Source organism: Lithobates pipiens, unplaced genomic scaffold (genome assembly GCF_037356315.1).
Source record: "Lithobates pipiens isolate NorthernLeopardFrog02 unplaced genomic scaffold, aLitPip1_a1.2 Scaffold_22, whole genome shotgun sequence".
Taxonomy (NCBI): domain Eukaryota; kingdom Metazoa; phylum Chordata; class Amphibia; order Anura; family Ranidae; genus Lithobates; species Lithobates pipiens.
Window position 1 is genome coordinate 76,522,822 of NW_027507784.1, and position 72,089 is coordinate 76,594,910.

A 72,089-nucleotide genomic window follows, 5' to 3' on the forward strand; every position below is an offset into this window, starting at 1 on the left:
GTGTGTGTTTGTGCTTAGGGGTGCATATCCTAATGCAATAGGCTGCACACCTATGATTAACAGGTATCTTTCTGTACTTGCAGAAAATGTTCTTAGACTGAAAAAAAAATAAAAAAATAATGCAAACACAAATCTAAGCCCTTGTACACACGGTCGGACATTCTGACAACCAAATCTGTTGTTGGAAAGTTGTCGGAAAATCCGATTGTACATCGTTACGATGGGACTACGTTCAGGCTAGTAGCCAATAGCTTTGATGTAGGAATTTGATCTGAGCATGCGTGGCACTTTGTCAGATTGGAATTCTCTACACATGATTGGAGTATGTCCGATCGGAGCATTTTGTCGGAAAATTTTACGGACAAGTTGGAAAACTTGGTCCATCGGATACTCCGACGGAAACAGTCCGATGCAGACCACACACAGTCGGATTATCCAACAAAACGGTCCGATAGGACACATTCCGTCGGAATCTCCGACCGTGTGTACAAGGGCTAAGAACTGATAATCTGCAATATATAAAATTTTTGTTCTTGGGTTTCGATACACTTTAATCCCTTCCCGACCAGCCACCGCAATTGTACTGCGACAGGTTAGCTCCCCTGGGTGAGCCGTCGTAGCTATCACCGCCATTACTAGTAAAAAAAAAATAATAATAATAAATATGCCATAAATCTTTCCCCTATTTTGTAGACGCTATAACTTTTGCACAAATCAATCAATATACGATTATTGCTATTTTTATTACCAAAAATATGTAGAAGAATACATATCAGCCTAAACTGGGGAAAGAATTTGCTGAAGGAGGCAGACTACTAGGGACCCCCTAGCAACAGGCATTTAGGCCGCGTACACACGCGCGGACTGTTTGCCCAACCTTGTTCGTCAAACAGTTTCGGCAAACAGTCCGCTCAAAATTTGCATGAGCGGACTTGCCCACACACGAGCGGACTGTTTCAACGAACTGTTTGCCAAACAGTCCGCTCAACTTTTGAAATGAACGGACTCGCCCACGTAAGGCGGAGGCAAATCCGCCCATTTCGAGCGCGTGTACAGGTAGGCGGGGCCCGCGAAGGAGACGTCGCGGGCTCCGCCGCCTGGAATGGGCTTAAAGGGGAACCCCAACGCCGAAAAAAATCGGCGTGGGGGTTCCCCCAAAGTCCACACCAGACCCTTGTCCGAGCATGCTACCCGGCCGGCCAGGAAAGGGGGGCGAGCGAGCGCGCCCCCCCTCCTGAGCCGTACCAGGCCGCGTGCCCTCAACATGGGGGGGTGCCTTGGGGAAGGGGGGGCCGCGCGGCCCCCCCACCCCAAAGCACCTTGTCCCCATGTTGATGAGGACAAGGGCCTCTTCCCGACAACCCTGGCCGTTGGTTGTCGGGGTCTGCGGGCGGGGGGCTTATCGGAATCCGGGAGCCCCCTTTAAGAAGGGGGCCCCCGGATACCGGCCCCCCACCCTATGTGAATGAGTATGGGGTACAATGTACCCCTACCCATTCACCTGTGAAATAAAGTACAAAAAAAAACACAACACAGGGGAAAAAATATTTTATTGCACAGCTCCGGGGGTCTTCCGTCTTCGGGGGTCTTCTCGCCGGACTCCTCCGCTATGTGTGTGTAGCTCTTTTACTAGCGGAGGAGTCCGGCTTTCTTCCTCCCCGCCGCCGGCCTCTTCTCCCGACTTCGGGGGTCTTGTCCCCCTCTTCGGTTCTTCTGCCGGGCCACCGCGCCTTCTTGTAGCTCTTTTACAGGCGGTGGCCCGGTCTTCTGTCGCCGCTGTCGCCGCTGTCGTCGCCGCCGCCGCCGCCGCCGCCGCCGCCGCCGCCTTCCGTTCTTGTTCTTCTTCTTGTTCTTCTGCTTCTTCTCCTGGAGATGTTGACTCGACGAGCTCTCCGGCCGGAATGCCAGAGCCGCGCTGTGCGGTCACTTATATAGTGACAATGGGGCGGTGTCACATGGTATATGTCACATGGGTTGGTCACATGGGTTGATGTCACATGGGGACTATGACATCGTAAGGGGGCGGGGTCACCATGTGACCAACCCATGTGACATATACCATGTGACACCGCCCCATTGTCACTATATAAGTGACCGCACAGCGCGGCTCTGGCATTCCGGCCGGAGAGCTCGTCGAGTCAACATCTCCAGGAGAAGAAGCAGAAGAACAAGAAGAAGAACAAGAACGGAAGGCGGCGGCGGCGGCGGCGACGACAGCGGCGACAGAAGACCGGGCCACCGCCTGTAAAAGAGCTACAAGAAGGCGCGGTGGCCCGGCAGAAGAACCGAAGAGGGGGACAAGACCCCCGAAGTCGGGAGAAGAGGCCGGCGGCGGGGAGGAAGAAAGCCGGACTCCTCCGCTAGTAAAAGAGCTACACACACATAGCGGAGGAGTCCGGCGAGAAGACCCCCGAAGACGGAAGACCCCCGGAGCTGTGCAATAAAATATTTTTTCCCCTGTGTTGTGTTTTTTTTTGTACTTTATTTCACAGGTGAATGGGTAGGGGTACATTGTACCCCATACTCATTCACATAGGGTGGGGGGCCGGTATCCGGGGGCCCCCTTCTTAAAGGGGGCTCCCGGATTCCGATAAGCCCCCCGCCCGCAGACCCCGACAACCAACTGCCAGGGTTGTCGGGAAGAGGCCCTTGTCCTCATCAACATGGGGACAAGGTGCTTTGGGGTGGGGGGGCCGCGCGGCCCCCCCTTCCCCAAGGCACCCCCCCATGTTGAGGGCACGCGGCCTGGTACGGCTCAGGAGGGGGGGCGCGCTCGCTCGCCCCCCTTTCCTGGCTGGCCGGGTAGCGTGCTCGGACAAGGGTCTGGTGTGGACTTTGGGGGAACCCCCACGCCGATTTTTTTCGGCGTTGGGGTTCCCCTTTAAGCCCATTCCAGGCGGCGGAGCCCGCGACGTCTCCTTCGCGGGCCCCGCCTACCTGTACACGCGCTCGAAATGGGCGGACTTTCCGAGCGGGAACAGTCCGCTCATTTCGAAAGTACAGCGGACAGGCCCACACACGGGCGGACTGTTCGCTCAAACACAGTTTCAGCGGACAGTTTTTCGGAATTTCCGAAAGACTTTGTCCGTCCAACTGTCCGCTGAAACTGTCCGCTGAAAGCCCACACACGAGCGGACTGTCCGCCCAAACACTGTTCAGCGGACAAGGTTGGGCGAACAGTCCGCCCGTGTGTACGCGGCCTAAGAGGTGAGTAATTTTTTTTTGTTCCAATTATTTTATTTTAATTTTTTTTATGAATTTTAAGCAATTTTTTTTTTGGTGGCAACACCACTTTAAAGCGACGCAGTGCCGAATCGCAAAAAATGGCCTGGCCATTGAGCAGCCACATCTTCCGGGGCTGAAGTGGTTAAACAACAAGTTATTTACAAAGAAGATGCAACATGTACCGGAAATTAGTATTTTTAGATGCCAAATGTACAAGCTATGAATTTACCAACAAAATAAGAATAATACAATTAAGCAAATCCCATTTAGTTGCATATAACATATTAAAAAGTGGCAAAACAAATTGTATTACTTATCCAGAGTGATATATTCCTTTTTAAATGACACTGAAAATGCTTTGTTTTGATGGAATGAAAGAGAAATGGAGCATACATATTTTTTCTTTATCATCTTGTGCTTGTAATGGTGTGGGCAGCTTTGCTGCAATGTATCTGAAGAAAAAAAGAGCCTGTTATTTAAAATGAAATGTCTTGCCAAGAGGTCTTGCATTTATAAAGCTTAAATCTGTTTGAATTGATTATTGGTAAAAAAAAAAAAAAAAAAAGAAAGAAAGCACCTTTTCTAAATAATCTAAATATTTCATGGCTTAAAATCAATAGCTGACAAGCTCAGTACTGACGATTGGTCAGCCGTCAGCCGTTTTGTCGCTCAGCTGTCATTCTTCATCTTTTCGGGTTTTAACATTCTGCTCCGCGTGTCTATTGTATTTTTGTCGACTTAAAGTGGGTTTGCAACTTTCTTTCTCTCCTTCTCTCTCTCTCTTTATATATATATATATATATATATATATATATATATATATATATATATATATATATATATATAGAGAGAGAGAGAGAGAGAGAGAGAGAGAGATATATATATATATATATATATATATATATATATATATATATATATATATAGATAGATAGATAGATAGATAGATAGATACAGTATCTCACAATCTCACATTTTTGTAAATATTTTATTCTATCTTTTAATGTGACAACACTAAAGAAATTACACTTTACTACAATGTAAAATAGTAAGTGTACAGCTTGTATAACAGTGTAAATTTTGCGACTTGGAAGTCGCATTTCACTGTATTCACTTAATTTATTATATATATATATATATATATATATATATATATATATATATATATATATATATATATATATAGTTACAGTATATATTGTTTATTCCTTATATTTGGGACCTTTTTGATTTAGGTACACCTATTCCATTGATACAAACACATTATTTTTATTGTTATACCACTGTTTTGGGTATTTTTTGCATCCAGATTTTTTCCCGAACACCACTAGCGCTACACTTTTTTCCCCATTTTGTCATACAATTAGTCTGATTGTTTAGTTGGCTGCTTATACTTTAGGGTTGGCACGGTATTATCACTATATTTTTGAGTGTAAATTTGCTGTCCCCTCAAAATAACTCAACACAGCCATTAATGTCTAAACCGCTGGCAACAAAAGTGAGTACACCTCTAGGTGAAAATGTCCAAATTGGGCCCAATTAGCCATTTGCCCTCCCAGTGTCATGTGACTCATTAGTGTTACAAGGTCTCAGGTGTGAATGGGGAGCAGGTGTGTTCGATTTGGTGTTATCGCTCTCACTCTCTCATACAGGTCACTGGGAGTTCAAAATGGCACCTCATGGTAAAGAAAAAATGAAATGTTGATCTACATAAAGATGGTCTAGGCTATAAGAAGATTGCCAAGACCCTGAAACTGAGCTGCAGCATGGTGGCCAAGACCATACAACGGTTTAACAGGTCATGTTCCACTCAGAACAGGCCTCGCCATGGTCAACCAAAGAAGTTGAGTGCATATGCACAGCTTCATATCCAAAAGTTGTCTTTGGAAAATAGAAAGTATGAGTGCTGCCAGCATTGCTGCAGAGGTTGAAGGGGTGGAGGGTCAGCCTGTCAGTGCTTAGACCATACACCGCACACTGCATCAAATTGGTCTGCATGGCTGTTGTCCCAGAAGGAAGCCTCTTCTAAAGATGATGCACAAAAAAGCCCACAAACAGTTTTCCGAAGATTAAGCCCTTGTACACACGGTCGGAGATTCCGACAACCAAATCCGTCTGAGTTATTCCGACGGATTAATTCCGGACGAGGTCCGGAAGTGATGTTGCATACACACGGTCGGACCAAGTTTTTGGAATTTCGGGTTGCCAAGAACGCGGTGACGTAAGCCGCGTACGGCGGGACTAGAAAAGGGAAGTTCAGCACCACGTCCGGCACCCTTTGGGCTCCTTCTGCTGATATCGTGTGTATCGCGTGTTAGTAGAAGTTTGGGGAGAGACGATTCGCGCTTTTCAGATTAGTGATTCAGATCGCTACTGTTCTTCAGTTTCTGCTTGTCTTTGCATATCTGATACTCAGTGCGTGTAGTCAGTATTTGTTTCTCATTGTGGACTATATCTTCGTATAGTACGCTTTGCATTGCTTATTGTCTGCTTGCTTCTGCTATTCAGTTCGTTCTTTCAGGCATTGCTGTTTAGCGTTGCTTTCAGTTGTCCGTTCTGACCAGCCGACCGTTTTCAAACCATGTTTTGTCTACGTACTCATCGTAGAGTTTGTGCTGTGCAGGGGCTTCATGTTTGGGTTGTTACTTTGACACAAGCCCGGTCCATGAACAGGGAGAGGAGGCGTTTGTGGACCAAGAATTGGTTGCGCCAGCGTGACCAGTTCTCGCACATGCCTTTGCTCCGTGAGATCCGTGAGAATAATCCTGATGATTTCAGGAATTATCTCAGGATGACGGACCCCGTTTTTCACCATCTGCTGGCTTTGCTGACCCCTTATATCACCAGGCAGGATACCTGCATGCGGCAAGCCATCACTCCGGAGCAGAGGCTCATCGCCACGTTGCGCTACTTGGCGACTGGGAGAAGCCTTCAGGACCTCAAGTTCTCTACAGGCATCTCCCCCCAGGCTCTGGGGATCATTATTCCAGAGCCCTGTTCTGCCATCATTCAGGTCCTGCAGAAGGACTATATGAAGGTAAGTTTTATCCTTTAACATCACATTCTATGTACTTCATGATTGCTAATGTCTTGCATTTCTTTCCTCATTCCCTAATTACCATCATTGCAATATGCTCTAATTCATATACTCTGCCCCTTTGTCCTCAGGCATATTTGCCTCACTAACTTCCCCACCATGCTCTTCTTGGCCCATAAAACTATAGCTTAGTCACTTAGCAATGTCTTTTGTCAGCTCCATAGTATTGCTTTCCCCTAAACACCCCCTTAAATGTCTACAAATGTTATGTGTGTGCTTCAATTCATGCAGAGTGACTTTTTTTTTTTTGGTTGTGCCAAACTCCCCCCAACTGCTAGCTCAGCTGATAGCAATCCTCTATCTGCTGACTTTACCAAACCCAATACACACTATATCTACCTTTTTGATGCTCACATTTATGGATTAATTCACCTAAGCATGTAGTGCAAGGGCCTGCCTCAATACTTTCAAATGCTATCATTTTTTAATTTTTTCCCCTATTATTATCCTGATATGTAATAGCATAATGTCAAAATGTGCTTCCATTTTTTTTTTTTTTTTTGGTATTATGACACTTATTACCTGTCCGGTGGGCTGACAATAGTGTAAGTAAGGAGGGGCTTCCCAAAGTATCACACATTATTTAGGCATTCAGCTCTCAATCTAGTAAAGAAGATTACCTGTCCTAAACATCCCCCCTCATTTTTTAGCAAGGGCCCATCAGTTGGGGGGGGGGGGGGTGTGGGGTGGGGGTAATGACTCTGATAAGGGGACCTTATACTTTAGGCTTTAAATACTCAGTTCCCAAAATGTTATACTGATCTTGGCCAAAAATTTTTGTGTCTAATCTGCTTGCAATGTTGATTTGTAAAATGACACATTTTTGGTCTTGTTTCACTCCACAGTATCCTTCAATGCCACAGGAATGGCAGACTGTGGCCTCCCACTTTGCCAGTCGTTGGGACTTTCCCAATTGTGGAGGTGCAATTGATGGGAAGCACGTCCGCATCATCCCACCACCCAACTCGAGGCCGTACTATTTTAACTACAAGGGGTTTCATAGTATCGTGATGTTGGCGGTGGTGTCTGCAACCTATGAGTTTTTGTATGTGGACGTGGGGCAAAATGGACGGATGTCGGATGGTGGAGTATTCTCACAGACGGAGTTCTACTGGCGTCTCCAGAGTCACAGTCTGGGCTTGCCACCCCCAGAGGAGAATCAGCAAGGAATCCCATTCGTCTTCGTCGCGGATGAGGCGTTTGCCCGGGCGAACCATCTGATGCGGCCTTTCCCAATGAGGACCCTCACCCTGGACCAGAGGAATTTTAATTTCTGCCTGTCCAGAGCCCGAAGAGTGGTGGAGAACACCTTTGGAATACTGGCCAGCCGGTTCCGCCTTTTTTTAACGCCTATCCACATGGCGGAATACAAACTAAATCACATTGTGCTGGCCTGCTGTGTTCTTCACAATTTTCTAAAAAGACATTCTGCAAACTATGCGGTCTCAGTTGTCCAAGAAGCAGACTTGCTGGAAAATGAGAACCTCACGGGCCTTGAAGCTGCTCGTCCTGGCTTGCCCCCCCCAAAGCGCCCGTGAGGTTAGAACCCAATACATGGACTACTTTGTGTGTAGGGGGGCCATTGATATGCCAGACAATGTCTGAGCGGCATTTTAGGAATAAATGTTTCTTTGAAACTCCAATATTTGTTTACATTTACTGCTTGGCTTGGTTTTAGGTGTCTCCTAGGTAAATTTATGTTTTTTCTTGTTGTGCCTTTTTCACAAACAGTGAAGAAGTTCTGAGCGAGATGAGGGGACAGTCTCTTCTTCAGATAAGCTTATTATGTTGTGGGTCTGCTACACACACACACCTAGTTTTTGGTAACTAATGTATGTAGTGCATTACTGACCAAAATCGTTCTCATTTTCAGCACCATGGCAGGAAAATGGCATGATTGTCAAAATTAACACATCACTGTGGGTGTTTTTTACTAAAGGCACATCCACTATGTCCTCCAAGTGCACTGCAAAAGTGCACCTGAAACTGCACTTAGAGTGCAAAGTGGAGTTACCTTTAGTAAATAACACCCATTGTCACCGAAAACAACAATTTTAGTCCAAATACATCATTTGCGCAATGAAAAAGGAAGCCACACATTGTTCATAATTTTAATTTTTAATCAAAGCACACTCACATGTGCGTTTAGAAAAGGGTTTTACAACAAACCAACAAATTGGGTGTATCAAAAACATTTTTTCAGGTAATTTTTGTTTACTTGGTGTTTTTGTGTAAACAGGCATGTATCAAAGCGTAACATACAGAACACATGAACTTACAAAGTTCAACTTTGAAAAGTGAAGACAATATGAGTATGTACAAACTGGGCTGATATTGCCTTCATCACATGGGGTGTCACCCCTGGAAAATCCAAATTTGGAAGATGCACAGAGTGTGTCAGCATGTGCTATCTCCCATCATGGGGGATCAATGTACATGTTTTGGGGCTGCAACCCCTTCATCTCAGACACTTTAAACAAAACACGTACCTTGATCCCCCATGATGGGAGATAGCGCATATTGACACACTCTGTGCATCTTCCAAATTTGGATTTTAAAAAAAATACAAAAGTTGTGGTTTAAAAGTCGGAATATCCGACAAAACGCTCCGATCGGAAACATTCCGACGGAATCTCCGACCGTGTGTACAAGGGCTAAGGACATGGATTACTGGATCCATGTCCTGTGGTCTGATGAGACCAAGATAAACTTATTTGGTTCAGATGGTGTCAAGCGTGTGTGGTGGCAACCAGGTGAGGAGCACAAAGACAAGTGTGTCTTGCCTACAGTCAAGCATGGTGGCCAAGCAATGTGAGGGGTGTACTCACTTTTGTGAGATATTGTATATATACGGTATATATATTATATACTGTATATATCTCACAACTTGGTTAGAATGGCTAGAAGTTCTAAATACTTTAGTGAATTACATTATACAAAGTTATATGTATGCTGTTACTGGAAACATTTTCAACAACGAGAGAGAGTCATAATGATACATTTTGAAGGTTGAGTCCTTCCAGAAATATTTTCTATATTTTGTAAATATTAACTGCCTTATTGCAAATCCGCCTCCAATGCCATTTACAATTGTTGTATTCGCTGTAAAAGAAAAATAAAGCAGAAATACTGGACATTCTATAGATAACTGTCACAGAAAAGGAGGAGGAGGAAGAGCTGAGGACATACTACAAGTTAAGAAATCTTGTTGGAATCTGCGAGAAACACCCAAAGTTTTGGGTGCAGTAACTTTTTTGGGTAATGTCATAATTTACCCATCCATGAACCTTTCTTGCTTTCTACCAGGACTGGATGCCTATTATGTTCCCATGTGTACAGAAACTGTATTGTTTAATGGGAAGAGAGGTGAATGTTTAGCTTCTGTAAGTTTTTTTTTTTGTGAGGGTTTGGATTGGGAAAAGGGGCAGAAATACTGAATGCTGTGTGTGCTCTCTCTATAGCAAAACCTTATTAGTATGCTTATTGGTATGTCAAAGAGTTTATATACCCTATATTACCAAAAGTATTGGGACGTTTGCATTTGCACGCATATGAACATTAATTGCATGCATCTCAGTCTTAGTCCATAGGACTCAATATTGAGTTGGGACACCCTTTGCAGCTATAACAGCTTCAACTCTTCTAGGAAGGCCGTCCACAAGGTTTAGGAGTGTGTCTATGGGATGTTTGACCATTCTTCCAGAAGCACATTTGTGAGGTCAGACATTGATATGGACGAGAAGGCCTGGCTCACAGTCTCCTCTCTAATTCATCCCAAAGGACCAAGCTAGCGGGGGTTAAAAGCTCCCCGCTAGTGGCCGAAATGCGCTGCAAAAACGATGGTAAAGCACCGCTAAAAATAGTGGCGCTTTACCGCCACTGCCCGGAGTGGCTCAGTGTGAAAGTGCCCTTTGAGTGGAGACTGCGAGCCAGGCCTTCCTGCCCAACATCAGTGCCTGACCTCACAAATGCTCTTTTGGAAGGATGGTCAAACATTCCCATAGACACATTCCTAAACCTTGTGGACAGCCTTCCCAGAAGAGTTGAAGCTATTATAGCTGCACAAGGTGGACCAACTCGATATTGAACCCTACAGACTAAGGCTTGTGGCGTGTAAAGGCAGGTGTCTCAATACTTTTGGTAATATAGTGTGTGTATATATATATATATATATATAAACCCGTGCACGCCAAGTCCCGCTACTGCGTCCATTGACGCAGACAGCAGGACTTGGCCCCGCACCCACGCCTGTGTCACAGCTTTTGATTGACAGCAGCAGGAATCTATGGTTCTCCCACTGCTATCAATCTATCCAATGAGGAGGAAGACAACAGCAGGAACCGCTGCTCTCATGCATGTCGCTGGATCGGTTCAGGCTCAGGTAAGAAAAAGGGGCGGTCTGGGGTTTAGCTGCAGCACAAAAGGTTTTTCACTTTAATGCATAGAATGCATTAAGGTGAAATCCCCTACGGCTTTAGAACTACTTTAAATGCTACACATGATTTACTAAAACTGGAAAGTGCAAATCTGGTGCAGTTCTGCATAGAAACCAAACAGCTTCCAGTTTTTTTTTTTTTGCCAAAGCTTAAACAAGCTAACGTTCAAAGCTGAAGGGCTACCATGCACAGCTGCACCAGTTTTAGTAAATCAACCCCACAGTCACTTTTCCTTCAATATTGAAACTCATCTACTCACTCAGCCACAGGATCATTAGTTGCCTCCTGCTGATATCTACCAAGCTCTTCCTAGTGAGGGAGATGTACTGTAGACTCACACCATCATAGGAAAGGTGAACTCTTTCCCACCAACTTCTTCCTGGCTCACTCTAGTGAGCTTCCCCAGACCCAACTTGATCCCCGGATGTGTCTTTGCAAATAGCCAACCCCAGGTAAACCTAGCTTGGACCTCAGTGTTTTCCTTAAGGCTCCCTCTAGGACCCTGCACAAAGTGGCAGAGTCCCCTCACTGGGCTCCCTCTTGTAGAAGTGGACCCAGGGACACTGCCTTTGCTGCTCAGGCGTCAGACTATTTATGAGCTCTCTCCCTACCTTCTGGGCACACCTCCCCAGGAATTGTCTAGAGTCCCATAAATATTCAGGCTGCTTCTTCTGTCCTTCCTCCAACTATACTCCTGGAATTCTCTAGAAGACAGGGAGAAGTAACAGAACAGCAACCTGTGAAAAACTAAGCAGCCCTAAATAATCAACCCCTGATCCACTGATTACTAGACATGTGCACACTGAAATAATTTTTTTCGTTTTTCATCCAAAAAAATAGTTTTTCTTTATTTTGTTTCGTTAAAAAAATGCATTCGTCCGAAAATCTGAAATAATTAAGGTTGAATCTGTCATTGAAGGCTTATGGTGTCTGTCAAATGTTCTAAGAAGATTTGACAGAGCAGCAAAACTGTACGACGCCGCAATCATACATTTCCAGTCAAATGTTCCACCTACAAGCATAGTAGAATTCTAATGTTGTATGACACTAGTAATAATTGTATTTATTAATTATTATTGCTAGTCAACCAACATTAGAATTCTTCTATAGCCTATGGGCAGAGCATTTGACCATAAATGTCCGCTCGCGGCGACTGCTTCGTCGAATCTTCATGTAGAATCTTTTCTCTCTATGTCAAATAATCTTGGACTAATAGAGTTAGGTTAGGCACATTCAACCTGTTTTGCTATTGTCTCTATAATTTTGAATCTTTTCTCTCTATGTCAAATCTTTTCTCTCTATGTAAAATAATCTTGGACTAATAGAGCTAAGGTTAGGCACATTCGACCACAGGTTCAATAGATCGCTATTGTCAACGTCATGTCGAATCTCCTATCTATATCGAACTGTTGTCACTAGGGATGAGCCGAACACCCCCCGGTTCGGTTCGCACCAGAACTTTCGAACGGACCCCAAATTCGTACAAACTTTAGAACCCCATTGAAGTTTATGGGACTTGAATGTTCGAAATTAAAAGTGCTAATTTTAACGGCTAATATGCAAGATACTGTCCTAAAAAGGGTTTGGGGACCTGGCTCCTGCCCCAGGGGACATGGGTCAATGCCTAAAATGTTTTTAAAAATGGCCGTTTTGGTGGGAACACTGATTTTAATGACGATTAAAGTGAAAAAAAGTGAAATACTCCTTTAAATATGGTGCCTGGGGGGTGTCTGTAGTATGCATGTGAAGTGCCACGTGTTTCCCGTGTTTAGAACAGTCCCTGCACAAAATGACATTAAACGGAAATAACATCATTTAAAACTGCTTGCGGTTTTAATGTTATATCTGGTTCCTGCAATATGGTTGAAAATCATTGAGAAAAATGGCATGGGTAGCCCTCCCTGCCCATTACCAGCCCCTTTGGGTCTTGGACGCATATTAAGGGGAACCTAGTAACCATATTAAAAAAAGGAAATGTGTGTGGCCCCCAGGCCCTATATACTCAGAACAGCAGTATACAGGCGGTGCAAACAAGACAGGGACTGTGTAGGTTTGTTGTGTTAAGTTGAATCTGTTTGTAATTTTCAACTGGTACATTTTTAAAGTGTAGCTCCAGTCAAAAAAACTATTTTTAAGCTTTTTGGAAAACATAGGGAAGGGTTATCACCCCTGTATAATTTGTTTTGTCGTCCATCTTTTTTCATCTCACTTGCTGTTGTCTCCTTCCGTTTGCAAGTAGGAGATGTTTGTAAATTAGATGTTTGAAAGTAGGGGCCTGCCCTGCCCTATATGCTCTTCAGAAATGGCGGAACAAGGTGTTGGTTTTGCCACAGCATTGTAAGCCCTGAAAGTGACTCTTGGTGGGCGCTGGAGCGCCCTGCTGTGAACGATTATATCAAGAATTGTAATTACATGCCATTGTTGAACAGTGGTAGAAAAATTTACCTTTGGTGGTTGTGGTGCTGGTGCCACAACACTATAAGTCCTCACAGTTACTCTGGGTGGGCACAGGAACGGGCCCTCCTGTGAAATATTATATCAAGAATTGTAATTACATGTCCCTGTTAAACAGGGGCAGAAAAATTGGGCCTTAGGCACTGGTGCTGGTGCCACCACACTGCAACCTCTCCCATATACTCTAGTGTTATTGCAGGAATTAGCCCTGCTGCAAAGCATTGCATCAAAAATTGTAATTAAACGCCCCTGTTAAACAGGGGCAGAAAAATTGGGCCTTAGGCACTGGTACTGGTGCCACCACACTGCAACCTCTCCCATATACTCTAGTTTTATTGCAGGAATTAGCCCTGCTGCAAAGCATTGCATCAAAAATTGTAATTAAACGCCCCTGTTAAACAGGGGCAGAAAAATTGGGCCTTAGGCACTGGTGCTGGTGCCACCACACTGCAACCTCTCCCATATACTCTATTTTTATTGCAGGAATTAGCCCTGCTGCAAAGCATTGCATCAAAAATTGTAATTAAACGCCCCTGTTAAACAGGGGCAGAAAAATTGGGCCTTAGGCACTGGTGCTGGTGCTACCACACTGCAACCTCTCCCATATACTCTATTTTTATTGCAGGAATTAGCCCTGCTGCAAAGCATTGCATCAAAAATTGTAATTAAACGCCCCTGTTAAACAGGGGCAGAAAAATTGGGCTAATGGCATCACCCAGAGCCAGAAATGTTCTTCCAACATATCAGCGGAGGAGGAAGAGGATAGACAATCAACATAACAGGACAGTCACTCAGCATCAGCATAGGCAGTCTTGAAGGGATGTGATATTTCCAAAAAAATTATTCGGTTACATCAGCTTCAGGTGCTTGGTAGCTGTGGGTGATCCAAGACTGATTCATATTGATGAAGGTCAGTCGATCAACTGATTCGGTGGACAGGCGCACCCTGTGATCGGTAACAAAGCCACCAGCAGCACTGAAGGTGCGTTCCGAAAGAACGCTGGATGCAGGACAGGCCAGTAGCTCAATTGCATACTGTGCTCCTTCTGACCGATGCCTCAGCAACACGTTGTCCAGGACCAGGAGTTTGTAACCTCCCAGTCTCTGGGAACGCGTTGCACAGACCTTTCTGCAAGGCCTCTCGGAGATGTCTCATCCTCTGCTCCCTCTGCGATGGCAAGATAAGGTCGGCAACCTTACCCTTGTACCGTGGATCAAGGAGAGTGGCCAGCCAGTAATGGTCCCTCTCCTTGATCCGAAGAATACGAGGATCCTTCCGCAGGCTTTGCAGGATCAGGGAGGCCATGCAGCGTAGGTTAGCTGAGGCATTCGGTCCGGAGTCCTCTGGGTCACTAAGGACAACATGATCCGTAGCTACCTCTTTCCAGCCACGTACAAGTTCACGGGTTTCTTGGGACTGTAAATCATCCCTACAAGACTGCTGCTGCTGCTGATGCTGAGTGCCAGCCTCCACCTCCATGCTGACACAATCATCCTCCTCCTCCTCTTCCTCCTCCTCATCCTCTTCCTGTGTGATGGGTGGCACAGCAGGAACACTGTCTGGATAAACTGTCTGGGCCTTGAGAGGCAAGGAAGTCCTCCTCTTCCTGCCTCTGTTCTGCCTCAAGTGCCCTGTCCATTATTCCACGCAGCGTATGCTCCAAGAGGTGGACAAGAGGTACAGTGTCACTGATGCATGCACTGTCACTGCTCACCATCCTTGTGGCCTCCTCAAACGGTGACAGGACAGTGCATGCATCCCTGATCATGCCCCACTGGCGTGGTGAGAAAAAACCGAGCTCCCCTGACCCTGTCCTGGTGCCGTAGTCGCACAGGTACTCATTGATGACCCTCTGCTGCGTGTGCAGCCGCTGCAGCATGGCCAACGTTGAGTTCCACCTGGTGGGCATGTCACATATAAGGCGGTTCTTGGGCAGGTTCAACTCCTTTTGGAGCTCAGCCAGCCGAGCACAGGCATTAAATGATCGGCGGAAATGCACACAGACTTTCCTGGCCTGCTTCAGGACATCCTGTAAGCCTGGGTACCTGCCCAAGAACCGCTGCAACACCAGGTTAAGGACGTGAGCTACACAGGGCACATGGGTCAGTTGTCCCTGTCGGAGGGCAGAGAGGAGGTTGGTGCCATTGTCGCAAACCACCATTCCTGGCTTAAGCTGGCGTGGCGTCAACCACCTCTCGGCCTGCCCCTGCAGAGCTGACAAAACATCCGCCAGTGTGGCTCCTGTCCCCCAAACAAACCAGCGCAAGCATGGCATGGCATCGTTTTGCCTGCATACTTGCGTAGCCCCTGGAACGCCTACGGAGCACCGCTGGTTCTGAGGACAGAGCACTGGAAGAGGCCATGGAGGAAGAAGAAGAGGAGGGGGTGGAGGAGAGAGGTGTGTCACAACCAATAGTAGCATTTTGGAGGCGTGGTGGCGGAACAACCTCCAACACTACTGCACCTTGTCCTGCATCCTTCCCAGCAGCCAGAAGAGTGACCCAATGGGCCGTGAAAGACAGGTAACGTCCCTGTCCATGCCTGCTGGACCATGAGTCAGCGGTAATATGCACCTTACCACTGACCGCCCTGTCCAGCGAGGCAAGGACATTGCCTTCCACATGCCGGTAGAGAGCCGGAATCGCCTTCCGTGAGAAAAAGTGGCATTTGGGGACCTGCCCCTGAGGAACCGTACATTGTACAAACTCATGGAAGGGGGCCGAGTCTACCAACTGAAAAGGCAGCAGTTGAAGTGCTAGCAATTTAGCCAAGCTAGCATTCAACCGCTGGGCATGTGGATGGCTGGGAGTGAACTTCTTTCGCCGGTCCAGCAGCTGGGGCAGGGACATTTGCCTGCTATAATCGGACGTGGGTGTACTGCTAGCAGAGTGCCCGGAAGCACTTGGCTGTGACACACCTAATTCTACACCTTCATTCCTCTCAGAGCAGGTTTCAGAGAGGACTGAATGTCTAGTGGGGTTGGAGATGCCAGCTGATGAGGAGCAAGGAGAGGTCCACTTTGTTCTTTGGTGTGGGTCTTTGAGGTACGCTTGCCAACGAGCTGCATGCCAGGTCAACATATGTCTGGTCAAGCATGTGGTGCCCAAGCGGCTGATGTTTTGGCCACGCGAGATACGCTTGAGACATATGTTGCAAATAGCAGCGGTGCGATCTGATGCACTCATCTCAAAAAAGGCCCACACCAAAGAACTTTTAGAATAACGCACAGAGGCAGCGCCCTGCACAGGCGGAGCTCTGCGGTGTGATTCAGTCGGTGTGCTGCCCCTAAGCTGGCCCCCGGAGGGCATCCTGCCTCGTTGGACATGTGCCTCCTCCTCCTCCTCCTCCTCCTCTCTCCTACCAGGCACCCACATGGAGTCAGTGCCCTCATCATCCCCTCCCTCTTCATCGCTGTAGCAAACCTGGCAGTATGCTGCTGCTTGTGGAACATGACTGCCAGATTGCTGTCCTTCTTGAGCATCCCCTCTCTCTGCATTCACGCTACTGCCTTCCTCTAGCTGAGTGTCATCATCAGAGCCTACAAAACACTGGGCATCCTCCTGGAGCATGTACCCAACACTGTGCTCAAAGAGTTCAGGAGACTCCTCAGGAGGACATGGTGGGTCTAGGGAAGGAGTCACTGATGATGACATTGAGACGAGGGAAGACGATGCGTTGGCAGCTGCTTTGCTAGTACCCTGAGACTGGGTGAGAGAGGATGAGGAGGACAAAGAGGGCTTGGTCATCCACTCTACCAAGTCGTTGGCATGTTGCGGTTCAACATGTCCAGCTGCCGAAAAGAAGGACAAGCGTGTCCCATGGCCACATGCTGATGACAATGCACCGCGTTCACGACCAGCACTGTTGTCTCTAGACACAGAGCCTGCTTGCCCTCTTTTATCGGCTCGCGCCTGTCTGCCTCTCTTTGCTGGCCTTCCAGACATGGTAATGGCCTAAATGGAGTTGGGTAAAACAGCAGTTGGGTAGTGTATATTGTGCTGGAGGCACACAACACCCACTAACTCCTGCAGATGCCTTTATTATAGAACACCAGAGATAAAGGGGTATACTGTACTGGAGGCACACAAAAACCACTAAGCCCTGCAGATGGCTCTATTAGAGAACAGCAATAAAGGGTAGATACAGGTGTTTATTGTGCTGGAGGCACAAAACACCCACTAACTCCTGCAGATGCCTTTATTATAGAACATCAGAGATAAAGGGGTATATACAGATGTATACTGTGCTGTGCTGGAGGCACACACAACTTCCAATAACTCCTGCAGATGGCAGATGGCTCAAATAGAGAAGAGCTATGTAGGTGGATATAGCGGTGTGTACTGGGTACAGAGCACGCAGACAGCACGCACAAGCTCCTAACACTACTGACTGCAAGCTCTATTATAAAAGATAGATATATCGCTAGCTATATAGGTGAGGTGAATATAGCGGTGTATACTGCGGTCAGGGCACGCAGACAACAACCACTACAGAAGAGCAAGATCGAAAAATCGGCCGATAACGATCGGTGTATACTGTGCCGAAGGTACACAGAACACCCACTAACTGCTTCAGACGCCAACACACTACACAAGGTCGCCGTGCTGGCGGCCTTATATAGTGTGGGGCGTGTACTACTCAGCCTGAGCTATGATTGGCCACAGGCATCCTGCCTGTGTCCAATCATGGCTCTCCTCGCTGCTGGCGCTGTGATTGGCCAAGCATGCTGGGTCACAGTGCATGCTTGGCCTATCATGAGCCAGCAATGCACTGCGATGACGCAGTGCATTGTGGGCCGTGAGCGCCACACGAATTTGGCGCGAACGGCCCATAATGTTCGGAATTCGCAGAACGGGCAAACAGCCGATGTTCGAGTCGAACGTATGTTCGACTCGAACACGAAGCTCATCCCTAGTTGTCACAACGAAAATGAAAATAAAGCATTTGTTTATGTCGGATCTTTAGGTTTTCAGATTCTGCACATTCGTTATCGTTTGTTAAAAAGATAACAAAAATACCCAAAATTCGGACGAAAATTAATGCACATGTCTAATGATTACAGGAGAGCCAAACTAAATATATATAGCAGTCAGCTCCACACTAGGAGGGTATTACATCAGCAAATGTTGAACTACAAAACATTACATTTTACCATACCCATCCTTGAATTGAAAATAATAATACTAGGATGTCAAATATGTGGCAAATTAAAATATAAAAAGTTATCAATGATGAAAAGTTTGGCACCAATGTCCATTGAACCAGATTATCGGTGCCAAAATCTCCGCCAAAGCAAATCATGCACATGTTTTGTAGGCTCAGACCAATCTCATTCAGAAGCTGAGGATGCTGGCATCTAGAGGTATTTATTTAGTTGGTAACAGCTCAGCATGCCTGTAACAAATTGGCAGTGTTTAGGTAAAAAAATGCTTTATAAGCTTCAAATGATTTTTTTGCATTTGATATTTGTTATTGAATTTTCAGTTTTGTCTGGCAAGCTTTAAAGGGAAACTGTAATAGTTTTTGGTCAGTTTTTCCTTGAATTCTCTGGAAGTTTAAAAGGATGCCTTAGTGAACTTTATTTTAGTTATTTGCACAAAACTTTTATTTTAATAACAAATATTTACAGCAAGACACGTCCATGATACTTGCAGTATTTTACAGAGCATGCTAAGCTAATAATAAAGCCCACAACTAGCTTTATGATTCCTGGTCGACTGCTTAAAGTGGGAGTAAACCCGCTGACTTTTTTTTTTTTTTTTTACACCTGCAAGGGAAAATGCATAATGAGGTAGTATGCACCGCATACTAGCTCATTATGAAATACTTACCTTAGAACGAGGCACCGGCATCTCTCTCGGTCCACTCCGAGGGAGCTAACATGTTCCCTCAGCGTGTCTTCCGGGTATCGCGGCTCCGGTGCTGTGAGTGGCCGGAGCCGCGATATCGTCACTCCCGCGCATGCGCACAGGAGTTTTCTTCCTGGCAAAGTCTGGCGTCTGCCGGACTTTCAGCTGAGAATCCCCTGTGCACATGCGCCGCTGAAGTCAGCAGCTCATCGTGAGGGGAATATCTCCTAAGCCGTACAGTTTTAGGAGATATTCTTTTTACCTATAGGTAAGCCTTATAATAGGCTTACCTGTAGGTTATAGTCAATAATTCGACTATACAACCGCTTCAATGTACTAATTAAATGAGCCTGTTCATAGTACTTTCTAGATGTAAAAGAAATCTGCTTAATATTGTTATCATTTTCTGATATTGTTATCATGTGCTGATACAACGAACTGTATTGTCATAGGGTTTGGTGAACCCAGGGCTGGGACAAGGGGTGGGTAGGAGGGGTGGCTGCCATGGGCACTGTCATAGGTGTGTGCAGCCTATTGCATCAGGGTGTGCACCCCAAAGCTCAAACACACACGTGTGTGTGTGTGTGTGTGTGTGTGTGTGTGTGTGTGTGTGTGTGTGTGTGTGTGTGTGTGTGTGTGTGTGTGTGTGTGTGTGTGTGTGTGTGTGTATATACAGTATATTATATTTATATACATACATACATACATGCACACTCTAATGGCAGAGCAGGTGCAGTAAAGAGAAGTACGGTAGCACTCAATGAGTGGCAGCACTGGTCAGAAGGAGATATTTCCCATCTCCCTGCCAGCACAGAGAGCGATAATGCCAATGCGCACAGGGTGATTAGGGCACGCCCCAGGCACACCAAAAAAACCCATTGCGCACTCCGATGAGCACACTGGTATCATGCTGCGAAGGGGCAATTTGAAGTGGGGGAAGAAAATGTGTACTACCTTTCTCTACCCTACCAAAAACTAAAAAGTGGGGAAACCATTGTTCTGGGATCGTATGATGTCACCCCGAGATCGCGCCTCCAAAGGCCGCTCCAGGCACAAACTGTCAACCGCTGCATCCACCAAAGTGTGTTGCTAGCTGTAATTGGTCACAGTGATTATATGGTACAAACAGGCCCAATCACAGCCCATTTTTACCATGTAATTAGCTTTGACCAATCACACACTACACACTGTCATTCAGAAATAAAATATTTGCTTATAGCAGTGAAATTCACTGCTATAACCAAACCTAGCATGTAAAAAAAAAAAAAAAACCCTGATTAACTCCCCAGAGTGGTACAGTGTTATTATGGTAACACAGAATTGCTCTGGTCATACTATGTTAAAAAAAAAAATTAAAAATAAAGAAAAAAATATTTAAAAAAATAAAATAGTTTTTTTTTTTTTTTTTATAAACAGTCACCAGTTAGTGTCCCTGGTCACTGCCACACCAGTTATAAGCTGACACTGTACTGCACTGGTGACCTTATGTAAAAAATAAATAAATAAATAAATAAAAAATGTGAAAAAATATATTTTCTTTAAAAAAAGTGACAAAAAAAATTATAACTTCCAAAAATGTGCAATGCCTCTTACTAAATACCTCAGACTGTCTACTTTCCAGAAATGTAATTTGGGGGATATTTGTACTGTCCTGAGATTTTTGGGCATCAAGAAATTCGATATGCTGTCAGTACATCAGGATTGATCAATTTTCAGATATAATGTATATACCATAGAATGTGCTATAACTTTCCAACAGACTAAATAATAAACACTGATTTAGGTTATTTTCACCAAAGTGTAATGTAGCAGAGTATTATTTGACCTAAATTTACAGTGCCTTGGAAAAGTATTCACACTCCTTGAAATGTTCCACATTTTGTCATGTTGCAACCAAAAAACGGAAATGTATTTTATTGGGATTTTATGTGATTGACCAACACAAAGTGGCACATAATTGTTTTCGAAATTTGTTCACTAAGGTTCTCTAACAAACCTATGAGGGCTTCACAGAACAGCTGCATTTATACTGAGATTATATCACACGCAGGTGGACTCTATTTACTAATTAGGTGACTTCTGAAGGAAATTAGTTCCACAAAATTTTGGTTAGGGGTATCAGAGTAAAGGGGGCTTAATACAAATGCATGCCACACTTTTCACATTTTTATTTGTCTAAAATTTTGAAAACCATTTATCATTTTCCTCCCACTTCACAATTATGTGACGCTTTTTGTTGGTCTATCACATAAAATGCCAATAAAATACATTTACGTTTTTGGTTGTAACATGACAAAATGTGAAAAATGTCAAGTGATATGAATACTTTTTCAAGGCACTGTTTGAAAAAAAGGTTATTATTATAAATATATATATATATATATATATATATATATATATATATATATATATATATATATATATATATATATATATATATCTATATATATATATATTATTTGCAAAATTTTATAACAGAAACAAACAAAAAATATTTTTTCAAAATTTTTGGCCTTTTTTTGTTTACAGCACAAAAAATAAAAAAACAGCGGTGATTAAATAACACCAAAAGAAATCTCTATTTGTGTGAAAAAAAAAAAGTAATAAACATTTCACATAGGAAAAGTGTTGGATGATCATGACAAGAATTGTCATTAAAAGTAAATTATGTTGCGCTACAATTTCAAATAATATATTCAATAGGACATAAGCAGCCAGCACAATATTGAAAAAATCTATAAAAAAGGTATATATAATAAAAGTGCAGCACTAAAATAATAGTCCCAAGAAATAAATCAGAAACAGATGGTCGAGTGATGGTTCAATCCACGGTAGGTAAAGGATATGGAGACCCGTCACCAGTACCCAACAGTACAGCTGCTTACCCTGTTTAGTGGACCAACATTACAAAGGTCACATACAAAGTAAATCAGGATCCCCTCAATCTTCATGCATTTCCAGCAGCAGACCGAATAGTGGATGCAGCAAACTTAGATATCAATCTCCTTATCAACCCCAAAATGTTCCAGTGGTATTATAACATCCCATGTAAATAAAAGTAAAGATGCCTCACTGTGCAGTACATCGGGATAATGTTTAATCACATAAAAGTTTAATAAAATACACTCACATTGTTCACAAACAAGTCAAGCTTTGTTTGTGTATATGCAGCCTTTCCCCACCACAAAGATGGCCATCGTGTCCCAGCATGCAGCAGCGTCTCGTCGTCGACTCCTCCCTATGCCGTTTCGTCAGAGAATGACATCGTCAGGGGCGTGGCTTCGTATGTGTTGATGTGACCTTTGTAATGAGGGTCCACTAAACAGAATAACCCAACTGTACCAGCACCCAACTGTACTGTCGGGTGCTGGTAACGGGTCTCCATATCCTTTACCTACTGTGGATTGAACCATCATCTGTTCCTGATTTATTTCTTGGGACTAGTATTTGAGAGCTGCACTTTTATTATATATAAGAATTGTTATTCAAAGTGCAACAGTGCTGAAAGCTGAAAAATGGCTTAAAGCTCAAATGAAATACTAAATTGTTTTCCCAATTGGCTTCCCCTTCCCTTCCACAACATCTACAAAAAAACTTTGTCCCGCACATCCAGGACCTAGCAGACTAATTTGGAGCCCAGTTCAACTCTTTGAGTTCCTTTCATGGAAAGTGCAAACATTTTCTATAATCCACAAAAACACGATCCATACAATATTTACAGAGGTCTTCTTAATATGCGTAGGTGTACAAAAATTTGACACATCATATTTTCAAAGGACAAGTTGGAAATGAAGTAAAATGCATTTTCATGCTGCTACATCTATTATCCTTTTCTGCAAGAAACATGTTAATGGATTTTAGCACTTTTAAAAAGGAAACAAAAAAAAGATTTCAGTTGGTCTATCACATAAATAAAATAAAAAAATATGTTTACAGTAACATTTTCCTCCACCTCAGAACACCATCATTTTCATGATTTCCGTGATTTCAGCTTCTTAAATTCCTAATTGTATGGAAGAGTCAATATTCGTAACCTGTTCACCAAACGGAAGACCAGAGGCCATTGTTTCTCCTTGTTGTTCATGCCTGCACTCTATTGATGAACACAGTGGAGTGCCACTCTAAAAAGCACATTTAAATCAATAACTTGTAGTCCCCTTTCTGGTGTTTTTTTTTTTTTTGTATGCCTAACGTGTGAAAAATCCAATACCGAACAAAAAGTAGCAAAAAACAATATTAAATTAAACTTAATAAGCTGTTAAAGCCCAGTTAAAAGCTTGGCACATCTCCAGAAAATTATCAGTTTTTAGTATAAAAATCTAAAAGTCGGTAAAAAGCTTCTCTGTTTTTCCCTTAACCTCCTCCCGCCCGCCCTATAGCTGAATGACAGCCGTAGAGCGGGCGCTTTCGTCCGTCATCGGTGCCACGTATTAGTGCCATCCGTCATCGGTGGCACATATTAGTGCCACGTATTAGTGCCATCTGTCATCAGTGCCACGTGTCATCAGTGCCACGTATAAGTGTCATCAGTGCCACGTATCAGTGCCATCTGTCATCAGTGTCATGTGTTATTGTCCTGGTGCTCCGGGGCCTTCAAAAGTGTAATAGGTAGTCAACAAGTTAGATGTGTAATTTATGCTCCTAGAACACGTGATGGCGCTCCCTGCATGTTGGGCCTCTCTATGTGGCCAGGCTGTGAAAAAGTCCCACACATGTGATATTGTAATACTCAGGAGGAGTAGCAGAATTTTTTTGGGGGTGTCATTTGTGCTATACACATGCCATGTGAGAGAAATAACCTATTACAATGACAATTTTGTGGGAAAAAAAAGAAAAATCTTAATTTTGCAAAGAATTGTGGGAAAAAAATGACAACATCAAAAAGCTCACCATGCCTCTTACTAAATACATTGAAATGTCTACTATCCAAAAAGGGGTCATTTGGGGGGTATTTGTACTGGCTTGTTCGGGTCACAAGAAGCAAGATAGGCCACCAGTACATCAGATGTGATCAATTTTGTGCAATTCGCACCACAGCTTGTAGACTCTCTAACTTTCACAAAGACCAAATAATATCCACTAATTTGGGTTATTTTTACCAAAGATATGTAGCAGTATAAATTGTGGCCAAAATTTATGAAGAAAAATTAATAATTTGCATAATTCTGTCACAGAAACAAAGAAATATGCGTTTTTTTTCAAAATGTTCGGTCTTTTTTCATTTATAGCGCAAAAAATAAAAACCCCAGAGGTGATCAAATACCACCAAAAGAAAGCTCTATTTGTGGGAAAAAAAGGACAAAAAATTCATTTGGGTACAGTGTGTACTGAGTAATTGTCATTCAAAATGTGAGAGCACCGAAAGCTGAAAATTGGTCTGGGCAGGAAGGGTGTTTAAGTGCCCAGTAAGCAAGTGGTTAAAGGATAGTCTTTTTGCTCATTGACCTTTGGTTATTTAAGGATGTGGTGCCAGGAATATTGTTGCAACTATTTCAGTGCTTCATGGGTTTGTTAGGCACTTAATGGTTAGCTTTTTTTTTAAGCCCTTGTACACACGGTCGGACATTCTGACAACAAAATCCCTCAGATTTTGTCTGACGGATTTTGTCCGAAACTGGTGTTGCATACACACGGTCGGACAAAGTTAGTAACGTGATGACGTTATTTCGTTATGATGGGACTACGTTCAGGCTAGTAGCCAATAGCTTTGGTCTAGGAATTTGATCTGAGCATGCGTGGCACTTTGTCCGATCGGAATCCTCTACAAACGATCGGACAAAGTCTGATCGGATCATGTTGTCAGAAAATGTTATAGCCCAGCTCTAAAACTTTGTCGGTCAGATATTCCGACGGAAACAGTCTGATGGAGCCCACACACGGTCGGATTATCTGACAACACGGTCTGATTGGACATCTTCCGTCAGAATTTCCGTCCGTGTGTACAAAGGCTAAGACATTCATGGACATTTTGTATAGAATATATGTATATATAGACCATAAACTGTGGCATTTTATTTATTACAAGTATTTATATGGTGCCAACAAGGAGCTCCCAATCGAACGTTGCTATCTCCAATGCATACACACATTTTTTTTTTTTGAAAATATATACCGTATTTTATATAAAATATTTAAAAAACAAATACTTAATCGGGGTGCATTCCACCCTGTGCTGTGACACAGCACATAAATATACTACATTACAATACCGTTTCAGTCATACAATAAATACATTCACCCTGCGGTATGTTATGCGGAATAAAGTACCCAGAAAACACCACATCATGCATGACACCACTAAAGCATTACTAAAACAGATTACTTAACTAACAGCGCAATGTCTGACGTGCAGCACATGAGTTAGATCCCTGTCCCGCACGTGGCGCCACAACTGAAAAAAACAAGGCCTGTAACGTTTCAAACATTCTCAATACAATTCAACAAGAAATGGGTATGATGGGGGAGAGGGAAAAAGGGATGGAGAGGGCAAGGAGTTCACAGGACTGAAGCTTTATTGAATAGACAAAGACACACAAGCAGGGCTGGACTGGAACAGAAATTTGGCCCTGGACTTCATCCAGAGCGGCCCACTTACATTTTGAGTGTCCCATCAGCACTCCCTTACATCAGAGTGTCCCATCACCAGCCCCCTTACAACAGAGTGTCCCATCAGCACCCCTTACATCAGAGATGGATCTCCAATGGACATCCTCTCCCTCTGGGGAATAAGGCGTTTTCTTGCGCACCGTAAAGCACCCTTAAAGCAACACATAACCCGCCAGCCACTATTAATGTCCTCCTGAGTGACAGTCTCACAGAATAGTCCATTCAGCACACCAAAGTGTGTGATGGCTGTCTGTGGTTCAAAGTCCTTGAGCTTTGGTTCCAAGGCCCTCAACATGTCCCGTGCAAAGGGCCACTCCCAGAAAACCTGCAAAGCAGTTTCCTTTTTAATGATGCAGAAGGGGAGTACAGATCTGCAGAGGTTTTTGGCATACATAAATGTCCTGAGTGGTAACCCCCCCCCCCCGGATTGCCATCCATGCCAAATCTTTGTGCCTGTTGGCGAGTCCCTGAAGTAGTGTCCATGGCTTGGATCAACTTGTAGATAGACTTTGGCTTCCACAAGTCAAGGTTAATTTCGACTTGATAAACTTAAAAGTGTCCAGTTAATACAAAGGAGAGTTCCAATTGTAGGGGGTGGAACTGTTTGTCCAATACAAGGGACCTCCAGAGAGGCAAGAGGGAAAAAAAGGGGAGATGCAGTTTCTGCCAGAGTCCAATGTTCTGTCCACCAAAGTCCTGCCGATGCAGTTGCAAGCAAAGAACACCCTCAGTTGAGTGGAAATATCAGGCACATGCTTACCGCCCTTGAGGAAGATTAAGATGGGAGGTTCCCCATAATGATGGTCTTATTGACCAAGAATCCATAGATGAATGGTTTAATTTCTTTAATGGCACAGGTATAAAACTAGCAAGATGCTCCTGAAAAGGAAACAGAAAAAAAATTTGAAAGATAGACCAACAGATAGGAGAGCTTAAGGAACAATTGGATATCCATAAAGATTCAACAGAGTTCACAACACTCACAGCACAATTAAACATAGACCTTGTTAAGAAACATGGGGAAGTACTGTACAACAAAGAAAAGGCAAACAATACACAAGAGATATTAATAACTATAAGACAGATCAGGTATTTAAATGGCAAAGCCAAATAGGAAATACATACGGTATCCTATCTCTAGTTTCTCAACTAGAGAAAGAATAGTCACAATAGAGAGACCCAATGAGAATCAAACCCCTGCTCACACCGCTTATTCAAGATACCAACAAGAAGAACAATGACCTAGACCCCTGAGAGACCAAATTGACTGCAGAGCATAATGGGAGACTCCAAGACCACTCAGAAATGAAGGAGGATATAGACACTATAATGGATCTACACCACTGAAGATAGAAGACCCACACATTGGGAAGACACACAAAAACACATGGAGAAAACCACCTTATTGGAAAAACAATAAGAAACCCCATAATAATTGGTATAAACAGAACAATGGACCAATGGAAAGAAGGGGGCCACCACAAGAAAAAGGATACTATAGACCACAACTATTATGCACCCCTCAGGGAAGGTTATGGGGAAGGAAGATGATAGACACCAATATATAACAATAGTAGTTATGAACAAGGAAACCAGAGAACTGATAGACAACAATACAATAATACGAAATTCATATAGCATAACATAATCATGTAATAAAGTGCTATAAAGAGAAAGCCACATAGGCTAAAAGCTATCAGCATGAACAAAAAACACAGTGGCGGAAAAAATGATGCTAGATGAGAGTGCACCTATGTTATAACAATATTGCTGTGGTATTAGTCTCCTACTGTGAAAGCAATAAAAATACAAAAAAATATATATATATATGATAAATACACTCAGGCCGCGTACACACGCGGGGACTGTTCGCTCAACTTTGTCCGTCAAACAGTTTCAGCGGACAGTCCGCTCAAAATTAGCATGGACGGACTTGGCCACACACGACGAACGAACAGTCCGCTGAAACCGTGCGCGATGACGTGAACGGCACGTACGACGGGACTAGAAAACGACGTCCTATACACTGCAATGCAAACTTCGGCGTGTAAATCCTTTCTGAGCATGCGCGGAACTTAGTTTGACGAACAAGCCTACACACGAGGGGACTGTTCGCTGAAACAAAGTTTCAGCGGACAGTTTTTCGGAATTTCCGAAAAACTTTGTTCAGCAGACTGTCCGCTGAAACTGTCCGCTGAAAGCCCACACACGAGCGGACTGTCCGCCGAAACACTGTTCAGCGGACAAAGTTGAGCGAACAGTCCCCGCGTGTGTACGCGGCCTCAATCTATCAAAGCAACAGTAGTGAATAAAAATATTTATCAGTGTCCATAAATATCACGTGCAAAGTGTAGCCATTTTTTCCAAACAAAACAAAGTGCCGGTGCTTATAGACAAAAATCAGTATAAGGTGCTGATGATGGTGGGTATCCCGTCAGGTCCTGTCTCATCTTTTTATGGGTGTCCCCTTACCTTACTGCTGTAAGGTAACAGCATAAGAATGGTATATCTTTAGGGTCCTTGGTGACCTTTCCCTTAAGGAGTCCTGCTGTGGTAACCCGAATCCTGGCTGCCGTTCCTAACCTGCCTATCTGCAGTAGTGTATGGTACCTTTAAGGGAGGCTTTAGGGTATTCAGCATGGAGGGTCTCAACCAAGTATCATGTATGAGGGATTAGAGCACAAAGAAAAAATGCCCCGTGTTCGTCACGAGTCACGTGACTTCATCAGGGGAATGATGATCCCCTGATGAAGTCACGTGACTCGTGACGAACACGCGTCAGGATTGCTTCTACCGGAAGTGACGTACATCGAGCTCGCCGCTCGTTTATACAACGCTCTGTGTACTTTATGTTTGTAAGTACCTGTTTTTACCTTAAACCTTTTATCGGAATAAATGTTTAAAATACTACACTATGGGGCATTTTTCCTTTGTGCTCTAATCCCTCATACATGATACTTGGTTGAGACCCTCCATGCTGAATACCCTAAAGGGAGTTTGCAGCAAATTTGAGCACCACGGAACAACGTCCCATAATGCACTGCAAGATCACAGTGAATTGGGGTCTTATGATTGGCCAAAGCCCCACACTATATAAGGCTTGCTTATTTTATATATATATATATATATATATATATATATATATATATATATATATATATATATATACACAGCCTAATATTTACAGTTTTTGACAATTCCTTTATTAAAAAAAAATGTCCTGCAATGTCCATCCATCTTTAATGGCGACGCCAACAGAACCGAAAAATAGAAGAAGAAAAAACTCTGCCTCGGCAGAGGGCGGATAGTATGGCGGACTTAGTGACTTAGTGACTCAGTGACAGCTGTTATATATCCAAGGGCGGGCCCTTGCCTATATAACAGCTGTCAAAGCAAAAAGACAGCAGTCGGAGGGATGCCTCTCATGGAGGTGGACACTTTATTATTTTTAATAAAAGAATTGTCATTTTTACGATACCCATTCACATGAGGGGGGGGGGGGGGTGGGATCTGGAGGCTTAAGCCGCGTACACACGTGGCGGACTGTCTGGCCAACTTAGTCCGTCAGACAATCCGACGGACAGTCCGTCATACTTTCGAATGAACGGACTTGCCCACACACGGCACTTTTTGAGCGGACTAATACGGCGGACTAAGTCCGCCATACTATCCGCCCTACTTTTGAAATGAACGGACTCGCCCACACACGCGGAGGAAAGTCCGCTCATTTCGAGCGCGTCTCCAGGTAGGCGGGGCCCGCGATGGAGACGTCGCGGGCCCCGCCACCTGGTATGGACTTAAAGGGGAACCCCAACGCCGAAAAAATCGGCGTGGGGGTCCCCCCCAAGTCCACAACAGACCCTTGTCCGAGCACGCTACCCGGCCGGCCAGGAAAGGGGGGCGAGCGAGCGCCCCCCCTCCTGAGCCGTACCAGGCCGCGTGCCCTCAACATGGGGGGTGCCTTGGGGAGGGGGGGGGCCGCGCGGCCCCCACCCCAAAGCACCTTGTCCCCATGTTGATGAGGACAAGGGCCTCTTCCCGACAACCCTGGCCGTTGGTTCTCGGGGTCTGCGGGCGGGGGGCTTATCGTAATCCGGGAGCCCCCTTTAATAAGGGGGCCCCCGGAAACCGGCCCCCCACCCTATGTGAATGAGTATGGGGTACAATGTACCCCTACCCATTCACCTGTGAAAAAAAGTACAAAAAAAACACAACACAGGGTTAAAATATTTTATTGCACAGCTCCGGGGGTCTTCCGTCTTCGGGGGTCTTCTCGCCGGACTCCTCCGCTATCTTCTTGTAGCTCTTTTGCTAGCGGAGGAGTCCGGCTTTCTTCCTCGCCGCCGGCCTCTTCTTCCGACTTCGGGGGTCTTGTCCCCCTCTTCGGTTCTTCTGCCGGGCCACCACGCCTTCTTATAGCTCTTTTACAGGCGGTGGCCCGGTCTTCTGTCGCCGCCGTCGCCGCCGTCGCCGCCGCCTTCCGTTCTTCTTCTTCTTCTTCTTCTCCAGGAGATGTTGCCTCGACGATCTCTCCGGCCGGAATGCCAGGGACGCACTGCGCGGCCACTTTTATAGGGACAATGGGGCGGTGTCACATGGCTTTATGTCACATGGGTTGGTCACATGGGTTGATGTCACATGGGGACTATGACATCGTAAGGGGGCGGGGTCACCATGTGACCAACCCATGTGACATAAAGCTATGTGACACCGCCCCATTGTCCCTATAAAAGTGGCCGCGCAGTGCGTCCCTGGCATTCCGGCCGGAGAGATCGTCGAGGCAACATCTCTTGGAGGAGAAGAAGAAGAAGAAGAAGAAGAAGAACGGAAGGCGGCGGCGACGGCGGCGACAGAAGACCGGGCCACCGCCTGTAAAAGAGCTATAAGAAGGCGCGGTGGCCCGGCAGAAGAACCGAAGAGGGGGACAAGACCCCCGAAGTCGGGAGAAGAGGCCGACGGCGAGGAAGAAAGCCGGACTCCTCCGCTAGCAAAAGAGCTACAAGAAGATAGCGGAGGAGTCCGGCGAGAAGACCCCCGAAGACGGAAGACCCCCGGAGCTGTGCAATAAAATATTTTAACCCTGTGTTGTGTTTTTTTTGTACTTTTTTTCACAGGTGAATGGGTAGGGGTACATTGTACCCCATACTCATTCACATAGGGTGGGGGGCCGGTATCCGGGGGCCCCCTTATTAAAGGGGGCTCCCGGATTACGATAAGCCCCCCGCCCGCAGACCCCGACAACCAACGGCCAGGGTTGTCGGGAAGAGGCCCTTGTCCTCATCAACATGGGGACAAGGTGCTTTGGGGTGGGGGGGCCGCGCGACCCCCCCTTCCCCAAGGCACCCCCCATGTTGAGGGCACGCGGCCTGGTACGGCTCAGGAGGGGGGGCGCACGCTCGCCCCCCTTTCCTGGCCGGCCGGGTAGCGTGCTCGGACAAGGGTCTGTTGTGGACTTGGGGGGGACCCCCACGCCGATTTTCTTTGGCGTTGGGGTTCCCCTTTAAGTCCATACCAGGCGGTCCTACCTGGATACCCGCTCGAGATGAGCGGACTTTTCTCCGGGTGGGAAAAGTCCGCTCATTTCAAAAGTACGACGGACTGGCACACACACGGGCGGATTGTCCGCCCAAATGCGAGTCCAGCGGACAGTATTTCCAACATTCCGAAATACTTAGGCCACGTACACACGGGCGGACTGTCTGACGGACTTGGTCCGCTGAAACGTGTTTCAGCGGACAGTCCGCTCGTGTGTGGGCTTTAGCGGACTTTTTCAGCGGACAGTCTGGCGGACTAAGTCTTTCGGAATTTCCGTAATATTGTCCGTCCAACTTTGGTTTCAGCGGACAGTCCGCTCGTGAGTAGGCAAGTTGGGCGGACTAAGTATGGCGCATGCTCAGAAAGGATTTACACGGCCGAAGGTTGCATTGCAGTGTATTGGACGTCGTATTTCTAGTTCCGTTGTACGTGCTGTACACGTCATCGCGCAAGCTTTCAGTGGACTGTCTGTTCATCGTGTGTGGTCAAGTCCGTTCATTCAAAAGTAGCACGGACTGTCTGTCGGATTGTCTGACGGACTTAGTTGGTCAGACAGTCCGCCCGTGTGTACGCGGCCTTAGTCCGCCAGACTGCACGCTGAAAAAGTCCGCTGAAGCCCACACACGAGCGGACTGTCCGCTGAAATGTGTTTCGGCGGACTAAGTAGGCCAGACAGTCCGCCCGTGTGTACGCGGCTTTACAGTTTCCGATAAGCCCCCCGCCCACAGACCCCCACAACCAATGGCCAGGGTTGTGGGAATGAGGCTCCAAAGCACCCACCCCATGTTGAGGGCATGTGGCCTGGTACGTTTCAGGGGGGGTGCTCTCTTGTCCCTCCCATCTCCTGCAACCTGCCAGGTTGCATGCTCGGGTAAGGGTCTGGTATGGATTTTTTGGGGGAACCCAATGCCATTTTTTATTTTGGCGTGGAGTTAATATCGATACCAGACCCGACATTTTTTTCCTTAAGAAATTCAATTTTGCTGTGGTACTGTTAGAAAGATGGAAAAGATGTGCCACTTTACAGGCAGACTAAGGGGACCCCATGGCACAATATTTAAAGGAATATTTTGATTTTTTCTGTTTAATTTCATTATTAAAATCACTGCTCCTGAAAAAATGGCTGTTTTAAAAAAAAAAATTTGCATTGATACATGTCCCCTGGGGCAGGGCCCGGGTCCCCGAACACTTTTTATGGCAATAACTTGCATATAAGCCTTTAAAATGAACACTTGATTTTTCACGTTCGTGTCCCATAAACTTTAATAGTGTTTGCATGTTCGCACAAATTTTTTATCTGTTCGCATGTTCTGGTGTGAATCAGGGGGTGTTCGGCTCATCCCTATTTAGCAGTGATTTTTAATGTTATTATATACCACCAATATTTTATACTTCTCTGCAATACATCAGATATACTTCAGATTAAGAAACCCCATTACACACGCCATTGGTTTATAGAGACATTTTCATTTATATTAATTGTACATCTTGAGACTCTTACTCTCCCTTTCTAGTTTACAAACATGTTTAATATTCTTGGTGTCTACACATTCAAATAACAAATGTAGTACAACCAGTCTGTGGCTAGGATAGTACCGTGCCAATTTCCAACTTCCTAACTCATTTTATTTAATTATATATCTTTTTATCAATGTATTGGTAATTCATAATTTGCTGATTTATGTAATTTCCAGTATCCCTGGGCTCCGGTCCCAAACTTAAGTATCATCTCCATTACCAGCATCCATGAAATGTGTCTCTTCGTTTGAAGTTTTAAGCACAATGTTAAATATAGTCTTCATTAAAGTGGTTGTAAACCCTTACAAACCACTTTGATGTACAGGTAAGCCTAGATTAAGGCTTACCAGTAGGTCCAAGAAATAGTTCCTAAATCTACACGGTTTAGGAGATATTTACTAAAAGATAGTCACAGCATGCACCGTAGACAGCTGCACGCAGGCGCACTATCACCGTTAGCAGCATGCCGTTAAGGAAACAAGTTCAGCACTCATGGATTTTTGCAATTTTTACACCTTTTAAATGTGAGTTTAATGCCGCATACACACGATCAAACAATCCGGCGGAAAAGTCCAGCGGACTCGAGTCCCCCGGACAATCCCCCCGTGTGTGGGCTTCGGTGGACTTTTTTTACCCAAAAGTCCGGCGGACTTAGAAAGTCATCAAAATTGTGAGTCCGGCGGACAATACGGCCGTGTGTGTGCTTGTCCGCCGTACTTTTGTGTTGTGTTTTATTTACATTTTTTTCACAGGTGAATGGGTAGGGGTACATTGTACCCCATACTCATTCACATAGGGTGGGGGGCCGGTATCCAGGGGCCCCCTTATTAAAGGGGGCTCCCGGATTCTGATAAGCCCCCCGCCCGCAGACCCCGACAACCAATGGCTAGGGTTGTCGGGAAGAGGCCCTTGTCCTCATCAACATGGGGACAAGGTGCTTTGGGGTGGGGGGGCGGCAAGGCCCCCTCTTCCCCAAAGCACCCCCCCCATGTTGAGGGCATGCAGCCTGGTACGGCTCAGGAAGGGGGGTGCTCACTCGTCCCCACCTCCTTTCCTGACCGGCCAGGTTGCGTGCTCGGATAAGGGTCTGATATGGACCTGGGGGGGGACCCCCACGCCGTTTTTTTCGGCATAGGGCTTCCCCTTTAAGTCCATACCAGGTGACGGGGCAATGCCTTCACTAGTCCCAGCTACCTGGAGCCACGCTCAAAATGAACGGACTTTCCTCCATGTGTGTGGGCAAGTCTGTTCATTTAAAAAATAAAGGCGGATAGTTCGGCGGACTATGTCCTCTGGGACCTAGTCCACCGGAAAAGTCCCTTGTGTGGGCAGGTCCGCTCGTTTGGACAGTCTGGCGGACTTTACGGCAGTTTGTCCGCCAGACTAAGTCCGCCGGATAGTCTGATCGTGTGTATGCGGCATTAGCTGCCTTTTTTAAAATAAACTTGTTGGAATGTTATCACACTACGAAAGTATTCTTTTCCATACATTCCCACTGGGAGGATACAGGAAAAGGAGACTACAGGAACATCATATAATCTACACCATCATCATAGAGAGCAGAGTATTGGGAAAATATACAGAGGACCCCCAGAGGTGACCCGACAATACTACACTAGTCTTAAGAGATATCATTATATGGTTTACCAAGCATATCTAAGGTGAGAGGTCAGAGAACACAGAGGTGACATGGGAAGAAAGGGATATAGTCACCTTATACTATGGACATTCTCAAACTATGGTGAAGGGATACATCACGTATAACTATATAGACTCGATGTTTGTTTATTTCACGAATATTGCATTTTTTTGTGTGCAAATCTATTTGTGTCCATCCTTGAGACACATGGTCTTGTCATTTATATTACTGCACAGGATTTATTGTCACTCAAATATTATATGTATTTTTTTGGTTAAAATAAAAAACATCTGTAAACAGAATGCTGGAGTTACCGCATTTAGCAGCAGTTCAAATGCCTCTGAACATCTGTCCAAAAAATGCTTCTAAACTCAACTTCCTAGAAACGACTGTAAAAGACCCCGTGTACATGTACTGATAAGATAACATAGAGGAGAGTTCAGGGGCAGCTGAAAAAATGCCCAACTGCTCCTAAACGTCCATTTACCAGCAGCCGTGTACATGAGGCCTTAGATGTACTGGACTGTGTCTCGGACAAGCATAAGCTTCATGTACACGGGACGTTTTTACAACCTCTCTTGAACGATTTAACTTGACAGATAGTAACCGACCTTTAAAACATCAGTTTTGCCGCATTTACATGCTGCGTTTAGCGGCGTTTTGCAGCGTTGTGCCGCATTTGTGTTTAGAAGCATTTTTTTTGTTTTGTTTTTATGTTTATCTTTTTTTTTCAAATAGCCAAAAATGAAAAATGCCTATAAAGGCAGCTAAACGCGAGTTACCATGTTTAGTTGCATTTAGATGCGCTTGGCACTTGAATTGCCTTTTTTTGCCTTCCAAAAAATGCCTCTAAACTCAACTGCCTAGAAATGACTGTAAACGACCCTGTGTACATGTACTGATAAGATAACATAGAGGAGAGTTCAGGGGTAGTTGAAAAAAATGCCCAACTGCTCCTAAAAGTCCGTTTAGCAGCAGCCGTGTACATGAGGCCTAAGGCTGTCTGTAGTCCTGCATCCAGGAATACTAGAAGTCTGATGCGGGTGGATGGACACTGAATAATGCCAATTTAGACAAGACTGAACTTAACAGCATTTCTTTGGCGTTTTGGAGTACCTGTCAGAAAACCCTGCAAGCACAGGGAGAACATGTAAACTCATGCAGATAGTGTCCTGGTTGGCATTTGATGTGTAAACCTTAGTGCTACAAAGCGGAAGTGTCAACCACTAAGTCACTGTCTTATAAACTGGTACTTTTACTGTCAAATGGCTGCCAAGCTGCCCAGCTGTTTACAGTTTGTGTCCTCTGGCACCCTACAGGCATACCTATATGAGATGGGAATAAGGGACACCTACTATCAAAAGTATGTAGGCATAGGACACACCCCGTGACACTCCCCCTTGAAGGAGAATTGTACAAAAACCCATACTACTCCTTTATACTGACTTTTTGAATTACAAATGCCAACAGCTTAGAAATTGGATCAAAGGTTTGGCACTGGGAAACACTCTTCGAAAGATAAAAAGTGCATTTTATATACAACTATATAGATGAGACCAAAATGAGGGACAAATAAGGAGGAAAGAGGGACAGAGGGACATTGCTCCAAATCAGGGACAGTTGGGAGGTAGGTGACAAGTACCATACTGTAAAACAAAGATGAGGGTCAGAATTGGTACCCTGGTAAAGTGGGGATGATGCTGTCCATGTTGGCGCTGTTGACAGTGGGACACGTGTCAGTTTGGCTCAAAGTGATAAAAGACCAGGTACACATACAGCATGTAATGCTAGGAATGCCGCATGGAGGTAAAAATTGTTACATTGGCATTCCACCTGCTTTATTTTTATAAAGAATTTAGCTTCTGTCTTATGTTAACATAAAACATTCCATTTAATAAATTGCACTCTGCCGGCCAAGGACGAGGACTAATGTTTGTTATCTGGAGGGAAAGAAATTTGGTATGTTGTTGTCTAGGTGAACAAGCTGTACTATGTTACTATCCATTGAAAATCACGGAACTTGCACATTTTGAAAACTATTTATCACTCCCACATATATGTTCAGGAGCATTTTAAGTGCAAGATAAAAAAAAAAATCCTTTTTCATTTTAATGGTTTTGCTCTGCTTTAATTTGAAATCTAAGGTTAGCTAAGGTTCAGGGACATCTTCCTTCACTCTGCTTACCTTAGAAAAAAAATATTACATTGTTGATAACATCAGACATATTTTAGAAAATATGTGACACATCTGTGGCCTTCAATGTACAAAGAAATTTTGTTTTTGATCAGGGCAAGTCAATTCAAGAGAATAGTTGACCTCTCTATTCAGGCTGAATTTTTTTGTATTTGAATCTCATGATTGAGTAGTAGGGAGACTAACATTAGTGTGCAGAAAAAGGACAAATAATGGTTAAACAAAGCCAAAGAATAAAACGATGACTGTATTTTTTTACTCTTTTTATGTTTTGCCTAAGGCATATGTAGCGCTACCCTCAGAGGAGCCACTTAATGTATATTTGGTTCTGTACTCTGCCTCTCAACCCCAAGAACAGTCCCAACACCATTGGCACACCTACTCGGCAATATTAGTGCGAAACACAGCAGTAGAGAGAAAACACGTCCGTGGTAAACCAGAAAGTATGTTTACTGAGACAAAAGTGACACAAAGCAATATATATATTGTAATGACACCCCAAGTATGAAAAGGGCTAAAGTCGTTTAGGACATTGCATTCCTGAACACCAAGGCAGCTACCAAACACTCCAATCAGTCAAACAAGGAAACCATACGAATAATTATTCCCCAAGATGAGACGAGGCTCTGTGTTGAGGGTCAAGCAGGAATGAATCTTTATTGAAACGAATGCAGGCTCTTTTTATACATTTGAGAATACTGTGGCCCCACAGGAACAATGACCCGGATCCACCCACAACATCACACAATGGTTACATAACGAGCCCCCAATACACATTATTCTGAGTGTCAATATCTCCTCTAGTAGACAATAGACAAGTTCATTAGCACACTTAATAACTATATATCATAAACATGTACGCCAGATTAAAATCTTAGTTTAAGTGACAGATTACTATTAATGATTCAGGGAAACACAGTGTGCGGTTAAACACAACAGAACCTCATCTCACGCTATTGACTGACCCTTTTAAGCTGTGTCAAACCTCTCCTCTCTATACCTCAACCCACCGGCCCACAACAAGGTAAATAAAAAACATTTAGTAAGAACAATTATAACTGTGACTTGATTGGCTCCTTCTAAACAGAGTTCAGCTACCTGAAGGATCACCTTTATTAGGCAACAATAGTCTGTTATGATAGGATAAGGCAGAGCAAAAGGGGGGTTAACAGTATCTCCATAGTAAAGATGAATCTTGTGGTCTTCAGCTAGAACTTTAAGAAAACTGTAATCCTGAATGGTTGAGCAGAGCAGTTAAGCTGATATGAACTTAGCCAGAAGAGAATGCTGGATTTTCCTGTGTAAACTAAACACAAGGTGGCGCTGTGACTGGTGCCTGGAAAGGTATTGTATCCAGAGGAACTGCAAAATACCAGCAGTATGGAATACAGGTGTCTGTATACAGTGTCTATGAAGTTAAGTGAATCTGTATCCTGTGGCACCACTGATACCAGCAAAACAACAAGAACAGCCATGTTCGTTATAGTATAAGAAATGACTTCCAGTGGCACTACAAGTACCACTAAGCTGAACTGAATGACTGATGTCTGAAAGCAATGTCTTATTGCAACTAGATGGGCTATGACCGCTCACCACACTGGACCCAGATACAGCTGGCAACAATGTAGGTGATGAAGAAGACTCTATCAGGATCTCTGTATCCTGGCTCTGGGAAATGTCATCCACCATGCCATGCTGTGGCCTGCTTGGATCTTAAGTGCAAGCATCTCTGGATGACCTGGAACACCCTCTGGTCGGCTGTAGGGAAGAAGCGATGCTGTCCACAGAGGTCCCTCTGGGTATAGCTGAACCTCCCTGCTGTGTAGGCTGTAAATTAATAGCAGCTCACTGTCACACAGACCTCCTGCTGGTAGAGTAAAGCGGCATCCCAGGAGAGCTTGTCAGGCCTCAATCCATCCCTCTTATAGTCTCCCCCAGAAGTCTGTTATTCTCTCCTCTGCAGTCTGGAAGTTGTAGTCCATAAACAGTGAAATCCCAATGTGAAACGTGAGTCCTGGAACTACAATTCCCTGTATGCTTTGCTTCCTGGTATTCAGTCTGCTGGCAGGATGTGATGACGCAGTCTTTGCTGCCACTAGAGGGAAACAGTTTCACTGTAGAAATGTTACAGAGTATCTTCTGATTGCATGAATATATCTATACCCAGCTCCCTGCTACACATATTTTTGTGCACCCTGGAGGCACGGGTGCAGCGTCCAGCCCCGCTGCCAGTAACCTGTCGAACAAGAGTGACTGGACGCTGTACTGAGTCATACTCATGTTTAGGGCTCTATGCATTCAGGGACTTATGCCCAGAACACCGGAATTCTGTGTTCCAGGTATGAATCCCTGGCTGCATACGGACACAAATGTGAGTACCACCAGGTACAAGGTCCAGCCACATATTTCAGCCCGTTACAGATTTTGAGATTTCTGTACCTCCAGATGCCTGAAAACACCAGGGTTTGACATACGTGGGCTAAATGCAAAGTGTGCATGTAGCCTAACACTCAGGGCCAGGACAAGGGGTGGGCGGTAGGGAGGGTTGCCCCGGGCGCTGTGGTTTACTGTGGGGATGGGGGCGCCTGACAGGAGTAGTGAAAATGGCCGTGATTTTTTTTCAAGTGAGTAACTGCTGAGGATAGGATGAACTTGACCCAGCACTGTTAACATTGTCTTGCATATGGCTTTTATGCAAACTTGTTGAAAACATACTTGTTAAAAAAAACTCTTTTTGAAAAAGCTTTTTAAAAGCAGCCACATAATTGAGACTATGAGCAATGTTATAAAAACAAAAATGCCCCACTTGTTCCCACTATGCGATTTTCTAAGAGTGATTTGCACATGGTTTTGCATATTGCATAGGGGGCAGCTCGTTCTCATGAATGTATATAAAAATCAATCAGCGCCACCCTACTAAAGTGCTACGTGCAAACAAAATATCATGTGCAAATTACAACAAATTGCATAACAACTTATGTGCAAAAAACTATAACGGATTAACTGCAGCAGCTGTACACCTATAGTGTATCACCTCACCATCAAGTGTTTTAATTATTTATAAACAGTGCTGCTATCTCTCAGAAAAAAAAAAAATATATATATCTATATATATACAGTGGTGTGAAAAAGTGTTTGCCCCCTTCCTCATTTCCTGTTCCTTTGCATGTTTGTCACACTTAAGTGTTTCGGAACATCAAACCAATTTAAACAATAGTCAAGGACAACACAAGTAAACACAAAATGCAATTTGTAAATGAAGGTGTTTATTATTAAAGGTGAAAAAAAATCCAAACCATCATGGCCCTGTGTGAAAAAGTGATTGCCCCCCTTGTTAAAACATACTATAACTGTGGTTGTCCACACCTGAGTTCAATTTCTCTAGCCACACCCAGGCCTGATTATTGCCACACCTGTTCACAATCAAGGCATCACTTAAATAGGAGCTGCTTGACACAGTAAGGTCCACCAGAAGATCCTTAAAAGCTACACATCATGCCGAGACCCAAAGAAATTCAGGAACAATTGAGAAAGAAAGTAATTGAGATCTATCAGTCTGGAAAGGGTTATAAAGCCATTTCCAAAGCTTTGGGAATCCAGCGAACCACAGTGAGAGCCATTATCCACAAATGGCGAAGACATGGAACAGTGGTGAACCTTCCCAGGAGTGGCCGGCCGCCCAAAATTACCCCAAGAGCGCAGCGACGACTCATCCAAGAGGTCACAAAAGACCCCACAACAACGTCCAAGGAACTGCAGGCCTCACTTGCCTCAGTTAAGGTCAGCGTTCATGCCTCCACCATCAGGAAAAGACTGGGCAAAAATGGCCTGCATGGCAGAGTTCCAAGGAGAAAACCACTGCTGAGCAAAAAGAACATCAAAGCTCGTCTCAATTTCTCCACAACACATCTTGATGATCCCCAAGACTTTTGGGACAACATTCTGTGGACCGATGAGACAAAAGTGGAACTCTTTGGAAGGTGTGTGTCCAAGTATATCTGGCGTAGAAGGAACACTGCATTTCATAAAAAGAACATTATACCAACAGTAAAATATGGTGGTGGTAGTGTGATGGTCTGGGGCTGTTTTGCTGCTTCAGGACCTGGAAGACTTGCCGTGATAAAAGGAACTATGAATTCTGCTGTCTACCAAGAGATCCTGAAGGAGAATGTCCGACCATTTGTTCGTGTACTCAAGCTGAAACGAACTTGGGTTCTGCAGCAGGACAATGATCCTAAACACACCAGCAAGTGCACCACCGAATGGCTGAAGAAAAACAAAATGAAGACTTTGGAGTGGCCTAGCCAAAGTCCTGACCTGAATCCTATTGAGATGTTGTGGTATGACCTTAAAAAGGCCGTTCATGCTCGAAAACGATCTAATGTAACTGAATTAGGACAATTCTGCAAAGATGAGTGGGCCAAAATTCCTCCAGGACGCTGTAAAAGCCTCATTGCACGTTATCGCAAACGCTTGGTTGCAGTTGTTGCTGCTAAGGGTGGCCCAACCAGTTATTAGGTTTAGGGGGCAATCACTTTTTCACACAGGGCCATGATGGTTTGGATTTTTTTTCACCTTTAATAATAAACACCTTCATTTACAAATTGCATTTTGTGTTTACTTGTGTTGTCCTTGACTATTGTTTAAATTGGTTTGATGTTCCGAAACACTTAAGTGTGACAAACATGCAAAGGAACAGGAAATGAGGAAGGGGGCAAACACTTTTTCACACCACTGTATATATATATATATATATATATATATATATATATATATATATATATATATATATATATATATATATATACACCGCCCTGAGCCAATCATGGCAAGCTGTGCATTCTATTATTGAATACAATGTCTTCTTGGATTGGCTGAGGCTATAACATCATCAGCCCGCGCCTCTGACTCTCACAGCCAATCCTAGCATGCTAGTGTATTCATTAATAGAATACATTGCTCGCCAGGATTGGCTGAGTGGTGTATACTGTATGTATACAGTATAACCGCACACTCAGTGAGCATCTGGAGAGCTTAACATCCAGCAGGCGGCTTTAACCTGTAACAGGTTGTCTTATAAAATTGTATAAAAATTTATATCAACACAGTGCAAAATATATGATCAAAAAGAAAAGTTCATATATGTGAATAAATTCTGAACCACTTCTGTGATTTCTTGATTGTTGTAAAGTCTAATAAATAAATCATCCACCACTGTGCTCTTACCATTCCCTCCATGCAATGCTAAATTGTGCACACCATCACCGGTCACTGTAGATTGAGCAATATATCATTTAGTGACAACTTTGTGAAAAAAAAAATAAAAAAAAATTAAAGTTTGTAATTTTCCCACAACTTGTGGCAAAATATAAAATATTCCATGGACTCAATATGCCTCTCAGCAAATAGCTTGGGGTGTCTACTTTCTAAAATGGGGTCATTTGTGGGGGTTTTGTGCCATCTTGGCATTTTATGGCCTTCAAAACTGTAATAGGTAGTGAGAAGTGAAATCAAAAATTTACGCCCTTAGAAAGCCTGAAGGCGGTGCTTGGTTTCGGGGCCCCGTACGCGGCTAGGCTCCCAAAAAGTCCCACATATGTGGTATCCCCGTACTCAGGAGAAGCAGCAGAATTTATTTTGGGGTGTCATTTCACATATGCCCATAGCATGTGTGAGCAATATATCATTTAGTGACAACTTTGTGTAAAAAAAAAAAAAAAAATTTTTTTTGTCATTATTCAATCGCTTGAGGCAAAAAAATAAAATATTCAATGGGCTCAACATGCCACTTATCAATTTCCTTAGGGTGTCTACTTTCCAAAATGGGGTCATTTGGGGGGGTTTTGTACTGCCCGGCCATTTTAGCACCTCAAGAAATGAGATAGGCAGTCGTAAACTAAAAGCTGCGTAAATTCCAGAAAACGTACCTTAGTTTGTAGATGTGACAACTTTTGCGCAAACCAATAAATATACAGTTATTGACTTTTTTTTTACCAAAGACATGTGGCTGAATACATTTTGGCCTAAATGTATGACTAAAATTGAGTTTATTGGATTTTTCTAATAACAAAAAGTAGAAACTATGAAAATTGCCAGCAAATGACGGCTCCCGGCTGCTCCCTTTTATTTGTGGGCAAAGTGGACAAAGTTTGGACAACTTCTTTTGTGGGGGTTCCGATTAACATCTATACCAGACCCATGCAAAGTGGCCAGGGACTTCCTACATGGGTCTGGTATAGATGTTAATCAGAACCCTGGAAAAAAAGTAGCAGGGTTCCCCCCAGGTTTGGTATTTATTTTGGGGGGAACCCTGCAACTTTTTTTTGCGGGGGTTCCGATTAACATCTATACCAGACCCATGCAGGAAGTCCCTGGCCACTTTGCATGGGTCTGGTATAGATGTTAATCGTAACCCCCGCAAAAAAATTGTGGGGTTCCCCCTAAAATAAATACCGAACTGTTATTCAAAAAAAAAAAAACTTGAAGGGTCCTTTCCTACATTTCATAGTGAAAGCTGGCTCTTTTAAATCCAGGTGCCCTGTAGAAGCTGTTATATTTAGTAGCAGTAGTGATACTATTGCTAAATATGATCTTCCTGCGCAAACAGAGGTTTGGGGCTTGGCAAAACAACCTATTAGCTCAGCCATTTGACATGTTGGTGTTATATCTTTCAATTGGATGTTATAAATTGCACCAGTAAATAAAAACAGGGACACCCAGGAAGAGGCCAAGCAGGTTAATCCTGCACGTTCATTTAACCACTTCCCGACTGGCGCACGGCAATGCCGATGTACGTCGGCAGAATGGCAAGGACAGGCAAATGGGCGTACCTGCACATCCCTTTAAATTTGCCGCTGTGCCATCACGTGCTCACCGCCCAGACCTCCATGAGTCGGGTCACGGGTCCCGTGGACTCGATCACCCGGGGATACTCGCAATCGCCTCAGGGAGAGGAAGAACAGGGAGATGCTTGTTTACTTTAGCATCTCCCTGTTCTTCCTCTCTGTGAGGCTAGTGCCTAGTGACACTGTCACTGATCTCTGCTCCCTGTCTTCGGGAGCAGAGATCAGTGACGTGTCACACACAGTCACACCCTCCCCACAGTTAGTAACACACCCCAGGACACACTTAACCCCTACACTGCCCCCTAGTGGTTAACCCCTTCACTGCCAGTGTTATTTATACAGGAATCTGTGCATTTGTAAAGCACTGATTGCTGTATAAATGACAATGGTCCCAAATGTGTCAAAAATGTCAGATGTGTCCGCCATAATGTCACAGTCACAATAAAAATCGCTGATCGCCGCCATTACTAGTAAAACAAAAATTATTAATAAAAATGCCATAAAACTATCCCCTATTTTGTAAACGCTATAACTTTTGTGCAAACCAATCAATAAATGCTTATTGCGATTTTTTTTATACCAAAAATATTTAGAAGAATACGTATCAGCCTAGACTGAGGAAAAAAATAGTTTTTTTATACATTTTTGGGGATATTTATTATAGCAAAATGTAAAAAATAATGTGTTTTTTTCAAAATTTACGCTCTTTCTTTGTTTATAGCGCAAGAAATAAAAACCGCAGAGGTAATCAAATACTACCAAACTCTACTCTATTTGTGGGGAAAATAGGACATCGATTTTGTTTGGGAGTCACATCGCACGACCGCGCAATTGTCTGTTAAAACAACGCAGTGCCAAATTGCAAAAAGTGGTCTGGTCTTTGGCCAGCCAAATGGTGCGGGGCTTAAGTGGTTAACAAGACAGAAATAGTTCCAATGCAGGAGGGCGGGGCGTATGTTGGGGGGTCACAATCATGACCCAGCCCGATGATCCAGGGGGGCAATGCGTCCCCCTGCACACCAGGGTTGCCAACCATCAATACACTGCATGTCCGTAACAGACATTCATGGACAGATGTAAAAATCATGGATTTTACAAATGTCCGTGTATTTAATGATGGCTGGCAACCGTACTGTACACCTGAACAGGAGGGGCGGTGGGGAGACATACAGAGGTATCAATCCCCTCCATCGCTAAAAGGCTGCAGGAGGAATATTAAGGGGGATTGGTTTCTCTAAATCCACCGCCCCACATATCCACCTCTTGCTGTGATTGGGCTCCTGTGTACTCCCCCAGCCCTCCCTCAGCACTGCCAGGTTCCCGTCTCCCCTCTGGGAGGATCCATATCTATCACTGACTCAGTTTATTCATAACTAAGGTATAGTAAACTGTGTTTACTATGCTTCAGTTTGTGAATGAACAGGAAGCTCTGTGCATTCATTCTGTGCTGCTGAGGCTGCAGAGAAGGAGATGGAGGGCTGTGTCCTCTATCTCCTTTCTCCTGTGAAACATCAGATTAATGATACTCCTAAAAAAATAAAAATAACCAAATTGTAAAATAAATAACAAAAAAAATACAAAAAATACAAAAATAAAAGAAAATAACAAAAATGAAAAAAAACTACTGACACCAGTGGCAAAACTACGGGGCCCTGTATTCTGCCACCATACAGGGCCCCAGCTGGGAGTCCTCTATGAGCCATTTATGGTTTCTTAAAGGTTCTACCCTGTTTCCCTGAAAATAAGACCTAGTGTGATTGTCGGTGATGGCTGCAATATAAGCCTACCCTGAAAATAAGACCTACAAGGACTTTAACTTAGGTAGGGCTTATATTGCAGCCATCACCGACAATCACGCTAGGTCTTATTTTTAGGGAAACAGGGTAGTTTTGTCTCTGTAGGATGGTTTTGAACAGCAAGTCCATAGCATAAAACAGTTACCCGGATCATTTACTAAATGTACAGTATGTCTGTTCCCGATTAACAGGATTTCCCATAATGGGTTCCCCTCAAGAAAAGGGTACCTTTTAGCGTTCTGTCAGTAGTCAGGGTTTTCCCTCAGCAGGGGGCGCCCACAATAGAGAAAGCGAGCTCTGAGCATCAGACAAAACACATATAAAAAGGCCTGTGGATAGCTGACAATTTAGTGAAGTCAGACTAACAGGAAAAATGGACCTTGGACTTGAGGCTTTATCCCACCCAAAGCTTTTTAACCACTTTCAGCCCCGGACTATTTTGCTGGCTTAAGACCAGACCATTTTTTGCGATTCAGCACTGCGTCGCTTTAACTGACAATTGCACAGTCCTGCAGCGTGTCTCCCAAACAAAATTGATGACCTTTTTTCCCACAAATAGAGCTTTCTTTTGATGGTATTTGATCACCCCTGCGGTTTTTATTTTTTGCGCTATAAACAAAAATAGAGCGACAATTTTAAAAAAAACGCATTATTTTTTTCTTTTTGTTATAAATATCCCCCAAAAATATCTAAAACATTTTTTTCCCTCAGTTTAGGCCAATACGTATTCTTCTACATATTTTTGGTAAAAAAATCGCAATAAGCGATTATTGATTAGTTTGCGCAAAAGTTATAGTGTTTACAAAATAGGGGATAGTTTTATGACATTTTTAATTTTTTTTTTTTACTAGTAATGGCGGCGATCAGCGATTTTTATTGTGACTGCGATATTATGGCGGACACATCGGACATTTTTGACACATTTTTGGGACCATTGTCATTTATACAGCAATCAGTGCTATACAAAATGCACTGATTCCTGTGTAAATGACACTGGCAGTGAAGGGGTTAACCAGGGGGTGGCAGTGTAGGGGATAAGTGTTCCTAGGGGCGTGTTGCTAACTGTGGAGGCTGGGCTTTGTGTTAGTGAACACTGATCTCTGCTCCAATCACATGGAGCAGAGATCAGTGTCACTTGTTGCTAGGCAGAACAGGGAGATGCTGTTTACAACGGCATCTCCGCATTCAGCAGCCCCATTAGACAATTGCGGATATCCCCGCGGTGATCGAATCCGCGGGACCCGCAACCGGACTCACGGGGGTCCCGACTGGCACGCGAGCGTGCCGGCGGTGGCATGCACGCGATGGCAGGGCGGCATATAGAAATGGACGTACCTGTACGCCAATATGCCTGCCCTTGCCATTCTGCCGACGTACATCGGTGTGCGCTGGTCGGGAAGTGGTTAAAGTCTCTGGGCCAAAACGTATTAAGATCTCCGATAACAAACCCTAGCATCCCCAACCATGTGTAGATAATTACTCCAGGAGACACTTGTACACAATCCACAATTCTGACATATACTGTATATAAGTTTATTTTTTTTTTTTTCAGACTTTACATAGAATTTTACTTTTTTTAAATATCACAAATAATTCACATAAAAAGGAATACATTCTCATATATATAACTTAAAAACATCCCTCTAGACTCTTTTCAAGTCAGGTTTTGACCCGCGTCTCTTTATTGTGTGAATAAACTGTGTATAATCTTGGTAACTGTAGAGAATTTTGCCCTAGGAGTCATTCGCTTTTACTGCATAGCAGTGGCAAACAGTACGAAGTAGCTGGAAAAGTCAGCAGGGCGTTTGGAACAAAAGAAGATATATGAACAGCTGGAGGAGCGAGCTTGTGTTATTAGTGTGAATTATTAGAGGGAATTCAACATTAAAACTTTTTTTTAGGGCCCCTAGGAGATTTTGAAAGATTGTTTTAAATTCTTTTTTGTTTTTACATTAACTCATTAACTGATAATTTGTACTTCTTATCTATTTATGTTTAGAGACTTATCCAGTCTTGAGGCTATTGCCGATTTATAAAAACTGGAGGTGTAACTAAAAAGCCACAGTGCCCTCTTACAACATTTAAAGTTTTCACTTGTATAGGGATGTGGTACCTTAAAGCCTAAGATGTGAAGTCACCAGCAATCCAAATTATTGTATTTCTTGTGTTTATTGTGAAGATGGAGTCACATAAGGAATAAGAAACCAAGGTTTCGGGGCCTTGCAGGGACCCTTTCTCAAGACTATGTTGCCTTGAGAAAGGGAACCAGAAAAAAAAAACATAATGTTGGTTCCTAATGCCATATATCTTTACAATATCTGAAACAAAGCAAGTGAAACACATTTATTTGGAGTGTTGGTGACTTCAGTTCTAATTATCTGGTTTTGGAAGGCACCATACATTGCATTCACTTCAAGCACCCATCATTAAAAGGCTGAGTACTATGAGGAGACCAGCATCTAGTTGGACTTTTTGGGTTCCTTATATTCTATCTAAAAGGCAACTGAACTATTCTGGCCAGCTCCTTTTTTTCTATTGCCCAAGCCATTGCCTAATTAATCCCTGTAGGTGAGCCATAATCATTGTTGCCTTCCAGCCATATAGAGGGATAAGGCCAGGGCTCAAGTCCTGCGGGAACGCAGGGGAACTTAGTTCCCGTTAGCAGCCGTGTCCTGACTTTGAAGTATGCGAGCTGTGTGGCAGGTGCTACACCATCAGCCGCCGCCGACACAGCTCGCAATAGTAAGTGCCGCACACCAGGGGTGGACTGACCAGGCATTGCCAGTAGGGGGCACCATGACAGCTTCCTCTTCGATCTACCTGTCAATCACAGCTAGCTGATGGGTAGATCAGGTCCCTCCTGCTAAGAGATTGTATTTAGTCAAACCTCTCGTGATGCGCTCCTCCTAACCGCCCCCCCTCCCTGATTTTCTGTCTCCTCATCCTCCCCCCTCAGTCTCCTGCATACGTAGTCTGTGTGTTCCTCCGAATTCCCCCCCCCCCCCCTCCTCTATCTTCATTGCCATATGATGAGAGAACACAGAGGAGGAGCACAGCTATTCTGCTCACAGGACATGCAGGGAGAGAGGTGAGCTGAGGGAGGAACATCAGTTTGGGGTGGTAAGCTGAGCACAATACCTGGAAAAGTTTAATGGCAGGAGGGAAGTTTATGTGGAAATATGTGAAGGGTTGGAATAGCAGCGAGTGTGTGTTGGAGCCCTGCAGAGTTTGCAGCCCCCCAAGCTAACATATATCTCCTAAGCAGGAACACATCACTATCTCCCCAAGCATTCTGTCCAGATAATGTGCAGTTAATTTATGACCTTTCCGTTTAACCCCGTGTTATCCAAACTCTGTTCAATGAAAAGTGTAAACTCACCACATAAACACTCTATATACAAAATAACATTCCCCAATAAAGATCAGAACATGATGTTCACATTTGCATGGAAGCACAATTTTTAAGGTTGAACTGGATGGACTTGTGTCATTTTTCAACCTGACTAACTATGTAACTATGTAACTATGTATCAATTGAATGAATGCTGATTATTCAAAGAATTACTGTATTTATGTTTATTGGGGATTGTTTTTTTTTATGTACTAACAGTTAAGCTTCATACACACAATACGAAAATTGGATGAAAAATACCACTTTTGAAGTGTCCGTGCATATGAGCATATCATTTTTTTTTTTTTTGTGGGGGAGTGGATCTTGGGTGGGAGTTCCCAAGCTTTTTTCCCCAGGACTTGACCCCTGGGTAAGGTTCACCCATATGCCCTGTACACACAGTCAGACTTTCCAGTGGAAAATGTGCGATCGGATCGTGTGTGGCCTCCATCTGACTTTTTCCGGCGGAATTTCCGACACGCAAAGTTTGAGAGCAGGATCTAAAATTTTCTGAGAAAAAAATCCGAAAGTTTAAATTCCGAATGTGTGTAGACAATTCCGACAGCCAAAGTGGCACGCATGCTCAGAATAAATTACGAGACAAAAGCTATTGGCTACTGCCCTCTTTATAGTCCCGTCGTATGTGTTCTACGTCACTGCATTCTGAACGATCACATTTTCTTACAACTTTGTGTGACCGTGTGTATGCAAGACAAGTTTGGGCCAAAAGCTGATGGATTTTGACGTCGGAATGTCCAACCGTGTGTACAGGGCATTAGAAATAAATAAGGCTGCAGCGCATGTGTAAAGTAGGAAGAGGACCCTGTTGATGTGTTATATTTTCAAGGGCTGTGCAGAGCTATGCATGGAGGTGGAGGCGGTAACTTCACTATAGATAAAATTGCTCTTTAATTTTGTATTGCTTTATTTTGAATAGAGTGGTGGGAGTTTAGAGCCCTTGTTGAGTTTTTATTAATAAATGTTAGGTAAGTCGCACTCTATCCTCAGAATACTCTAATTCCATAAGTTGGGGAAATGGGATATGTTAACACTGGACAGGCAGGTTTCCAGAAAAGCTTCAGATTGGAACCAGAAAGACCAGCAGGAGCACCACACCTAAAAGTGGCAACATTTCCTTGAATTCAGGAGCAGTCCATCGTCGTTACCATACAATCACAGGAAACTGCTTTAGTGAATGTCACTAGTAGGAACAGCAGGTATTTGTGGGACTTTACAGGAGGACTGAGTATGAATGCTCTTACGAATGCTCTTATAGTTGTGCTGCAACACAACACATTTATCTTTTAAAGGAAAAATTTGGGGTTGTTAAAAAAACTAACATACATACTCACCTCCATGCTGTAGCTGTCCCCCACTAGGTTTAAGCCTGAGAACTGAGCAATCACATGACCATTGGTCACTCAGTTATTTTGGAGCAGAGAGTTTTGACTATGAATCAATGCTCTCTATTCCGTCCCTCCAGTGCTCGCTGGAGTGCTGGGCTGTAGAGGGGGAGGGCCGGGAGCCACAACCAGCTGCCAGTTGGGTTCTATGTGGATCCTGATGCTCATTCCAAAGCCTGGCAGGCTTAGTAATGTCGGCCAACAGCAGGCTTTAGCCCCCCTGTCAGCTGATCCTAGTCTCTCAGAATGGGAGGCCATAGATCTGCTTTAACTGACAAATAACAGGTGGTTGTAAAGGCTCAAGGTTTTTTTACCTTCTGTGTGCAGTAGCAGTTCCCCCCCCCCCAATACCTACCCGAGCCCCATTTCAATCCAGCAATGTGCATGAGAGCCTCGGCTTTCCCAGGCCCTCACTGGCTGAGACAGCAGCGGAAGCTCACAGTCAGTGGGTCATTGAGGAGAGAGCAGGGGGCGGGGAAGAGCCTCGCCTGTGTGTGACTGGATACACAGAGTGAAGAGAGCCTGCATGGGTGCCCCCTTAGCAAGCTGTTTGATGTGGTGGACACATAGCAGGAGGGAGGGGCCGGGAGCGCCAGCGGGGGACCCGAGAAGAGGAGGATTGGGGCTGCTCTGTGCAAAACCATTACACAGAGCAGATAACTATAACAAGTTTGTTAAAGAAATAATTGCCTTAACAATCACTTTAAAGCACTCCTATGGTCAGAGTCACCAGTCTAATACATCCTGTCTTGGTGAGATTAATAAAACTTTATTTTCTTAAAGTCTCACATGTCCTGCTGCAGAAATTTGAAAAATGTCTGCAATCCTGCCAACAATTGACATGTTATTGCGGGAGTCTATTCGCACAAGCGTTTTGCCATGCTGCAAATTCTAGCGGTAAGAGTCTTTGCGGCTGAGATTGACAGGTCTGTACAGATAGCAGCGCAATGATAGGCTGTTGGCCACCGCGGCTACTTGTGCCTCTTCACGCAGCCAGCGATTACCTTTGTGTGCGTCCGGCTGCCATAACTGCACACAACTGTCAATCCCAGCCACAAGAATCCGGAGACTCTTGCCGCTGGGATTCGCAGCGTGGCAAAACGCCCGTGCAAATGGAGCCTTAGAGATGAAAGGAGCCAGTCGGTGATTCAACCAGCCAGCATAATGATCTGTAACCAAATTATCAATTTTGGATTGACAGTCCCTTTAATTCCCCATCAGCGTGTCTGAGAGATTCTGTAGACAGGACATCAATCCTTTTAAGACGAGCACTTCGTTCCACCACCGCTGTTCTTTCCTCTCATTAAATAGATTATTCTGCCGTCATTAGTCAAACACAACATCAAAGTAAAACTGTGTTTATTCAACACTCTGCCAAAGATTCTATCACAAAATAGAGAACTTGCTTCTCACTTGAGGTAATTATTGTGCGTTAATTTCAGATATAATGGCTCCTGGAGAGCTAAAGCTTTCCCTTATAAGCAAATCAAACTAGGATACAGTCAGGACTTTGTACGCTGTGATATTTTTCATTGGAAGAGACACTGATCAAAGGATGGCATGCTAAACCTGTCTTTGCACCCACAAAAGGTAACAACGGGGAATCCACCAAACCTTTCCAACCCATCTAATTGGGACTTCGTTCACATTTTATTACATAATTCCACACTTAAGAAGAAAAGCACACTGGTTCTGCAACTCTCTTCTTTTCAAATTGTAACTGATGTGTTATATCATTTGTATGATTTTTTTATACTTATGCTGCGTACACACAATTGGAATTTCAGCCAGCAAAAGACTGATGAGAGCTTTTCATCGGAAAATGCGACCATGTGTATGCTCCATTGGAATTTAGCTGGCCGAATTCCACCAGCAAAAACTTTATAGCATGTTCTCAATTTTCCAGAAAAACTTTCTATCGCAAATTCCGATCCTGTATATGCAATTCCGGCGTGCAAAAACTCACGCATGCTCAGATTCAACTTCAAGATGGAAGCTATTGGTTACTAAGTATTGAACTTCCCTTTTCTAGTCCCGTCGTACATGTTGTACGTCACTGTGTTCTTGGTGGTCGGAATTTAGTGTGACCGTGTGTAGGCAAGACAGCTTGAGTGGAATTCCGTCAGAATTCCGACGGGAAAACCATCAGAGCCTTTTCTGACGAGAATTTCCAATCGTGTGTACGCGGCATTAGAAACATTTGTAGGCAGGGTATGGTGATAGGGTGGTCGTCACTTTCTCCATGTTCCCCAGCTCATTGGGCGCCAAGCAAGGGTCACATGAGAGGCCTGGATAGGGCCATTGCCTTACACATGAGATACCTTTACTTGAACAGATGACTGATCTCAAATAAACTCCCTAGATGTAATATACACCACTACTGTCACTTGTGCCATTAGGAGGGACACACAGAGTTAACACCCTCTCCGTCTGTCCAGTGTATCACTGCTACCTTATTCCTAGTAATGGTACGGAGCCCCACCATGCACCTAGCAGTGACTGCATGCGTGTGTTTAACTTAAAAGGATATGATAAAATGAAGGGTTTTTACTGACGCGTTTCGCAAGATCCAGCTCGCTCTTCAGGAGTGGATGTGTGTAACAAAGTAAATATTTGCCAATATGGCACAGTATTAATTATAAAGGCACAGGGTAGGAGGGCTTGTGGGTCCCCATACTCACCACTGAGCTTGTCCATGGCTACAGGTGTGTGGCTCCAAGGCGGCAACAGCAGGGGCCCCACCAAGGAGCTGAGGGGGCGAAGTCAGATGGTACCCCGCCAGGGGCCAAACGGAGAGCAGGGATGGCAGGGATATAGTGATGTATCCCTAGAGACCTCGTTAGTCCATTAAGAGTATAGTCTGTGAACATAAGTATGTTTGTCAGGCATTCTAACTTAAAGGGATAGTTCACCTTTACAAAAGACCTACCTAAGCAAGTAAAGAATGTTTGTAGACTAAAACAAACTGTGCAACTCTGACTAAAGATGAATAAAGCACTTGCTATAGGTTTAGGCAATTTACATACCTTAAGAAGCCTGATTGGAATACTCCCAGGACATTGCTAAGTGAGGCCTAGTCATAACTACTCACCTCCACCATCACAGGAGTGAGCTCTTTCCCTGATCCAAACCCCCTCACATGCTCTTCCCTGATGCAGTAGCTCTGAGCTCAACATTTGAGAGCTCACTCCTGTGATGGTGGAGGTGAACAGTGACTAGGCTAGGGTTGCCACCTTTCCAGGATTCACCCAGACAGTTCAGGATTTGAATCATGTCTCTGGGTTTCAGTCCGTCTGAAACCCAGACACAATATTCAGGCAGGAATGTGGCACAGAACAGGGCCTTATAGGAGAATGAGAGGGCACTATGTGCACAGCATTACTATTCTCTTTGGAACGCCCAAAGGTGTCCCAGGTCTGTTACAATCCTATAGTTTTTATGGTGCGCCGCTAAAGTGTTCAGGGTTGGCTTGAAGAAAAATTGGCAACCCTAGACTAGGCCACAATGTCCTGGGAGTACTTAGCAATGTCCTGGGAGTATTCCAATCAGGCTTCATAAGGTATCTAAATGGCCTACAGTGCACCAATTTGCACTTTTCTTGATGGTTCTCATACCTCATTTATTTAAAACTTGTAATATTTATTTTATTGCTGTTCTCTGTAAAGATATTTTATTACAAAAAAAGGTTGGCCTTACTGTGTTTTGTTTTTGTTTTGGGGGGATTTGCTTCAGAATTCTCCTATAGGCTCCTGAGATGTAAATCTGGCCCTGCCCATAGATGGATCATATCTTGGCTGGTAATTCAGCAGGGAATTTCGATCAATGTATGACCTGATGTAGACCCAATGCACTAAGGCTGCTTTTACACTGCTAAGGTGGCCACGTATTAGCGGCGCTAATGGGATGATTTTAACGCCCGCTAGTGACCGAAGATAGGGTTAAAACCGCCCGTGTTGCGGCGCATCCAAAAAAGCTTTTCAGGCGCTTCAGAAGCGATGCTCATTCATTCCAATGGGCATGGGCGGTGTAGGAGCACTGTATACAGCGCTCCTACACTGCCCCAAAGATGCTGCTTGCAGGACTTTTTATGCCGTCCCAGAAGCACACCGCCTCAGTGTGAAAGCACTTGGGCTTTCACACTGGGTAGTCATGATAGGCAGTTTTTAGGTGCTATTTTTAACGCTAAAATGCCTGAAAACGGCCTCAGTGGGAAAGGGGTTTAATGCCCTGTACACACGATCAGAAATGGTGCCAGCAAAAGTCCAATGTGAGCTTCTGGTCGTAAATTCCGACCTTATGTATGCTCCACTGGACTTTTGCTGACGGAATTCCCGCCAGCAAAAGATTGAGAGCAGGTTCTCAATTTTCCAGTCAGAAAAAGTTCAGATCGGAAATTCCAATCGTCTGTACAAACTCCGACGTTCAAAATTCCTACGCATGCTCGGAAACAATTCAACGCATGCTCTGAAGCATTGAACTTAATTTTCTCGCCTCATCGTAGTGTTGTACGTCACCACATTCTTGACGGTCGAAAGAACTTTTGTGTGACCGTGTAATCAAGCCAAGCTTGAGCGGAAAATTCTACTCATGTGTACGGAGCAATGGTTAGCTACACCTCCTAACTTACTTCTTAGTAGGAGTCTGGGTAAGGAGACTTGTTCTTAGGAGTGTGGCTGTTACTGAACTATGCCAGCATAGAGCCATGGACAGGGGTAGCAGGGAATCGCTCTTTAAATGCCTTTCTTAGAACAAAACAGTTACAATCCATAAAATGTGGAACCATGGAACTAGATAAACGAGATAAAAAGCTTTGAGACTTCAATTTGCCTTAAAGTGGTTGTAAACCCTTACAACCAACTTTGACCTACAGGTAAGCCTAGATTAAGACTTACCTGTAGGTCCAAGAAATATCTCCTAAACCTACACGGTTTAGGAGATATTTGCCAAAAGACAGGCACCTCTGTCTACGGCATATGCGCTGTAGACAGCGGCACGCACTGCGATGCATAGTAGTCCATTATGCTTTACCTTTGCAGGGAATGAAAGAGGAAGTAAACCCATCAGGGTTTACTTCCTCTTTAAAGCCCAACACCATATTCAGCTCCATAACCACAAATTGCAGGTCCTGTTCACACCTACAACAATGCACAACAAAAGGATTACCATTATTTTCTATGGGGCTCATTCACACTGTTTCTCATCTGTACATCTTAGGAACAAATTACAGGTGCTTTTTTTTGGTGCAATCTTCGTTTTTTGGCCCCATAGACTTCAAAGTAAGCTCATGGAAAATGCATAAAAAAAGTACAAAAATGCAGACACACAAGTATGAGCCTAGCCTTAAAAGAAAAAGTCCATTGGATGGATAATATACGATGACGCACATATTACTTTGCAGAGTTTCAGGAATTTGGCCTTTTCTGAGAACACAGCATGATTAATACATTCATATAAACGGTAAATGTTAGTTTGTATGAATAAAAAAGTGATTTCTGAGCAATTTCAGTCATTGTTTCAGTCTAACGAAGACAAATCCACTCTCATCTGGCCATTATTTGTCAAGCGCCATCTTCACAAAAGCAAATTAGTCTTCAAAATGTTACTTGGCAATCTCGTTCAAGGACACGGAATAAATAAAATAGAATGTCTCACCACTGCAGCAATGGTTTTACTTTGTTGGTTAAAAGCAGGCACACCAATATAGTTTCTCAGATGTCTGTTTTTCTGTATTCCTATCTATGGGTGCTGCTGTGCTGTCACTTTGTGACACTTCAAATAAAGTTTAAAAAGAAAGAAGGGAACAACGTGAAACACACGTCATAGTGCCCCCTCACCGCAGCTGACTGCAAATAAAAACTGCCAACCGCCACATGCTAAAGCGGAGCACTTAAAGTTGTTGTAAACCCTTACAGACCACTTTGTGCTACAGGTAAGCCCTATAATAAGCTTACCCGTAGCTACCCCAGATATCTCCTAAACTTGCATGGTTTAGGAGATATCCCCTGTATTTTCATGTGCCGACATCATTGACACATGCGCACTGACACAAACGTATGTGCCGTTGCTTCAGTGAGTGTGCCCTTACCGCGTGCATGCGCGGGAGTGACATCATTGCGGCTACAGCCAATCACAGCGCTGGAGCCACTATAACCGATAGTAACCCCCTGGAGTGATGTCGCCGGCCAGCACTGTGTACGGGCACCCCAGCAAGGGCTTCGATCTCCGGTGATATTACATAATGAGCTAATATGCTATGCATACTAGCTCATTATGCCTTTGTCTTGCAGGTGTTAGTTTTTTTTTTTTTTTTTAAAGTGGGTTTACAACCACTTTAACCTGTGGGCAATGTGAACAAGCCATTATTGTCTTTTAAAGAGGAAGTAAAGTCTTCCTGTTTAATTGTACCTACAGGTAAGCCTATAATAAGGTAACTTGCACCAAATTTTCCCCCAATGCTGTGCCCAGGGCAGCTTCCCCTCCTGCCCACCCCTTATCCCAGCCCTGCACTAAAGCTTTTACTTTGGTGTTGGCACTGAACTCTAAGAACATTATGAACCACAAGGAAAACAAACACATTGATCCTTCAACAAACCAAGACATTTTTATAAGAAGGCCAAATGACCAGACTGAAGCTGTCTTATTTTGGACACACTGGGGTTGATTTACTCAAAGAAAGTAGGCTGTTCACTTTGTAAAGGAATTTTCCTTTATTTAGTGAATGAGGTGAACGTCTTCTTACTTCCATTATCCAATCATGTGCAAGTATTTCTGGCATCCGGGATGTCTTGGAGTTGCATACATCCACCCATAGGAATAAATGGGTGGAGGCAGCTATGCACTGTTTTTAACACACAGTAGATACATACCTCCCAACCGTCCTGGATTTTTTGGGACTGTCTTAGGATTTCAAGTAAATCCCGGTGTCCTGCAGGTGAGGCCTAGAGTCCTGGAACAAGTTTCCGCACTGGGCTCAACTCAGTGGTGTATAGTCAATGGGTGCAATGTGTGCTCTCACCCACTGCACCCAGTGAGGATTCTTGTCAGCCAGTCCTACCCTCAGTTTCTTACCCCCAATCATCTTCCTGCTGCAGTCATTGGTTGCTAGGAATGCTAGTGTTCCAGCAACCAATAACAGGCTTTAAAAGCTCTGCACAATAGAGCTCCAGCTCCTGCTTCCCGGCTCCCAGCGGCTCCCAGCAGGTAGGTGCAGTAAACTAATTGGGGTGGAGAGGGGGACTCTATTTGCTAGCCTGCTGCTGTACAGAGGTGAGAATATCAGCAGGGTTTGTGCACCAGCCACCTCTGCTGTATTCTGTAGACAGGATCCTACATGGCTGCTCACTTTGCAATTTTCAGATGCTTGCAGTAATATAGGCAGCGCTTTCCCCTCATTGTTCCAGCATGATGACCAGTTATTGTAATGCACATTCACTCACAGTGGCCCCTGTTCTTGTTGCTTCAGGTATTTGACCCTAGGGCTCGGTTCACATATATATGGTGAACTTTCCCACAGCGCATTGAAATTGCACAGTCTTAATGGGAACCGCAGGGGGTGCCAATGTTAACGACACCCCAAAACGGTTTGCAAAATGCAATGTGTTTGAGAGAATTAGATCACATAAGTGTGAACACCCATGCGATCCGAATTCCAGGGTGGGAAAAAAGTCCTGCACATAATTTTGTGCGGATTTTGTGAGAATTGAGCCATACAAATGAATGGAACCTCTTTGGAACCCACTGTACTTTGGCAACAGCACAGTGTACCCATGGCTCTGGTGCAAGTTAGCTGCACTTGGCCATTCATTTCTATTATGTCTGAAGGTTTGTAAAGCCAGCCATAGACAGATATCCTGCTGAGCAAGTCAAATCTATCGATGAGTAGGCTGGTTGTACTGAAGCTGATCCATTGATGGAGTTCAGTACAACCAGCCTGTCTGTGTTTTTTTTTTTTTTTTCAAACAATCACTGACGGTGTTGATGAGGGAATCAAGCAATTTTCTTTCCTTCAACCCATGTGGAAGGGAAGAAAACGGCATAATCTACAACCAGCCTAAGGCTCTCCTTTGTGCCTCTGGAATTGAGAAGTATTTTGTGAGTCAAACAAAGCATGTTTTATAGGTACAAGGAAGCCTGGGTTCTTTTTAACCATTCTCCATAAGCCCCTCTCACTGTTAAGCGTTTGACCATGCCCATTTTTGTATAGCGTTCCCCAAACCCCCCCCCCCCCCCGCCCAAGTTAACTCCCTTCCTTGGGTTTCCCTCACTGTCAAGTTCAAAATTTGGGAGGTATGTAGATTAGGGTTGCCACATTTTCTTCAAAGCAAACTCGAACACTTTAGCGGCACTTTTTCCCGGGGGTATGCAATTAGCGGACCTCCAGCTACTGCAGTCCCATGAAGCACAGCAAGACTCTGACAGCTACAAGAATGACCCTTATAGGCAGAGGCATGATGGGACTGGAGGTCTGCTAATTGCATATCCCTGCACCATAGGATTATAAAACACCCCCCCCCCAGTGATGCCAAACCTGCCCCCAGACATCCGTCCCAATGGATTTGTGTATGACTATCTGGGTTACTTGGGGAACCACAGCCCGGTCTGAATAATATGTCTTGGTTTTTCGGGCAGACTGAAACCCAGACACATAATTCAAAACCCAGACTGTCCAGGGAAAATCCTAGACAGGTGGCAACCCTAATGTATATGTAGTGTCGCAAACACAGGTAGTGTGCGATCAAGACCTTACTTCTGTGCATGTGCACTACTTTACACTAATAGTGGCGCATAGCTGTCTACAGCCGCATTCAATGGCTCATATCTATGGGCAGCAGAACATTGCTCCAGGACATCCCAGGAAATCATTATGTTTAGTAAAAAAAAGGACAACCAGCAATAAGGTGGCTGCATACAGTCACAGAAACTATGAGCATACAGTTGCAAAGACTGAGGACCCAAACAGAAGTCAGATTAGCCAGAGACACATGATCCTTGTACTGACCGGGAATAGAATTGGTGCCACCATTTTTTACTTGCTTTGTGCTGTATGTATATTTCCTTCAGGCTATTCCATACACAGCTGTATACCTCCCCCTAGTGGCCACCTCTATATCAGACTGTACAGTTATCACCCTTGATGCACAACTGCAGATAAAGAAAAGATAAGTGATTGAGAGATTCCATTTAATTGAACAAGCTTGCATTGCATGCTGTAGATTTGAAAGGGGAGAGAGGAACAGTAATTTGTAAATGTATGCAATGAAAACCTCTCTATTTAACCTAAAAGTGAAACAGTTTAATTAGACTTTTTTTTACTGGTAATGTGTGCTCGGAAATGATTGACAATATTGCAAAAAAGCTTGAGTTATCACCAAAATTAACAAGAATTATTTCACCATGGGTATCCTCTTCTTCTTGATTTGCTTTAATTACCATATTTATCGGCGTATAACATGCGCTGGTGTATAACATGCACCCCAAGTTTAGGAGGGAATTTAAAAGAAAAAAACTTTTAGGAGGGAAGTTTAAGGAAAAAAACTTACATTTAAATGCCCATCAATGCAGCCTTGTCAGTGTCATTTGCAACCTTGCATTGCAGCCTTGTCAGTCATTTGCAGCCTTGTCAGTCGTTTGCAGCCTTGCATTGCAGCCTTCCATTGCAGCCTTGTCAGTCGTTTGCAGCCTTGTCAGTCGTTTGCAGCCTTGTCAGTTGTTTGCAGCCTTGTCAGTTGTTTGCAGCCTTGCATCTGCAGCCTTGTCAGTCATTTGCAGCCTTGTCAGTCATATGCAACCTTGCATTTGCAGCCTTGTCAGTCATTTGCTGTTTAAAAATGGCGCCGGTAGTTCTCGGCCATTCCCTGTGGCTTTCGGGTATTTTCGGCCGCACTCGGGCGTTCTCGACTATTTTCGGCCACACTCGGCCGTCCTCGGCGGCTTTTGGCTTTCTGAAAGCCGCCGAGAATGGCCAAGTGTGGCCGAAGATAGCCGAGTGCTGCCGAAGATAGCCGAGAATGGGCGAAGATAGCCGAGAAGGCCGAGAAGGCCGAAAATACACGGAAGCCACAGAGAGCTGTAGAAAGTGTTAGCAACAGCGAGGGATCGGCATATAACACGCACCCCCGATTTCCCCCTGATTTTAGGGGGAAAAAACTGCACGTTATACGCCAATAAATACGGTATTATTTTTTCCTAAAAAATCTAAAAATCTCATAAAGCTGTTATCACCTCCTGGTCTTTACACATTTTAGTATTGCCTTTAGTATTTCTTTTTGCTGGTTAAAATTTGATTAGATGGCTGCCATTTTTTCTTGTTACACACAAAAGCAGTGGCGGCCTGTCTATTAGGGGCGAAGCCCCCCTATCCAAGCGCCCGGCCCCCTAATCTACATTTGGGGTGCCAGATGGAAGGATTCCAATGGGGGGGGGTTTAAGCATGTGATTAGAGCCAGATACTCAAAAAAGGGTGGTCTCGGGGTGCAGAGCACTGCTCTCCGAGTCCACCCAGTTGTGTGACCATAGCAAATTAATAATCACTATTTTCACACTGAATCTCCTACCCACTAATCAGGAATTGGATCATGAGACCAGTTTCCTAATTGGTCAAAATGGCCGATGATCCTATTGGACCTTACGATGAGGAGAGAGGAGGGGGGAGGAGATGTGGAGGCCACCAGAGGAGACGCAGAGGACAAAGTTGCTGCCTGGGAGTAAGTGCAGGGCTCAACGACCGACCGGGAGTGGGGGAGTGCTGGTGACCTGACCCGAATGACCCAGGGGGGTGGGTTCATTGTTGTCACAGTACAGACGATGATGACCTCTCACCGACACGTTACATCCCCTCCTGAGTCACAGTGACAGTCCCTCTCCACGCCCTCTCCCTCTCCACGCCAGGTGGTGTCTTTAGTCCACTGCAGTCCAAACAGCACTGACAGTCCCTCTTCCAGCTTGTCTTGCTCCCATCGTGCAGACCCACACACGAGGCTCCAGCCACACCGCTCAGCTCCCTTGCACCATGACTTCACACGATATGGCACTACCTCTGCCAGACCCGACTCCTGCCGGCACCACCTGAACACACTGTAGCAGGCACTTGGATAGTCTCGGCCAAGCATCACACCCATATTTTTTACTGGCAACCTTTTCCTTTCATTGGCATTTACTGGCAGGAAAAGTGCCCATTTTTTACTGGTTGCCATTAAAAATACTGATGGTTGGCAACACTGATAGATTCTCCTTTGTTTGGATTTGCTGGCCCTTTAAGCTGTATTATACCCTTGTAGCTTCGAGCCATGCTATTTCTGGTGCTTATGCAATCTATGGATACGTTTAATTCAGACACTGCTATTATCATGAAAATGCCTCTCTTCAAGGTCACCATTTACCCAGAGGGGTAAATTGAGCTTGTGATGATAACACGAACAGAGAAGACGACGTATGATTAAATATGTAGGCTGTCCCGTAGCATCGTTTCTGCATGGCCAAGCATGTGCATCAACACAAACACCGAAATTTATGTTTCAGGAAGTGAAATGTGGAACCACAAGAGGAAAATTGTCTGCCGGGCTGAAAATCCATGAACATAGACACAAGGAGGTAGGTCACCTTCACGTGTATTCTGTTATTCTGTGCTATTAGAGATGGGAAAGCACTCTGTTCTCAACAACAGGGCAACAAGACCAAGAGACTCCATCGGGACATGGTAACAAATGCTTCTGTATCTAATTTGAATCCCTTAGACATTCATTATATCAAGAGAACAGGATTAATAATTCAAAGGGGGAAAATAGACTTTCATTGTAAAAAAAAAAAAGGAATGTGAAGTGCTTTTGTTGGAATAGGTCAACCAGAGGCTTTAATTAATAAGAGTGTGCCTTTGGGGTCTATTTACTGAAATCTCTTGACAGTTGATCGAGGGCAGAATCAGCAGAGAAAATTAAGTCCTATATTTATCTGAATTGGGAATGCAAGCAGAAGCAAGTTTATTCATTGGAATCTGGACTGGTTTTTAACGTGTAATAACTTTTTCAATGGCAGAGAAGTTAAAAAGTATATCATTTTCGTTTTTTTTTGTGGCTTTTATTCCGCATGGTTTCACTAAATGGAACAAATGTTGTGATCAAATTGCAGCCCTATGTGTATTCCTGCTATTAAAGTAGATGTAAACTCTAACTGGTTTACATTTGCTTTGCCAAAAATAATCACCTTCTTGTTTTTTTTTACTTGAACCCCAGGCCTTTTTGGCACTTTTTACTTGTTTACATATAACAATCAGTATTTTTTGCTATAACATTTCTTAGACATTATATTTATGTGTTAACCCTTTAAGGACCGGGCCGCTTTCTGAGATTTGATACTTGCTTAAAAAACAAAAGTTAAAAACATCTTTTTTTGCTAGAAAATTACTTAGAGAATAAAATGGCAGTCGTTGCAATACTTTCTGTCACACCGTATTTGCGCAGCGGTCTTACAAGCGCACTTTTTTTTGGAAAAAAATACACTTTTTTTTATTAAAAAATAAGACACCAGTAAAATTAGCCGATTTTTTTTATATTGGGAAAGAAAATGTTACGCCGAGTAAATTGATACTCAACATGTCAAACTTTTACCATTAAAAATCTCCATAAGCAACATTTAAAAAATTCTACAGGTTTAGTGATGGACGAACTTCCGACGGGACGTTTCGCGAACGCGAAACGCGAACGGACACAAACGTTCGCGAAAACGACCGTTCGCCGCGGGCTCCATTGACTTCAATGGGAGGCGAATTTCGCAAACCTTTAGGTCGAATTTGCGGCCACGGGGTAATTATTAGGGGGTAGCACGTAGTCCCACCACCTGGACAATAGCATAATACATGTATGAGGTGAATTTGGGATCGATAACTACAAGCATTTTTTTTTTATTTGGGAAATTGTTCTGACAATTCAGGACTATGGAGCTAATGAAGGCAATGGAGGAGAGGGAAGGTCAGGGACCAGGGTAGGCAAACAAGAGGGTGCAGGAGATACAGAGCACTGACAGCAGCACCGTAATACAGAGCACTGACATCAGCACCGTGACATACAGCGCTGACAGCAGCTCCGTGACATACAGCGCTGACAGCAGCTCCGTGACATACAGCGCTGACAGCAGCTCCGTGACATACAGCGCTGACAGCAGCTCCGTGACATACAGCGCTGACAGCAGCTCCGTGACATACAGCGCTGACAGCAGCACCGTGACATACAGCGCTGACAGCAGCTCCGTGACATACAGCGCTGACAGCAGCTCCGTGACATACAGCGCTGACAGCAGCTCCGTGACATACAGCACTGACAGCAGCTCCGTGACATACAGCGCTGACAGCAGCTCCGTGACATACAGCGCTGACAGCAGCACCGTGACATACAGCGCTGACAGCAGCTCCGTGACATACAGCGCTGACAGCAGCTCCGTGACATACAGCGCTGACAGCAGCTCCGTGACATACAGCGCTGACAGCAGCTCCGTGACATACAGCGCTGACAGCAGCTCCGTGACATACAGCGCTGACAGCAGCACCGTGACATACAGCGCTGACAGCAGCTCCGTGACATACAGCGCTGACAGCAGCTCCGTGACATACAGCGCTGACAGCAGCTCCGTGACATACAGCACTGACAGCAGCTCCGTGACATACAGCGCTGACAGCAGCTCCGTGACATACAGCGCTGACAGCAGCACCGTGACATACAGCGCTGACAGCAGCTCCGTGACATACAGCGCTGACAGCAGCTCCGTGACATACAGCGCTGACAGCAGCTCCGTGACATACAGCGCTGACAGCAGCTCCGTGACATACAGCGCTGACAGCAGCTCCGTGACATACAGCGCTGACAGCAGCTCCGTGACATACAGCGCTGACAGCAGCTCCGTGACATACAGCGCTGACAGCAGCTCCGTGACATACAGCGCTGACAGCAGCTCCGTGACATACAGCGCTGACAGCAGCTCCGTGACATACAGCGCTGACAGCAGCTCCGTGACATACAGCGCTGACAGCAGCTCCGTGACATACAGCGCTGACAGCAGCACCGTAAGCAGCCCCAGGAGGAAGTCAGCACAGCACAGGGATGGTGTGATCCCCTCATAATAAGAACCCCCAGGAGGAAGTCAGCACAGCACAGGGATGGTGGGAGCCCCTCATAATAAGAACACCCAGGAGGAAGTCAGCACAGCACAGGGATGGTGGGAACCCCTCATAATAAGCAGCCCCAGTAGAAATATGACACCGCTCAACCTCTTCAAAGAGGAGGGTAGGGGCATATAGTACGGTGTGCTTTTTTGGGTCAGGGAAGTGAGCCAAATGAATTAAGAAGGTCTGTGTGCTTGATTCCAAAAATTGTTTATAGACATATACATGGTCTACTGATCACATGTGTTGAATTCCTCCGAGATCCATGCCTCATTCATTTTTAGAAATGTGAGGTAGTTAACACTGTGGTGAGCTAGGCGAGTACGCTTATCGGTCACAATCCCCCCTGCTGCGCTGAACGTCCTTTCGGACAGGACACTGGATGAGGGGCAAGCCAACAGTTCGATTGCAAATTGGGCAAGCTCTGGCCAGAGGTCAAGCCTGCCCACCCAGTAGTCTAGGGGTTCATCACTCCTCAGAGCGTCCACATCGGCCGTTAACCCAATGTAGTCGGACACCTGACGGTCTAGGCGTTCCCTGATGCTGGATCCGGATGACACCTGTCGATGGGTCGGCTGAAAGAATGACCTCATATCCGAAGTCACCAACACATCTTCAAACCGGCCTCTTCTTGCAGGCGCTGTTGGATTGGTACCCGCAAATCCTTCTCTGGGAGTGGGAATTGCTCCTCTGCCAGCGCACGCAAAAGCAGAATGCAGCATTTCTCGAAGCAAGGCCTGGAAGTGCTGCATTCTGACAGCCCTCTGCGACGGCGGTAACATTTCCGCCATTTTGTGTTTGTACCGGGGGTCTAAGTACGTTGCCACCCAGTACTGGTCCTTGACCCTCATGCTTTTTATACGGGGGTCCCTATTAAAACACTGGAGCATGAAGGCCCCCATTTGCACTAAAGTGGAAGCGGTGTGGTGGCCTGGCTCCTGCTCATCATCCAGGATAATGTCGTCCTCTTCATTCTCCTCTCCCCATCCTCGCACAACAGGGATCCCAGAAAGGTTTAAAGCATGCTCTTCTTGCTCCTGCTCATCCGCCCCGGCACCATCCTCCTCTGACTCCTCATCAGACTCCTGTTGTTGACTTGTCTCAGATAGAGTAGCCCCCCCTGGGAATTCATCCAGCATTGCGACTTCCTCATCTTCCCGCTCCTGCTCCTCCACAGCCTGATCAATGACACGACGCAATGCACGCTCCAGAAAGAAGGCATAAGGTACCATGTCACTGATGGCGCCATGGCTGCGACTGACCAGTTTGGTGATCTCCTCAAATGGCCGCAGAAGTCTGCATGTGTCGCGCATGAGCAGCCACTGGCGCGGTGAAAAAAAACCCAGCTCCCCAGAACCGTTTCTTTCGCAGAGTTCATACAGGTAGACGTTAACTGCACGTTTCTGCTGGAGCAGCCTATCAAGCATATAGAAGGTTGAGTTCCATCGCGTCGGGCAATCGCAAATAAGACGTCTGACCGGCAGATGGTGTCGCCGCTGAATGTCAGCAAGGCGAGCCATGGCCGTGTAAGATCTTCTGAAATGGGCCGAGATTTTCCTTGCCTGCCGCAAGATGTCCTGGACCCCAGGGTATTTGACAAGGAATCGCTGCACGACCAAGTTTAAGACGTGTGCCATGCACGGCACGTGCGTGATTTTGCCCTGTTTCAATGCGCTAAGCAGATTGGCACCGTTGTCACACACCACTTTACCAACTGTCAAATTGAGCGGTGTTAGCCACTCATCTGCCTGTGAACGCAAAGCTGAAAGGAGTGCCGGGCCAGTGTGGCTCTTTGCTTCCAGGCACAACAGACGCAGCACGGCATGGCAACGTCTCACCTGGCATGTGGAATAGGTTCTGGGGAGCTTGGGCGGTGCAGTGGAAGAGACGCTAGCAGCGGAAAAGGAGGAGGCAGCTGAGGAGGAGAGGGAGGAGGATGGAGTAGGAGGAGGAGAAGAAGAGTCAGGCCTGCATGCAATCCGTGGCGGTAAAACCAAATCTACACGGGTGCCACGGGTTACATGCTTGACGGCCGTCAGAAGGTTCACCCAGTGGGCAGTAAAACTGATATACCTTCCCTGCCCGTGTTTGCTAGACCACGTGTCTGTGGTCAGATGTATCTTGGCACCGACACTGTGTGCCAGAGATACATTCACTTGCCGCTGAACATGGCCATATAGCTCTGGGATGCCCTTCTCTGAGAAATACTTCCTTCCTGGGACCTTCCATTGTGGTGTTCCAATGGCCACAAATTTGCGAAAGGCCTCCGAGTCCACCAGTTTATATGGCAGTAGTTGGCGGGCTATGAGTTCTGACAAGCCAGCCGCCAACCGTTGGGCAAGAGGGTTATCCGGCGTCATCATTTTTTTACGCTCAAACATTAGGCCCACGGAAGCCTGCCTTTTTGCAGAAAAATGTGAGCTTGGCGTGATGGAAGGTGGAGTGGAGGACAATTGTGAGGAGAGAGGAGAAGGAGAAGTAGAAGACGAGGCTGGACGGTGAGAGCCTGCAGTGTGGCTTTGTGTGTTCCGTTGCTCCCACTGGGCTCGGTGATGGCTGCTCATGTGCCTTCTTAAGGCGGTCGTCCCTAGGTGAGTATTGGGCTTACCGCGACTAACGCGTTGACTGCAAAGATTGCAGATGGCAACGCTATTGTCAGCAGCGGACACGTTAAAAAAAGCCCACACTGCGGAGCCATGTGCCGGTGTCCTGGGAGCGCCAGATGTGACCGTACATGGTCGATGACTCGCTCCTGATACATTTGCAGTCTGCTTTGTCCCTGCTGTGCAATGTAAGTCATTGCTGCTTCTCCTCCCTATCTGCTGGTCCATATCTCCCTCTGAACTCCCCTCCTCTTCCTCTCTTGTGGGCACCCACGTGACATCACTAGACACGTCATCATCAACGTCACCTTCCCCACCGCTATAAGTAGAGTAGGCAGCAACACCGGGGACCAACCTCCTCCTTGGGCTGATCTGGGTACTGGCGTCAGACTGCTGAGTAGCGCTTGTTGCTACCTCCTCTTCCTGATCCAATACCAAGAGTGGCTGCGCATCAGAAATGTCCTCTTGATATGGATCGGAAAATAATTCCAGTGACTCAAGCGGAAGGTATGTGGTGGTGGTGGTGGTGGTCGTGTTGTTGGTGGTAGTGTCTTTGGGGGTGCACATAGCAGAGAGTGAAGAAGAGGGTGCAGATCGAGAGGATGAGGAGGGTGCAGAAGAGTAAGGCTGAGCGAGCCACTCAACCAAGTCTGGTGCATCCTTTAAAGTAATTGAACGCACCTTCTGCAACTTCCCACTTTGGCTCAAGCCTGTTGCTCCTGCCCTACCCCTACCACCCCTGCGGAAGGGCCTGCCTCTTCCTCTGCATGTCATTTTTTAAATGACCCTGTGACAAAACTCTTAGTCCCTATACCGCTGAAGGACTGCTGCAGTATAGGTGAGCGGTCAGCAGTGGTGCACGTCAACCCTATCTATTGTGGACCTATAGCGGTCCTTACAGAACAGCAGACTGTACCGCACTCAAGCCTATGTACCGTAGCACCCTATACCAAGTTACCAGTCCTTATAAGAACTTTTGTGGACCAAGCAGGTTGTGTATTAGTGTTTAGCAGACTGTACGTCAGTCCCTATACCGCTGAAGGACTGCTGCAGTATAGGGCAGCGGTCAGCAGTGGTGCACGTCAACCCTATCTATTGTGGACCGATAGCGGTCCTTACAGAACAGCAGACTGTACCGCACTCAAGCCTATGTACCGTAGCACCCTATACCAAGTTACCAGTCCTTATAAGAACTTTTGTGGACCAAGCAGGTTGTGTATTAGTGTTTAGCAGACTGTACGTCAGTCCCTATACCGCTGAAGGACTGCTGCAGTATAGGGCAGCGGTCAGCAGTGGTGCACGTCAACCCTATCTATTGTGGACCGATAGCGGTCCTTACAGAACAGCAGACTGTACCGCACTCAAGCCTATGTACCGTAGCACCCTATACCAAGTTACCAGTCCTTATAAGAACTTTTGTGGAACAAGCAGGTTGTGTGTTAGTGATTAGCAGACTGTACGTCAGTCCCTATACCAATGAAGGACTGCTGCAGTATAGGGCAGCGGTCAGCAGTAGTGCACGGCAACCCTATGTATTGTGGACCGATAGCGGTCCTTACAGAACAGCAGACTGTACCGCACTCAAGCCTATGTACCGTAGCACCCTATACCAAGTTACCAGTCCTTATAAGAACTTTTGTGGACCAAGCAGGTTGTGTATTAGTGTTTAGCAGACTGTACGTCAGTCCCTATACCGCTGAAGGACTGCTGCAGTATAGGGCAGCGGTCAGCAGTGGTGCACGTCAACCCTATCTATTGTGGACCGATAGCGGTCCTTACAGAACAGCAGACTGTACCGCACTCAAGCCTATGTACCGTAGCACCCTATACCAAGTTACCAGTCCTTATAAGAACTTTTGTGGACCAAGCAGGTTGTGTATTAGTGTTTAGCAGACTGTACGTCAGTCCCTATACCGCTGAAGGACTGCTGCAGTATAGGGCAGCGGTCAGCAGTGGTGCACGTCAACCCTATCTATTGTGGACCGATAGCGGTCCTTACAGAACAGCAGACTGTACCGCACTCAAGCCTATGTACCGTAGCACCCTATACCAAGTTACCAGTCCTTATAAGAACTTTTGTGGAACAAGCAGGTTGTGTGTTAGTGATTAGCAGACTGTACGTCAGTCCCTATACCAATGAAGGACTGCTGCAGTATAGGGCAGCGGTCAGCAGTAGTGCACGGCAACCCTATGTATTGTGGACCGATAGCGGTCCTTACAGAACAGCAGACTGTACCGCACTCAAGCCTATGTACCGTAGCACCCTATACCAAGTTACCAGTCCTTATAAGAACTTTTGTGGACCAAGCAGGTTGTGTATTAGTGTTTAGCAGACTGTACGTCAGTCCCTATACCGCTGAAGGACTGCTGCAGTATAGGGCAGCGGTCAGCAGTGGTGCACGTCAACCCTATGTATTGTGGACCGATAGCGGTCCTTACAGAACAGCAGACTGTAACGCACTCAGGCCTATGTACCGTAGCACCCTATACCAAGTTACCAGTCCTTATAAGAACTTTTGTGGACCAAGCAGGTTGTGTGTTAGTGATTAGCAGACTGTACGTCAGTCCCTATACCAATGAAGGACTGCTGCAGTATAGGGCAGCGGTCAGCAGTAGTGCACGGCAACCCTATGTATTGTGGACCGATAGCGGTCCTTACAGAACAGCAGACTGTAACGCACTCAGGCCTATGTACCGTAGCACCCTATACCAAGTTACCAGTCCTTATAAAAACTTTTGTGGACCAAGCAGGTTGTGTGTTAGTGTTTAGCAGACTGTGCGTCAGTCCCTATACCGCTGAAGGACTGCTGCAGTATAGGGCAGCGGTCAGCAGTGGTGCACGTCAACCCTATCTATTGTGGACCGATAGCGGTCCTTACAGAACAGCAGACTGTACCGCACTCAAGCCTATGTACCGTAGCACCCTATACCAAGTTACCAGTCCTTATAAGAACTTTTGTGGACCAAGCAGGTTGTGTATTAGTGTTTAGCAGACTGTACGTCAGTCCCTATACCGCTGAAGGACTGCTGCAGTATAGGGCAGCGGTCAGCAGTGGTGCACGTCAACCCTATGTATTGTGGACCGATAGCGGTCCTTACAGAACAGCAGACTGTAACGCACTCAGGCCTATGTACCGTAGCACCCTATACCAAGTTACCAGTCCTTATAAAAACTTTTGTGGACCAAGCAGGTTGTGTGTTAGTGTTTAGCAGACTGTGCGTCAGTCCCTATACCGCTGAAGGACTGCTGCAGTATAGGGCAGCGGTCAGCAGTAGTGCACGGCAACCCTATGTATTGTGGACCGATAGCGGTCCTTACAGAACAGCAGACTGTAACGCACTCAGGCCTATGTACCGTAGCACCCTATACCAAGTTACCAGTCCTTATAAGAACTTTTGTGGACCAAGCAGGTTGTGTGTTAGTGATTAGCAGACTGTACGTCAGTCCCTATACCAATGAAGGACTGCTGCAGTATAGGGCAGCGGTCAGCAGTAGTGCACGGCAACCCTATGTATTGTGGACCGATAGCGGTCCTTACAGAACAGCAGACTGTACCGCACCCAAGCCTATGTACCGTAGCACCCTAGACAGACCAAGTTACCAGTCCTGATAAAGAGCTTTGTGGAACAAGTGAGTTGTGAATGATTAGCAGACTGCAGCAGAAGGGCAGCAGTCAAGTATAATATTCTTTCTATATTTGGAAGAAAGAATATTATACGTGTACAAGCCTATTACCGTACCACTGATACCAGTCCTGAAAAGAACCTTTGTGGAACTAATAGTAACAGCAAGTCTTTAAAATTATCCTCACTGCCTGACACACTGCTTCCTGCCTGTCCCTATACAAATTGGCAAAAAAGAGTAGGCTGGAACGATTAGCTGGAACAGCTCTTTTGTGGACCTGATAGTAACAGCTAATGATGATGATGATGATGATGATGAAGAAAGACTAATCTGGCTGAGCTGTCCCTAAAATAGCAGCATACAGCGCTCTGTCCCTTTATCTAAACTGACAAAAGAAACTCAGGCTGCTGACCTAACACCTATACCAGTCCTGAAAAGAACTTTTGTGTACCAAATAGCTAGCGTTTTCTCTGTCCCTACTCCACACAGGATCCTTTCCCTACAGTGACAGAAGAAAGAATGTAAAATGGCCACCGGATCGGGTGTATTTATAGGTTAGGGGGAATGTCCAAGTGTCCATGAGCTGTCATGTCTCAATTGGTTGTCCTGTAACACATGATAAACGTGTCACGAAAGGTTAAAGTTCTTGTATACATTAAACACGTAAGTCCGCCGGGGCGAACGACGGAAAAAGGCGTTCGAACCCGCGGACGGCGAAAGTCGGAAATTCGCCGCGAAACGACCGCCGGGCGAACCGTTCGGCCATCACTATACAGGTTGCATGTTTTTAGTTACTGAGGTGGTCTAGGGTTAAAATGATTGCTCTTGCTCTACCGGACACGGTGATACCTCACATTTGTGGCTTGAACACCATTTTATTATGCGGGTGCTCGTCGGAACGGGGCGCGTTTACATTTTTTTTTTCCTTATTTATTTTACCTTTATTTATTTATTTTGTTTTTTTTACACTGTTTAAAAACCAAAAAAAAAAAAAATGTGTCACTTTAATTCCTATTACAAGGAATCTAAACATCCCTTGTAATAGAAAAAAAAGCATGACATGTCCTCTTAAATACTTTACTTCTTTTTTTAAAGTGTTATTATTATTTATTTTACACTGTTGCCTTAATTTTTTTTTTATCACTTTTATTGCTGTCACAAGGAATATAAATATCCCCTGTGACAGTAATAGGCATGTGAGGTACACTCTATGGAGAGATCTAGGGTCTATAGGACCCCAGATCCCTCCTCTGCCCTTAAAAGCATTAGATCACACCAAAATCAGTATGGTCAAATGCTTTTCATTTTAAAAATGGAGCAGTTTACATCCAGGTAAACCAGAAGTGATGTGAGGTCATTGTTTCCAGTTCCCTATATCATAGAGATTAACAGAGCAGTTCCAGTCTTTGTTCATCTCTATGGTCAGCCATCGGAAGCACCGGCTGGTCAATCAGGTGTCCCAGTGACAGCCCAATGAAGCCATGGAAGGCAGTGGGGGGGGGTCCACCTCCCATTGTTTGTGAATGCAATCCAGCAGCCGCTAGGATTGCTTTTTCAAAAGGGCAGACCTTCTGCTCTAAAATCCTGGGATAAAATCCTGGGATGAAAACAATCCTGGGATGATGCCTGCGGCTATCATCCTGGTATAACCACTTGAAGTCCCATGACGTACTGGTACTTCGTTGGTCGTCAAGTGGTTAAGGAAATACTGTTTTCCCCTTGC